Source organism: Mytilus trossulus, chromosome 8 (genome assembly GCF_036588685.1).
Source record: "Mytilus trossulus isolate FHL-02 chromosome 8, PNRI_Mtr1.1.1.hap1, whole genome shotgun sequence".
Lineage (NCBI taxonomy): Eukaryota > Metazoa > Mollusca > Bivalvia > Mytilida > Mytilidae > Mytilus > Mytilus trossulus.
In genome coordinates, this window is record NC_086380.1 from 23,601,108 (window position 1) to 23,673,196 (window position 72,089).

General features: G+C 32.6%; 1 protein-coding gene across 1 annotated transcript; it reads right to left on the reverse strand.

Annotated features, from left to right (window-relative positions):
- Nucleotides 1-15,363: 15,363 nt before the first annotated feature.
- Nucleotides 15,364-37,377, reverse strand: LOC134727481 (glucose dehydrogenase [FAD, quinone]-like). The gene is made up of 10 exons (XM_063591861.1): nt 37,236-37,377; nt 35,240-35,445; nt 32,932-33,121; nt 32,209-32,358; nt 31,589-31,683; nt 29,734-29,901; nt 19,910-20,060; nt 18,989-19,137; nt 17,828-17,900; nt 15,364-15,623 (listed from the first exon to the last, which is right to left on the reverse strand). The coding sequence occupies exons 1-10, from the start codon at nt 37,375-37,377 to the stop codon at nt 15,364-15,366; spliced, it is 1,584 nt and encodes a 527-aa protein (XP_063447931.1).
- Nucleotides 37,378-72,089: the final 34,712 nt, after the last annotated feature.

The following is a 72,089-nucleotide window of genomic DNA, read 5'->3' on the forward strand; positions in this document are numbered from 1 at the left end:
GGAAGTGTACCAAAGTTTAAGACGATTGGTTCAAAAGATATAATTTCGAAAACATTGTATGCTGCTGGAACTTTATCTTTGACTATTGACCAATTGAACTTCATTGGGGGCCTTTTCATTCATGGGTTATTAATCTAACACATATTGTTAAAGATCTCTGATAAATACCAAAACATATAACCGCTGTCACCGTGACCTTTGAACCACTGACTTAAAGAATTGGGTTAATAGTCCAATAATGTCTTATTATTGTATATCTTCTAAAGTATTTATATTCAATTGATGATATGAGAGTACTAAGGATATTTCTAAATACTTAGGAATATTCTGGAAAACTGGAATCAAGTACATATATGTGGCATTGGTTGAAAGGTATTAAAGATAAAGTTGTTGTATCTGAGATAACCCTTTTTTAAACATTGTGGATAAGGAACTCTCGTATTATCTTTCCTTAAGGTAGTGAAGGAAATTATATTATTTGTTAACGTTTGATTGCAAATGATTGATACCCATTCATTTTAGAAATCTTAAGATTTTTTGTTATAAAGAAATATGTTTTCCTTTCTTTTCCCGTAATCATATCATGCTTATTGCATTCTTTTTATAATTATATCATTTAATATTCCTAAAGTGAGCAGATAATATTTATAGATTATCGTTGATTATCTCAACAAGAATGATTTTCTTGCTTGAGCTGGAACAGCGAAAGTGAGAAAAGCAATCGAGTTGAGATGACCAATGATAATCTGTTTATCGCTATTTTACCTATGACGACGTTGTCAATTTCAATGTCAATTTCGTTAACAACGCACGTGGCGTCCTTAGTTTCTAGCGATAATTTTTCCATCTCAAGCGAGTAGCATGATATGAAAATTATCACAAAAAAAGATCAAAGGAAAAATGCACAAAATAGCGATAAAATGATTTATTACCTACACATATTAAGTAACTTTTCGGTATTGTAAATCCTTGGCTTAAAATGTTCGGCTCTGAGTGTTTCTGATGGAGGCAAATCCATAAAACTGGTTCAGACGCATTACAATTTATAACGTGTTGTTTTCTATTTTATTGTATTACTTAACTACCTGTAACAAGCTTGATATGCTCGTGTCTTTCATTGGAATCAATACGCATGAGCTCAGTTCCTGGACACACGAAACCTGCATCAATAACAGATCCTCGAATTGGCGGTTTAAATTCATAACACAAGTCCAGTTCTCTGTAGTAGAAGAAGTTGACCAAACAGCGACCGGTACCTGGTAAGATGGTTATTAACTGTAGTTATTATAGTATATGGAAAACAATATTGATAGATGAAATAGTTAGTAAACTAAAACTGTTTATTTTAAGATCAAGAAATTTATTGTTTAATATATCCGTCAATAGTCTTTTTTTTTATCTAAGAATAGAGGATTATGTGGGATTTTCATCAACTATTGACGGACATTTTAAACAAATAGTCTTTACACAGTGTCCATATCAAAAACAAAGATGACATTGTTATCTAACAAAGTAAGACAAAAAAGAATCATCCTGAATGTTAACGTAGGAAGATATCAAATTTTATACTACTTACACTGTGAGAGAGACCCGAGTTGCAATTATAGTTTTCTGTCTTGGCATAGAATTGTTTGTAATGGCAAGTTCCTTGAAGACATTTGTAAATCAGAATTTCAAACAAAGCTGTTGATTTGGTATTAATGTCCAGCGTTTACAATGCAAATTTCAAGTAGGTGAGTGAGTTGCAGGAACTTATGTCTATACATTAAGTGAAATACTTGAGAAGGTGTTATGCATAAAACAACAAGATAAAGCTTTCAACACTATTATTTCACTACTCTGCTTCACTATTTGCTTTTCATTTTGGATATTTCAACCTTACAGATTTTTCGTGTTTAATTATATAATTAAGGTTAAGGACATGTACGGGGCGCCGAATGGGACTCTTGTGGTTTTGTACAAAATTCAATTCTGTCATAACAAAATCATTTTTGTCTTACAAAACTATGTGCTACAGACTTGTTTTGTGAGAACTTCAATTTTGTGATGACAAAATTCATTTGTGTAGACAAAATTCATTTTTGTCATGACAAAATTCATTTTTGTAGACAAAATTCATATTTGTCATGACAAAAGTCAATTTTGTCTTAAAGGTATGCAAATATAAACATATTTGCATACAAAATTGACTTTTGTTACCTGATATGGAAATTAAATCACAAAAGTCAATTGTGTACGGTAAGATTCAATTTTGTGAGACAAAATTGACTTTTGTGAAACAAAATTAACTTTTGTGAGACAAAATTGACTTTTGTGAGACAAAATTGACTTTTGTGAGACAAAATTGACTTTTGTGAGACAAAATTCAATTTTGTCATTTTTGTTGAGACAAAATTCAATTTTGTCATTTTTGTTGAGACAAAATTCAATTTTGTCATTTTTGTTGAGACAAAAGTCAATTTTGTTAATTTTGTTGAGACAAAAGTCAATTTTGTAAATTTTGTTGAGACAAAAGTCAATTTTGTTAATTTTGTTGAGACAAAAGTCAATTTTGTCAATTTTGTTGAGACAAAAGTCAATTTTGTGACGACAAAATTCGTTTTTGTGATGACAAAATTGGATTTTGTAACAACAAAATTGACTTTTATGAGACAAAATTGACTTTCGTGAGACAAAATTGACCTTCGTGAGACAAAAATCAATTTTGTTGAGACAAAATTCAATTTTGTTAATTTTGTTGAGACAAAATTCAATTTTGTCAATTTTGTTGAGACAAAATTCAATTTTGTTAATTTTGTTGAGACAAAATTCAATTTTGTCAATTTTGTTGAGACAAAATTCAATTTTGTTAATTTTGTTGAGACAAAATTCAATTTTATCAATTTTGTTTAGACAAAAGTCAATTTTGTCAATTTTGTTGAGACAAAAGTCAATTTTGTCAATTTTGTTGAGACAAAAGTCAATTTTGTGTAACAAAAGTCAATTTTGTGTAACAAAAGTCAATTTTGTGTAACAAAAGTCAATTTTGTGTAACAAAAGTCGATTTTGTATGCAAATTAGTTCACAGAAACCAAACTAAACTAATTTAAATACAAAATTGACTTTTGTCGCTCAATTTTCAAATTAGGTAACAAAAGTCGTCTGTGTAACAAAAATGAATTTTGTCATGACAAAAGTGACTTTTGTCCGCTGATAGATAATTTTGTATGACAAAATTTCAAATTTGTAGTATGATACAAATTTTGTTAAACTGAACTCATTTTTGTTGAACAAAAGTCACTTTTGTCCGTACAAAATTGAATTTTGAGTACAAAACCACAAGAGTCCCATTCGGCGCCCCGTAACATGTACCAAACATGCTTCAAAAGAACGGAAATTATGCATTAAATATATTTGTGCATTATCTTAATTTCGTAACAAATAAACCTTTCTGAATAAGTAACGATACTTGTTTTCTACTTGTCCACATAATAAAGATAGGGTTATGTACACACACAAAATAACATCCAGAAGAAATTTAATCTCCTTTCTCTGAAACACCACTTGAGAATATGTTGATTTAAAAACCTAATGAATTATTATAAAATTTTACCATAATTTCATGTGATTCAAAAAGATTGGTGAAAGAGACCAAAGAGTATTCAAACTTATTTGTAGACAAGTCATGGCAACACAAAAAAATGAACACTTACCAAAAAGGCTAACATTATGCAAAAAAACAACATAAAAAACAAAACACTTAGCAACACCAACCGGAACTGAGGTCAACAGGGCACCAGCTGATTACCATGATTAATTTGACATTGAAGGCGATAACAATAGATTGTAATGAATAACTTATAACGGGTTTATTTTTTTCTGAAAAAAAGACTCATTAGTGACGCTCGAACCAAAAACGTTTAAAAGGCCATATAACGTAAAAATTGAAAAGCATTGAGGACCAAAACTGGAGTAGAAAATCATCAACATGTGGAAAAAATCTACGTTTAACATAAACAACAATAATTCATATCAACACAGAATTGCAGACTATGGTATGGTGATACAATTGGGAAGGAAACTATCCTTCGGCAGTAACATCGACCGTGTGTTTGTAAATCAACTTATCATATGTCTCAGGACTAAATGTTTTAACCTGAAAAAAACGACGTTACTTGTGCATAAACTTATAAAACTTACGTTCCTGTGAAAGGTAAAATTTCCAGCCTTTCTCTGAGAATGACATCACAGTATAGGTGAACGGATTTGAGTGTAAAATACACATTCCTGTAAGATTGTTGTAGAAGAATGATACACAACGCTTATTTGACAAACACATCACACCGCATTCACGTACAAATTTATTTAAATAGGTTCCAATGGCGTTCTCTACTTCGTACAAGTTGTTATATTCAGGTTTAAGGTGCGCTGAGATCAATCTAGTTCTTGATTCACTTATAACAGCAATGAACATAGTTTGCATGTATAGAAATATGATAGATATGATAATTTTTGTCATGTCGAATGACATTCCAAGCAGATTAACTTCAATAGCTTGCTCTCACAAAATTATCAGTAAGTGGTTTTTCTTTGCGCTGACATTATATCATCAGGTGATGCGAATTATGTCATGTATGTGTTGATTGGTCTGTTTCAATTTTTGAAATATTCAAGCTATGTCTTTTTCCTGACTGAAGATATTTTCTTGGTTTACTGCAGAAGCGTTTAGGTTTGTTAAATTGATGTCAAATACGGTTATATTGATATAATTATAATTAATTAATGAGCTTTTAGAATTACATAACTACTCGATTGGTTGCATTTTAAAAGGATGCTTTTATTATCTACTTCTTCTAAATCTCGACCAAATGACTTACAAAGTGTATGTAAATGTAAGAGGACAATTAGAAAAAGAAAAACACGTTACTGGGCAAAACGTTAGTAATTTAAAAGTTCATGCATACGACAAATAAACACAAAACAGTTTGACGCAATACTATATTGTATTATATTATATACTTTATAGTATTTAACGTATTTATAGATTATCGTTTATCGTCTCAACGAGATTGATTTTCTCGCTTGAGCCGGCACGGCGAAAGTGAGAAAAGCAAAAAATCGAGTGGAGATGACCATTAATAATCTGTTTATCGCTATTTTACCTATGACGACGTTGTCAATTTCATGTCAATGTCATGAGCAACGCCACGTGCCCCCTTAGTTTCAAGCGATAACTTTTCATATCACTTGACTCCTCTGAGATAGGAATTTATCAGTCATCAAGATCAAAGAAAAATTTCTTAAAACAGCGATAAATATAGATTATCGTGAAATTGTAGAGCATTTTGTTTTTATTTTGGCTCTGTAAATGTATTGAAAATATAACATTAATTAAAATTGAAATATCATTTGAAACACATCCATCAATACTATTAAAAAAGAAATTTCATTTAGCCTCTGAAACCATACAAAGTCGGAAATATTTGTGATATGACGTATGAATGAAGTGTTTTGAACTGCCTTAATTAGTCTTTGAAAAAATCTTTTTTCCACAGAAAACCCAATTTTTGAGAAAATATTCAAATTCGGAGACCGTTATCGATCCGTGTCTTATACGCTTTCGTGCATGCTCAGTCAACGTACTGCCAATTTTATTCAACATCCGATTTAAACGATATTTTTTTTCCATTGTGTTATATAATTACTCATTTTAATCCCTTTCGGTTATGTCAACGGATATAAATATAGACGAACTATATATACATTGAAAATATTGATAAAAACACTTTTCTACAGTACGAACTTAGACAGCATTATAACATATTCGAGGTCATTGCTAACATAACAATGTTAAAGAGCATTAAAACTGAAAATTTCGAAACAAAGTGTACAAAAGGCAATCGTTGCCTGGGAGTGCACAAAAAACTAAGTTGTTACAATGTATTTAAGTTATCAGGCTTATAAACTGAAACAACAGACGCGCGTTCCGTCTACATAACCTCATCAAATGCAATCGAATATAAAACAGTCGGCATTTTGAATATTTCTACATTTCAATAATATAACAATTTAACGAAATAATACATTTTTGTAATACAAGCTAATTACCAAACTCAGTAAAGACCCATCATTGTTACATTTGGTTGATACATTCAAAATTACCTACCGTTATCTGGATGATATTTTTTCGTTGAATAATCCAGAGTTCTCTAAATATACTTCAGAAATTTACCCAAACGAACTTACTTTAACTAAATCTAACATAAACAGCAGCAGTTGTCCTTTTCTAGATTTAGACATTTCAATTTCAAACGGGAAACTTCACACTAAAATTTACGACAAAAGAGACGATTTTTCATTTCCTATTGTTAATTTTCCTTTTTTAGACGGCGATGTGCCTTTGGCTCCATCATACGGTGTTTATATATCGCAACTCGTTCGGTTTGCCCGTGTGTGTTCTGATGTCATAGATTTTAACGAACGTAATCAATGCATCACTGGTAAATTGTTGTGTCAGGGATTTCGATACCATAAATTACTTAAAACTTTTACTAAATTCTTTCATAGATACAAAGATTTGATTAGTAAATTTGGCTATACCTGTAGGAAGCTTATTAAAAATGGTATTTCTCATCCTAAATTTTATGGTAATATTGTACTTAAAGCGAGGAAATCACTATGTGATCCTTGTAAACTCATCGAACCTTTAAACAAACTTATAAGTAAGGGTTATCGTACCAATATTGTAATTAGATCTCTGAATATAGTTCACATTGGCACTAATATTGATTTTGTCATTAGCAAATTAAAACATAACTAAATTTCATTATCTTTTGAGGCGAGATGTATAGGGGACACAGCCACGTTAACTTTTATTTCTATAGAAGTCGCTCTTCACTATACTACTACCTGTCGATACATTTATTTTTGGCATTGCACAAGTCATGTCTTCTTTGACTATTAATGACGTTAAAATACTAAATCCCTGTGATGTGTTTTAGTCGATTTTAGTCTCTGATGCATGATTTTTTACTATTAATTGGTTTTGGCTTTTAACTAGCTGTCAGTAACTGCGAGTACTCTCAAATCGTATTTTCGACCTGTTGATACTGTTTATAATGCTTTTTTGTAATTTTTTATTTTTATGGATCTTGGCTGTATACCAGCTTTGATTATTTGTAATATCTTCAATTTTCTTACAACATTTGTATAAACTTCAAGATTATAAAAAAACGGTTTTTTTCTAAAGTGAACATTGATTGGTTAAATATTTCTCAGTGTGTTTGAATTTGTTTGTTAGCCTTTTGGTCATGAATGTTTGTCTCTAATATTTAATTAACTGTGCATTTGTATTCAGATATCGCAGATCAAATTTATTCGTTCATTGTGTAATCATACGTTTTTTGATTGAGTTAAGTCTGCCAATTGATATTTTATCGTATGTTTTTCTATGTTGTGATGTTATGCTATTGTTTCAGAAAAAGGGAGAAGGTTTGGGCCCATTAAAACGTTTAATCCCGCTGCAAATGTTTGCACCTGTCCTAAGTCAGGAATCTGATGTACAGTAGTTGTCGTTTGTTTATGTAATATATACGTGTTTCTCGTTTCTCGTTTTGTTTATATAGATTAGACCGTTGGTTTTCCCGTTTGAATGGTTTTACACTAGTAATTTTGGGGCCCTTTATAGCTTGTTGTTCGGTGTGAGCCAAGGCTCCGTGTTGAAGGCCGTACTTTAACCTATAATGGTTTAATTTTTAAATTGTTATTTGGATGGAGAGTTGTCTCATTGGCACTCACACCACATCTTCCTATATCTAAATAAAAGTTTTAAAAAAAAGATAAAAAAGCGAGACTTAAAATCAATTATTGTGGCTGATAAAATTCAGCATTTATGATGCACTTCTAGCCCAAAGAAATTTCAGATGGTATCGCACTTAAATCTGTTATTTGTCAGTATAACAAAGAATGTGACCTTTGCTAGTTATTGCTTTCATATGAATAGACGGTAAGATACAAGTTTTATTTTGCAACTAAAATGAGAAAAAATCGAAGCGAAAGAGAAAAGCAATTATAGGTTTTATGTTAATAGGCAAAAATTTTAAACAAATCCGGTTAAATTCGACTTTTAAGAGGACTAACCACTAGAAGAAATCGTTTGGAAGTTTGACGTAGATAAATAACATGTAGTGCTCAACGTTACGCATGAACAGTTCTATCATGTCAGATTTTTGCTCTTCGTCAAAATACTAGACAAAACTTGATTTACCCCTATGTTGTATTTTTTAGCCAACCCAACCATCTTGGTTGACCGGTGGTGTCGTCGGACATATATTTTTAAAGAAGATACCTCAATGATGATTGAAACTAAGTTGGTTAGATTTTTCCAAGTTGTTTCAGAAGAGAAGATGTGTGTTCAGCCCCAGTCACAACAGATCGTACGATTTTTTGTCGTGGAAGATCTATAAAATAGTTGTCGTGGCACTGTCGTGCAAAATGTCCAAAAAATATTTCGAGTGGTCACATGCTACGACATGTCCATGATGTTTCCACGATGGGTACAATACAGAAAAAAAGATGGTAATTGTACTGTCGTGGGTTTATCGCAAGTGAGTGGTGCGACCAGGATGCACCCGAAAAGAAAAATTGTCATAAGAAAGGTGGTATCAGTAAACTTGGTTGATGGTGACTAGACCCCTACCACAAGCTTAAACTATTTGGAAACTTCTGTAGACGACCCTGCTGATAATGTCGTCACTGTTACGGGGGACGGTGACATTCCCGCCGAATTGTATTTTTCTAAACAAAACGAAAATGTGTGTTGCACGACGAACGTACCACTGTCGTACGACTTACAATCAATGTTGTGCGACCATCGTACGAAATTTGGTGATCTTGAGACAATCATGCGACTGTATCACGAGTGTTTTGCGACAGTCGTGAGATTGTCGTATGACAGTCGTGCGACAATCGTACGATTGTTTTTTTTTATTAAAATGGTTTATTTTGGCACCCACGACAATGTGTTAAGACACTCTCACGACAGCCACAAGACAGTGAAACGACAAAAAAATGGTAGAGCAAAAAAGGTGCATGTTCAATTTTCGTCCCACGACACACGACAGCGCCACGATGCTGAGTATCGTGCGACTGTCGTGCAACTGTCGTACGATGATCACAGGTGACCCACGATTTGACCAAATAGATGTTTCGTGGGTTCGTTGTGACCAGGGCTTAATGGATAAGGACGACAGATGACGACGGACGATTGGCGACGACTTACGATAGACGACGACGGACAACAGACGTACGCGTCATATGATAAGAAAATTTTTGGCAAGGAGAGCTTTAAACGATAAACGAAAACAACACCAACACTATATAGAAAACTAAAAACTGAGGAATGGAAACAGAATTCCTGATTTAGAATGCTAGGTCTGTTCATTATAATCGTCATTTAGGTGCAGTTTGATTGGAAATAATAATTTCTCTGAAGTATGCCACAACATTGTTCTCCCTCCTTAATAATTTAATTTTGATCCAAAATTGTGTTTTACAATTTACCATATTTGAACGCATTCGCCTATTTGTTGTCCAGTGGTTGGTCATTGTCCGGTCAATGTTTATGTACTGACACAAAAAATTATCGATTTGTTTTCGTTTGAAAATTTTGATTTAATTTGGCAGTTATGTGGCGGTCGCATCGTCGAATCAATCAGTATCAGGAGCAACCCTGATGTTCATTTAATGATTGACAGGTGCAACATGCAACTAAAAATACTCTGGTTTTCTGAAAACAATTAATGCATATATGGGGAAGCACGTATACCACAAATTAAAATGCAAAACCATGAGTACATAAATTTGGTTTCAAAGTTGTTTTCATCTTGTAGTAAAAGCTTAACTTATGCCGATTCATTTTTTAAATGTAGTTTTGGTAAACAGTTGCATTGCTCTCTATGTTCATCATTTGAATTGATGATGACAACTTAATAGTAATTGTCGTCTTTATATTTCTAATATGTAAACCGTTTAACAACAAACGTCTCGTCATTTTCTAAAAGAAGTTCATCGGAACATACCGAAACCTTGTTGATAAATACTTTTCTCTAATTCTATGGAAATTTATCCCTTTCCGAACCCATTGTATAAAAAAAAATAATCAACGTGCGGTTGTCGGTGATATCAAAAGATCATTGGATGACCTTTTTAGCTAACTGGATGAATCAAAATATGCTATAACAGGTGTTAATGAAATTGACAACTTCGTTCAATGTGAAAGGCCCTCGAAGGGGATTTTCGGTTAACAAAAAAGAAGAAAATGTATTTTTTTAATCATTAGAGAAACAGATTATTTCATAGTTACTCGTGGATTATCGGATTTATCCAATCTCGATAGTTAAATTATAAATTTTAAAGTCCTCGCCGAGGCTCGGACTTTAAAAGTGATAATTTAACTATCTCGATTGGATAAATCCGATAATTCATTCGTAACAATGTAAGAATCTCTATGTATCAACTTCACAAATAATACATGATGGTCTGGATGTATATATTATAGGTACACACGCTGTTTGTAAAACCTTTACTGTTTACATTAAGTTTGATACTATGAAAGTTCTCTTATTCGAAGGCAAAATAAAGTACGAAGTTGAATAGCATTAATGATAATTTAGTTTTCTAAAGAAAACAATTAGTGCGAAAAAAAGTTCTTGAAAAGAATTAACTGTTGTTCTATATTGGTTTATGAGACATAGCAAATTTAATGGTTTTTTGTCTTTTATAAATGACAATATTTATCAAATATGTATGAAGATAATTGCTTTTGGATATTAGCTATGTTTACAAATTGTCTCGGTTGAAGAATATTGCAAAGTTAATATCATAAATGTTGCAAACTTGAAATAAGACGTGATGAAATTAATAAACCTAAAAATCAATCGTGTTTATAGGGCCATAAACATGTCTCTCAAAAAAACTGTTACATACTAAATGTCGTACAAATGTACTTTGAATTAAAGAATTCAATTCTTTTAAAATTAAAAGGGCAAGTCAAAGTGATCTCTTTCTGGTTTGAAAATTGGCCGTTTCAGAATCTAAAGCATCATGGTTGATTTCATTGTTCGTACCCCAAAGTGAAAATAACGTTACGTCATTGGTTTAATTTCTATTTTTTTGGACGTTTTCAACCAATCACGACGTTTCGGTGTACATTTTTGAAAATATTACCCAGAATGCATTAGAATCTGAAACGGCGAATTAAGAAGCGATCAAATTGCTTCTCTATTTCATCCAGTGTATCATCACTGGAAGTTTGACTCTCATTGATCAAAATCATAATTTTTTGTTAGAATGAACTTTTGTTAGAATGTAATGGTTCAAAGTTGGACAATTCGTATTTTTTTAGGAATAAATGGGTAAATCCTCTATGAAGATTAAAACGAAGTTTATAATGTTCTTCCTTATATTCGATGTATTTTCTAGATAAAAGTAACAATACCCGTATCCATGTTTTCCTACCCTTCCGGAGCACCTGAGATCACCCATAGTTTTTGGTGGGGTTCGTGTTGTGTATTCTTTAGTTTTCTATGTTGTGTCATGTGTACAAAACAAAAACTCTTGACTTGTTCGGACCTATTTAATAAGAGTTACGACCCTCCTCAAAATTATTGTTGTTTTAGTTACGACCAGCATACTCGAATTTTTTTTAAAGACTATTTTTTCAAAAGTTCAAACTATTTTAAGTATCAAATTTTATTTCAATATCAACGCACTTACGATTAGTATGTATGAGACAAGTAGTTTGACTCCAGTGAATCTTTTTCAGCACGAAAATTGGAGTGGAAAAATGACTTCCAGAGTTGACTCCCATATTCGATAAACCGTAACTTTCCGTTACGACCATCCGCTTACCACCAGTGAAGGCAAACTGACCGAGATCAGTTGTGTTGACAGAAATGCTTTAAGCTAATGAGTAAAAACTCAATTTGGAAAACATCATGAAGTTAATGAATGAAGACATTACAATGTTATGCAATTAGAAAGGAAATAACAACAAAAATCACGTATTATACCACAAATATAACTAATAAAATAATGGCGCATAAATGTATTTATTTGCGTCGACGAATCGTTCACAATCTAATCTAGTTCATAGTGTCTTTCTGACAAATCTATTTTTTTATATGTGTGTACTGATTATTTTCCTTCTTATTATTTCTTGGCAAAATTGTCGGTCTTTAACGCCTCTTTCTGCACTAATGTACTACATGTATTTTGTGATGGTCAGTTTTTTATTAGTGGAGGTTCGGAGAGAATGAACTACAATCGGTACGAAAACAGAAAACTGTAATGAATTAAAATAAGATTGGAGCGCAATTGCCACGGATGAGCTTCGAAATCACAACGCCAGTGTTGACAAGATAGTTATATAGTCGTTTGACTAGTAGACTTTTGAACCACCAAGTCTTCATTTTATTTATTTAGCTCGTTAGGCTAAAACTCACTTTGGTATGGAAATAAACTCATCATAGATACCAGGACTAAATTTAGTATATACGCCAGACGCGCGTTTCGTCCACATAAGACTCATCAGTGACCATGTTAGTGAATGGGGAGATATGAAGTAAACATGCATTTAGAAATTAACTTGTAGTGCAATTACTTTTAATACTACAAACTCGATGCACATCAATCAAAGATCTCCTCTAATACTACAAAACTAACAAAGATACTATTGGTGCATAAATAAGCACATAAAAGAATTTATTTAAAGCAGAAACATTCGTATGATAGTAACTAATATAATTTATGTCAAGATAACATCCTCTCTAGCTTCCTTATGTTGGAATTATTTACATAATTTCGTAGACTATAATTTCAAATTTAGTTTACATTGTATTTCTAACAAAACTATTTGTACAGATAGTGTACTCTGTTGTTATCTTGCTTAATCATATCCGACGCCTTTTCAGCGATCATCATTACAGGTGCATTGACATTCCCTGAGGTTAAAGTTCACATAACTCATGCATCAACTACTCGAAGGCTAGATATTCTTTTGACCCTAAAATAGATCGATGTACAGCTAGTCATTTGTAATATTCTCACCTATCGTATACAAGGTCCTTTATGATAATTGACCTGTTTTTCTACTTGAATGCAACTTAAAAACTCTACAAATAGCTACTTCAAATTTCTATTAGGTTTTGGTTTTCGGTGGTGTATTTTCACTTTCGATCTTTTATATCTGGGCGTCACTGGTGAGTCTTGTGTGGACGAGGCGCGTTTTTGGCGTATTGAATTTTAAACCTGATGCTTTTTGTTATCTCTTAATCATGTATTTCTTTGTCTAATATGTTCTCCTATTTATTTGTATTTTAGTCCTGTAATTTCATGTTGTCATTTCAATGTTATATTTAACATTGCCATTAAAGTGCGAGGTTTGGCATGCCACAAAACCAGGTTCAACCCACCATTTTTTCCTTTTCCTTTGTCCTGTACCAAGTCAGGAAGATGGCCAATGTTATATTATTGTTCGTTTCTCTGTGTGTTACATTTTAACGTTGCGTCGTTTGTTTTCTGTTATTTTTTAGTGTAAATTGACATTGCGATAAGAGGTGTCACGGTACTTGTCTATCCCAAATTCATGTATTTGGTATTGATGTTATATTTGTTATTCTCGTGTGATTTTTGTCTGATGCTTGGTTCGTTTCTGTGTGTGATACATTTCAGTGTTGTGTCGTTGTTCTCTTCTTATATTTAATGCGTTTCGAATTCCCTCGGTTTAAGTTTGTTACCCCGATTTTATTTTATTTTCATGGATTTATGAGTTTTGAACAGCGGTATACTACTGTTGCCTTTATTTAACACTATTCTACTTGGTAATTCATTCATAAATGTATAACAAACAGGATATTTTGCCTTTCTGAAATGTATGGACTTTTCGTTTCGAAATTTGCACGAAGTTCGGTATTTTTGTTGTTTTATTTTGTCCTTTCTTTCTGGTGATGTTCCATCAGCTTTCGCATAAAGTGTTAATTTTCAATTGATTGACATTAATGGGTGCATAATGTGCATTAGGACAAAAAGTGTATTCTGGATTTATCTTGCATTATTCTTACTGAATTTTATCACGATATAGAGATTTTTAGTGGAGTGCCATTAAATGAATTGAATGCAATATCACCTTTTTGACTTACAAATAAGTTGAAGAAATGTTAAATTACAGTGTTTTAATTCTGTTCCGAAAGGATATTCTTGGAATTGCAGAATTGTCTTAATGCATTGTTTTTTGACGTTGGTGAATAACATCTTATATTAAATAAAACCACAAGTATGAAAAAAGAAGACTTCGTGATAATTTATCAGCAGGAATAATGCTTATAGATATATTTATATGATTGAAAGCATTCTTTCATCAAATAAGACCACAAGTATAAAAATGGAAATCTTCATGACAGCTTATCAGCAGGAATAATGCGTATAGCTTTATTTATAAAGTTGGAAGCATTCTTTTCATTGATTGTTATGAGGTAAAACCTCACGTTGTTAGTTTGTTACACATTTTTATAGTTATCATCATGGTATTGGTGTGCCCACTTCTACAGGTCGTACAGTTACCTATAGTTGTTTAAATCCGCTTCACTTGTACTTTGGGGGATAGGAGTCTCATTGGCAATCATATACTGTGAATTCATTAATATTTGTTGGATACCAATTTTCGTGGATTTCGTGGGTACAGGAGAACCACGAATTCAAATGTTCAACGAAATACAAATTTTCCAAAGGAATTAGTTTAGACTTTGCAAAAACCACGAAATAAAATATCCACGAATATGTAAGTTTTCCTCAAACCACGAAAATTGGTACCCACGAAAATAAATGAATCCACAGTACTAGTATATCTTTATGTTATATGTGTTTTGAAACTTCCTATTAATTATAGTTATATTTATGCCATAACTGTAAAGTTTATTTTTTCAGTTTACTGATGTTTCATTGTATTTTGTTATAAACCGTATTCATTTTTTACATGTGAGGGCTGATAACTCAACAAACCAGCTTTAACTGGTTACATGTATACATGACACCCGAGGTCAGTATCGTTTTAACGTTTTTTCTGTCTTATTTAATTAGAACATATATAAGTAATGGTTTATCTTAATTGAGTAATGGTTAACACACGCACAATCATTCAATGTTGGGGCACTCAAGGACTTGACGTAATTTTCAGACACCTGTTTGTATTTTCACAAGGTGGAAGTCTTTTGGTTATTTATGTAGTGTGTTTGCTGTCATGTATAATTCTTCCTCGAAAATAGTGTGATTCCTTAGGAGTGACTCTATTTGAATTCTTTTGATAACCAGTATCTATCTATTTTTGAATTACTCTTGTATTTGCTCTAGATAATGTACTAACCTCAATCTAGGATCCACGACCGACGAGGGATCATTAACTGATCCCATTCTACATGTTCCCATTTGATGATCTCCCCTTCTTGTAAAATGGCGAAGCATACACTCCCAATAATCATCAGAGTCATACTCTATTTCACTGCAGTGATTTGGTGTATCGTGTCTTATGTAAGTTGCATTGATACTTTTCCAAGCACTAGTTTTTTCTAGGCGACGAGTAAAACGGATACCTAAAATATAAATGTACCTTTTTTAACACTATTATGGTCTCTTTCTTGAAATTGACATACTTGACTTATATCTAATGAAAAACATGATGATTTCAGTTTTTCTCTTCACATCTCTATACCACTATTCCCCATACTAAACTCGTCAGCTTATGTTTCTGTTTCTTTAACAAAACGGGCACTAGATGTTTGTAATATTTAGTTTTGGGCAGGAATTCAGCTAGCTTTATGAAAAATCATACAGAGTCAATCAAAAAATACGCCGAAGAGGATATCACTGCCATGCGGTATATTTTAATTGACAACATATTTATTGAATTTGAAGGTTTCGTCTTCCAACAGACTATTTTAGAATCCAAATGGGTATCAATTGCGCTCCTCTATTTGCAGATTTGTTTTTGTACAGAAAGGAGAAAGGAAATTAGCCCAGTCTTTTAATTTCACCTTTCGGTATATTGATGATGTACTGTCTTTTAATAATAAATTATTTCATGATCAATTACATTTAATATATCCATCCAAGTGAACTTGAAATTAAAGATACTACCGACACATATAAATCTGCTTCATATTTAGACCTTTTGCACGAAATGACGTCTGATGGTAGGTTAAATATAAAAATTTATGACGCGAGGATTTTAATTTTCCGATAGTCAACTTTCCATTTCTGTGTAGAAAAATCCCAGTGACACCAGCATATGGAGTATATGTGTCTCAATTAATGGCTTACTCTATAACTAGCTAAAACAATGTTGATTTTGTTGAACGAGGAATACTGCTGTTTCAATAGTTGCTAAGACAGGACTTGGAAACAATCAAATTAAGGTCATAACTCAAGAAAATTTAAGGTCGCCTTCATAAACTGATTGGCCTTATGACAAAAGTGTGTCAAAATCATATATTCTTTCTTAGTCATAATAACCTTCCATCCTTACCGAACTGAACAAAGAAATCACACAACGGGTGCCGAATACGGTGCCGGAAATGATTACCCTTCCGGAGCACTTGATTTCACTCCCAGTTTTTGGTGGAGTTCGTGTTGTTTCTAATATATTATTTATAACTGTTAATGTAATGTCATTTGGTTTTCTGAGTCTTTATTTGCCCTTTGGTTTTGTTTGTTATTGTCTCTATCAGTGACATGTACTATGCATAATCGCAAGCCGTCTGCAGAATATTATGCAACGTGACGTGTAAAGAAGTTCACTGTACGCGAATTGCATTAGCATCGGTATATATATTCTGAACTGTTAAAATTACGGATGATGAAAATATAACATGGGGACTCTTTTTACCTATCATTCTTTGTGTTGATAAAATTCGATATGGGTATTTATGTTAAAAACTCAGAAATCCATTTCGAACAAATAGACTTTCTAGTAATTATTGATATGTCATAAACCCAGAACTTGACGAGAAAAGATACCTTTGAAATGCAGATATATAATCACGATGACCACTTACATGAGCATACAATTAATATAAAGGTATCTGATATAAACACGATGAACGCCATGGTCAAAATATGTTAGCTGCTACAAAAACTGAGTTGAGGTTGATTCTTGATTAATTATTGATTATCTTCTGCATTCAACCAAATCAACACGTTAAGTGCCTAAAAATATCTATTATCATAATTGGTCAATAATAGCTTATTTTCTAAACAGACAATTCATTATTCGATTCATTGAGTCACAAGGACATTAAAGACATTTAAAAATAATTCTAATTGGCTAATTTTGGATGTAATGTGTCTTCTGATTAGCTGACGTTATTTTGTTATCAGGCCATAGACATAATATAGCCATGTGCCCGTGACTTCATAAACGTTTTTTTATGGTTTTCTACGGTTTAAAATGGTATACATACTGAAGTCGTCATTTTTGGAATTTAGAATTAAATAATAAGAAATGACTGTATGACTGTAATATTTTTTCTGTCTATTCGAAATTACATAAAAAATGTGGTGCACATTGTTTTATAACCCGCTACGCGCGTCTTTCAGTGTTCACAACATTTTTCATTTTATCTCTTCATAGACCGAAATAAATATTACAGCTATTCCTTAAACAGAGACTTAAACAATTATTCGTGTTTGAAACATTTCACGACAAATGTTTTCACGTCATCTTTGTGTGATAAATAATTAGGATCCAATAAAGGATAATCCATTGGATTTGTAGATACTAGTTCCATATATCCTTTACTCTTTGGTTTCAGGATGTAAAGAATAACTTGAAAACTGTTTGAGTTAACACGTTTCAGATGTTCTTTAACTACCTGTAATGAAAATAACAATACAGGTAAAGTTTGAAAACTGATGTGGGTTTTTTTTTGTACTATTGTGTTTGATTAAAAAGTTAAATAACATTTAAGACTTACAACAACAAAACCAACTAACAAATTGTGAGTGCTAATTCGTTTTCTTTTAAATCATATAGCAAAATGGGTGTCTTTTATGTGAGCCCGGCGATTCTAAAGGCGATAAATATTGTGGTATGATTTTAATGTTCTGTGTTATATATATGTATATTTATTATGTAATTTGACAAGTATTCTCTTGATAAAACGTGATCAAACTTCTTTAAGAATTAAAACAAACAAAAATATTTATTTTTAATTTAATGTTCATTGATACTAACAATTTAAAAACAAAATTATTAGGACTTATAATTTAGACATTCATTCACTAATGCCATACTTGGATTATGTAATTCAAAAATAAAATTCCACATTATTACTTTTAAAAATCAGAAGTATATTCATTGTAAAAAATGTCAAATAATAAGTAAAATAACAAAAATACAAAACTCTGTGGTAAATACAAAACGGAATCTTCCTAATCGAATGACAAAATCAATAGCTTAAAAACAATCCAACGATTAGATAACAACTGTCCAAGGCCTGATTTGGTACAAGGTTAAACATGAGAATGAAACCTTATTTCATAGCTAGACAAACCTCTCACTTGTATGACAGTCGAAAAACATTACATTATATTGACAATGATGTGTGAATAAAATAAAAAAACATGAAAATTAAAACAATGTCAATCAGGGATATAGACGCCAACAGTGTAGAGTTACAACAACAAATTCATCAACCAATTGGGTGTGCTTATTCATGTCCTATTTAATCCAATGAAAGGGTAATTTCTTGCTTTTCTGTTTTTTTTTGGCTAAAGTAACAGTGTCATCTATAGTTTCTAACTATTTCACACAACAAAAGAAACCACTAATGGTGCTTTGAAACAACCAAGACATATGTTTATGACTACGAAGTTATTTTCTACAAACAAATATTTATTTTAACTCGAAACCAAATGTGACATACTATAGTTTAGTGGTATTAATACACATACAGCTTACCTCGTTCTTTAAATTCAAAAATAGATCTTCAACTGCGTCTTTTTCGTAAGCAGTTGGAATAATTGTAAGTTGAATATTTGGACCTTCGTTCATTTTCCTACATGTATGTGTAAAAACATTGACATCCCCACCGCTTCCAGTAAATATACCTGTCATTCAATTAATAATAGTGGAAAGTTTTATTTGAATTTTAAAAAAAGATGTAAGATTGAATTCAGAGTTTGATTCTTTTTACTACAGATCTTGTTTTATATGTGCTCATGTACTTGCCCATACGTTTATTTGCTCGGGGAAAAAAACTATTTCACATGAGGAATAACACCATTTTTGAATCAACACAATAGTTGATTTCTGATACTTAGATAGAGCAGTAATCCAGATCCATATGCAACAAGTAAAATGTCCCTCGTTTATTGTTTGAAACTGTTAAATAAATCTATATTGCAAATCAATACCAAAAGTAATGTTAAATTTCTGTATTTTTGCCGCAAATATACACGTATCAAACATATTGTATTGTGATATTAAAATAGTCAGTACCCCCAATTAAAATTAATTCAACTCTTTCAATAGTTTGATTTCAGTAATCTAGCAAATAGCAACCTTGAAATTACATGATTATACAGAAACTCTTTAAATATAATTATTCAACATGTTTAAATTAATGATCTCTATTTCAAATGTTGTAACACAGATGAAGTTGGTCTGGCTTTTTAATTTTTGACTGAATGTTAAAACAAAAAGATATATTTTTGCCGAAATTTAAAAAACGTTAAAGTACTGTATATATGTATTGAAGAAAACTGAGTTGCCCTGTATGAAATATTTCAGTTTTCTTTATAGTCTTCCTTATGAATGCTTTCTAATTGATATGTTCTTTAAAGATATCGTTTTCTTTCAAATTCAACTATTGTCAAATACCTTTCTTGTTGAATACGAAGTTAAGTATTCGCCTAGGTGTTGCAAAATTTTCACTGTTAGTATTTAAGCTCATATTTATATTATACTTGAGAAAAAAATCAAGATGGTCCTGCATATTTTTTCCAACTGGTAAGTTTGATTTGACATTAATCTGTAACATAAAAATTTAGGTTAATTATATCATAAAAGCTTTCATTTACTATAAGTAAACTCAAAACGAAAAAAGCACACATGACACATAACCTTAAAAATTGTTGTAAGATATTTTAAAAAGGAGCATAAACGGATACATTTATCCAATAAGATAGAAATTGCAATCTAAAAACGAGAAATGTTCGACTAAAAAGGGCAGTATAAGTATTAAGCAAGGTTTGACATTCTCTAGTAATATATATTATATTGCTTTTAAATGTCGTGAATATATTTGCGATGTATGATTCGTTGTTCCATTCCATTTACACATGTCTTGTTGTTAGTTGACTGTTTATAACGTCTGTAGACTAAATCCATTAGAATTGAGTATCCGTATTGATTATTTAGTCATTAAAAATTGATACATTTATTTATTCTAATGGGATTTGCAGTTGATTTCAGTAGCTGGGCCCGTCAATCAAACAAATGTAAAGAAATATGGTTTTATCATAAATAAAGTTCCAAAAATAAGGTTTTCAGTAATACTTTTACTTTCGTAACCTATGACTTATTTAGCATGTGTTTAATAAAGACTTGTAGTATTTCCTTTCTTTGTTAAAGTCAACCACTTTAATGCATTTAACTCTATAAGTGGTCGTCAAATTATGTGTGTGAAGTTAGCAGCCGGTTCGTTATTCGATATTCGATATTCAATATCCAACCGGCTGCTAGCAGTCGGTTGGATATTCAAAATTAAGTTGAAAATAAAAAAAAGAATAATACTTAATAACATTAAAAGCATGATTTTTTATAGTTAAAAGAACTGATAGGATACGTAGGAGATAGTTTCATGACCTATTCAAGCTGTCGCAAATTCTCGTTGTTCTCGAATATAAACCCTTTTCTAATTTGCATATTTGTCTAAATGTAATATAGATTGTTGTCAATAAACAAAAATCAAAGAGGTACAGTACTTTTATACAGGATTTTTCTTAAAAACAAAAACAAAAACTGATTACTCTAGAAAACAATTAGGATTATAAATAGAAATATTTATGGAAAGCCCATAAAAGAAATATATAGTGAAAAGCTACCTGAGACCGCTTAAATGAGGGTGAGACCTCTAGTCTTTCAATGTCCACAAAATTTAAGTAAATCATAGACTCTGTATATATAAAGGTTGTATCAGAAGGATTGCCCAGAATAATGTCATATTCGATATCTATGGAGGGCTTGTATTGTCTCTTTTCAGCTTAAAATTATCAAAATTTTAGGACAAAGAGCACAGGGCAATGGTGAGAGCCCCCTAATTGCTCAATCTTTCTAATATTATGCAGACATTAAGTAAATAGGTAGATACACACGTGATTAAAAGGAATTTGGATAGACTTCCTGTCTTCAATGTTTACGGAGCGCCCAAAGTTCCAGTTGCATTTTCAAAATAGATAGTGAAAAGCTACCTGAGACCGCTTAAATGAGGGTGAGACCCCCTGGTCTTTCAATGTCAACAAAATTGAAGTAAATCATAGACTCTGTATATATAAAGGTTGTATCAGAAGGATTGCCCAGAATAATGTCATAATCGATATCTATGGAGGGCTTGTATTGTCACTTTTCAGCTCAAAATTATCAAAATTTTATGACAAAAGGCACAGGGCGGTGGTGAGAGCCCCCTAATTGCTCAATCTTTCTAATAGTATGCAGACATTTAGTCAATAGGAAGATACACACGTGACTAAAAGGAATTTGGGTAGACTTCCTGTCTTTAATGTTTACGGAGCACCAAAAGTGCCAGTTGGATATTCAAAATAGATAGTGAAAAGCTACCTGAGACCGCTTAAATGCGGGTGAGACACCCATGGTTTTTAAATGTCCACAAAATTTAAGTAAATCATAGACTCAGTATATATAAAGGTTGTATCAGAAGGATTGCCCAGAATTATGTCATATTCGATATCTATGGAGGGCTTGTATTGTCACTTTTCAGCTAAAAATTATCAAAATTTTAGAACAAAGAGCACAGGGCAATGGTGAGAGCCCCCTAATTGCTCAATCTTTCTAATATTATGCAGACATTTAGTCAATAGGTCGATACACACGTGACTAAAAGTAATTTGGATAGACTTCCTGTCTTTAATGTTTACGGAGCGCCCAAAGTGCCAGTTGGATATTCAAAATAGATAGTGAAAAGCTACCTGAGACCGCTTAAATGAGGGTGAGACCCCCCTGGTCTTTCAATGTCCACAAAATTTAAGTAAATCATAAACTCTGTATATATAAAGGTTGTATCAGAAGGATTGCCCAGAATAATGTCATATTCGTTATCTATGGAGGGCTTGTATTGTCTCTTTTCAGCTTAAAATTATCAAAATTTTAGGACAAAGAGCACAGGGCAATGGTGAGAGCCCCCTAATTGCTCAATATTTCTAATATTATGCAGACATTTAGTCAATAGGTAGATACACACATTACTAAAAGGAACTTGGGTAGACTTTCTGTCTTGTATGTTTACGGAGCGCCCAAAGTGCCAGTTGCATATTTAAAATATTTAGTGAAAAGCTACCTGAGACCGCTTAAATGAGGGTGAGACCCCCTGGTCTTTCAATTTCCATTAAATTCAACCAAATCATAGATTATATATATATAAAGATTGTATCAAAAGTGGAATGTTCTTGAACGGACTGTTTGCTGCAGATCAGATCAGAGCAGAACCCTAGGCCTAGTAGAATCGATGACCTAGTTTAAAATACAAACCGTCACTATAGGTTGAAGGGAAAATATACAGACCTTTATCACACAACTTCACACAGCTCACACAACCACCACTTTTGATGTAAAATCCAGGTCCAAATGCATTGTTGATCGCTATTTCACACAGACAACTTAGGGCTCCAACACCTCATGCTGACATGAATTGTGTTCGCCAACATAGGAAAGGCTCGCATTGCCCTTTCCGCTAACATGGATAGGAATCCACTTTCTTTTTGAATGATTTTCTTCAATTGGTTAGTGCTTTTTTCCACTAGAACCATTTTGTAGAAGCTTGGTGATCTTTTCAATCTGTCGCGGGGTAAGCAACATCTTGTGTTCACCAAGCAGGTTTGTGTGGGATAAACGAATGGTGACCGGGAAACCTTTTTTGTCTGCTCTCTGTAATATTTAGATTGACCTTTTATAAAGTTCAAACCGTATTTCGATAGACTATTTAGTCATGCCTCGCGAAGATGGAAGCGGATGGTGAGATGTTCTCTGCGGAGATTGTGGAGGATCGCCGTCTGGATTGGTGAGGTATATCTGCATGCGATTGGTGGTTCTCAAGATCACGGGTAAGTACACCATATTTTTGGGGGGTTTAAATGATCTTTACCCCGGGATCGATTGGGGGGGGGGAAGCTTCAGATAGTTGACTGTTGGGAGCCGTGTAGGTAGCTGCTATTGATGATGCCACTGTTCACCAGGATGCTGTTGATGATTCTGATGCTAACAATGTATTCCCCCTCTTTGTAACATTTGTTGCCCGATCAAATATGTAGAGCTGTCGCTTAAATCCCAATGTGGTGTTCGATTCCTTAAATTGTAGTTGGCGGAGGGGGTTGAACCGAGTAAAAATGCGACTGTCGTTTCTAGAAACAAGGATGAAAAACCCTTGTTTTTGGTCTGTGTTGTGGACGATTTGCTGCAACAGTGTGGTGTCCATTTATTTATTAAAACACGACGTTCAACTACTGACCGACCGATTCGAACTGGAGGCCTAGGACTCCTACGGAGATAGGAAGTGCAAATGCTTCGGTGTTGGCGGGAACATAACGCTCGAATTCCGCTCGAATCTGGATGTCCGCTCGGACTGATGACTTACATCGATGACCAACAGCGGCTCTATGTCAATGAAATCAGAGGGGTTGACATCACCGTTACTAAGGAGGGTGTCAATGTTGTAGAATTTCTTTCTGAAGTCTACATCCTCCTTGAACACTATGGCAACCTTGTTCTGTGAAGAAAACGGCATTAAAGTCGACGGGTGAGTAGCGTTCAGCTTTGAGGTGACATGGATATTTTGCAATCGACAGCGATTGAACACGGAAGCATAATGAGTTTTGTCATTATCTCTGTCGGTTTGAAAGGCAACGATAATATATCTTGGCTTTTCGCGACCACCATTGGCAGCTAGGCGGCAGTTAAACTGTGAGGCTTGGGGAACGACTATGAAATCACACTGTCTCATGCGAAATCCACAGAGGATCGTGGATTTTTTCTGGATGGTTTTGTACAGTTGCATCTTGTTTTCGTCTGCAGGAGTGACGCTCCAGAGTTGGTAAGTTGGGCGCCGGCTTAAGGTTCGAATTCGTAAACCTAGTATTAATATTTTTGAAGACTTTCATCGAAGGTCAACCCTTCTGTGATTGTAAGGATGTCAGACATTAAGTATTTATTTATGGCATTGGAGGAAGTTGGGATGGTACCGATGCGACGACCAGAGATGAAATTGTTTAACTGGGTTTGGTTGTTGGGCTTTCTGCGTTTTACACTGAGCTGTTGATTGGGCTTGCTGCGTTGGTCAATGGGTTTTCGAGTGCGGTTCACTTTGTCAACGACATGGTTGACGACTACCACCTACCACTCCTTTCATGGCTGCATTGGTGGCAGTGCTCATATGCCTACGTTTCAATGTCTTGGCAGCAGAGGAGGTGAACATGCGACCAGCGATACTGGTGATAGTGTCAAAAAAACTTCTACCACCGTATGCATACTTTCAAACAAAACCTTTCTTAATTGAGGATATTACGATGGAGTTGCTCATATTCCTTGATGCTGATGTGTTCACTTTTCTTTATGGCATCGATGATCGCCATAATCGCGTTGCGCACACCATTGTTTCCAGCACGGTATGCAGTGTTGCACAGATCCAAGCAATAAAGGAGCTGGTCAAATTCGGAGGGTAGAAACACGGTTTGAAGTCCGCTACAATGCTTATCTTGCTTTAGATGTGAGACACAATCTTCGTCCACTTAGATCTTTATCGCCTTGGGGTTCTCGAGAGGGTTAATTGCCTTGATACATGGCACTGGAACTCTTCAGGATCTCTGCATAGTCGACAACGTCTTAAAAAATTTGGACTCGAAAGATTCTGATTTCTTTTTCACCACGAGTTCCCAGAGGTTAAGGGTTCCTTTGTACCTCACACCATCCACGAAAATATCATCGCCGTCAGAAGTAACTGGCTAGCTTCCGATGAAGAGATCGATATCCAAAGGTGTGGTCGGCGAAGGATCGTTACTGATCTGCAAATACTGGTGTGCTAGAAGTCCGAGGATGGTGTCTATAGGTGGTGCAATGGGTAGTGGGTAGTCAAACTTGGGCGGTGGAGGCTGGAGGGCTGTCACTGATGCAGGAAGTTAAACGATCGTTTAGGTGATCGGTGAAGCTGCCTCTCGCTGAGCCTCAACCTCAACACCTTGGAAAGGTCAGGGTTGAGTCCAATCTTCTCGAGGCGATGCTGCATGTTACTGGCTTGAATCTTCCGCTTGATCTCTTGCAACTCCCTGGTGAGCGCCTCACACTGTTTAGGGTCTGTAATCTTTATACACGTTCATTTATTAAAAGCGTTGACGTGAACCTTCCTAAGTGAAGGTTTGAATACCTGTAAGCGTTTGTTTGAACACCCCTAAGCGTTGGTTTGAACAGTTGTACCTTTCCTGAAACTATAGGCATATATCTATCGAAAGGTTAAAAAAAACACACATGCATTTTTGTTCGTTTTTCCATAATTTGAATTGAAAAGGTCGAGCTATAAATATTTGTTGATAAACACTACAATAATTTATGGACCTATGGGTGGTACGGATAGAAAAATACGGACTGTCAAACAGATACATACCATATAAAACATGCTAAAAACAATCTAAATGTTCATATAACCCCACTAAGGAGGCTATATTATTCTTCAATTACTGTGGATTCATTATCATTCGTTGGATACCAATTTTCGTGGGTTTCGTGGGTACAGGTGAACCACGAATTCATATGTTCAACGAATACAAATTTTCTATAGGCTTTGTTCATAGAAATCAGCAAACCACGAATTCAGATATCCACGAAAATGTAAATTTTCTTCAATCCACGAAAATTGATATCCACGAAAATAAATGAATCCACAGTTTCTAAAAATCTATTTCATTGTACAAAAACTTTCATATTTAAAAAATTCACCATGGCCATAATGCGATACTAAACTTCTATTAAACTGTGTATTGCTACAGAACCTTATCGTTTTTTATTTCAACTTTTCGGTAAATCAAAGCACTCAAAGTCCGCTTACACTACGAAAGGGACTCTCATCGGGTGGGTGTTGTTGACAAAAGTCAGCTGGTATGTCCCTTCTTTGGGCAGCTCTGATCTTGGCTGCCTTGTGTAGGTTTTTGCTATATATTTTGAATATCCAACTGGCACTTTGGGCGCTCCGTAAACATAGAAGACAGAAAGTGTACCCAAAGTCCTTTTAGTCACGTTTGTATCTACCTATTGACTAAATGTCTGTTAAATATTAGAAAGATTGAGAGATCAGGGGGCTCTCACCATCACCCTGTGCCCTTTGTCCTAAAATTTGGACATTTTTGACTGAAAAGTGACAATCTAAGCCCTCCGTAGATATTGAAGATGACGTTTTTCTGGAAACTCCATCTAATACAATCTTTATATATACAGAGTCAATGATTTGGTTGAATTTTATGATCATTGAAAGACCAGGGGGGTCTCAACCTCATTTAAGCGGTCTCGGGTAGGTTTTCGCTATATATTTTGAATATCCAACTGGCACTTTGGGCGCTCCGTAAACATAGAAGACAGAAAGTGTACCCAAAGTCCTTTTAGTCACGTTTGTATCTACCTATTGACTAAATGTCTGTTAAATATTAGAAAGATTGAGAGATCAGGGGGCTCTCACCATCACCCTGTGCCCTTTGTCCTAAAATTTGGACATTTTTTGACTGAAAAGTGACAATCTAAGCCCTCCGTAGATATTGAAGATGACGTTTTTCTGGAAACTCCATCTAATACAATCTTTATATATACAGAGTCAATGATTTGGTTGAATTTTATGAACATTGAAAGACCAGGGGGGTCTCAACCTCATTTAAGCGGTCTCGGGTAGGTTTTCGCTATATATTTTGAATATCCAACTGGCACTTTGGGCGCTCCGTAAACATAGAAGACAGAAAGTGTACCCAAAGTCCTTTTAGTCACGTTTGTATCTACCTATTGACTAAATGTCTGTTAAATATTAGAAAGATTGAGAGATCAGGGGGGCTCTCACCATCACCCTGTGCCCTTTGTCCTAAAATTTGGACATTTTTTGACTGAAAAGTGACAATCTAAGCCCTCCGTAGATATTGAAGATGACGTTTTTCTGGAAACTCCATCTAATACAATCTTTATATATACAGAGTCAATGATTTGGTTGAATTTTATGAACATTGAAAGACCAGGGGGGTCTCAACCTCATTTAAGCGGTCTCGGGTAGGTTTTCGCTATATATTTTGAATATCCAACTGGCACTTTGGGCGCTCCGTAAACATAGAAGACAGAAAGTGTACCCAAAGTCCTTTTAGTCACGTTTGTATCTACCTATTGACTAAATGTCTGTTAAATATTAGAAAGATTGAGAGATCAGGGGGGCTCTCACCATCACCCTGTGCCCTTTGTCCTAAAATTTGGACATTTTTTGACTGAAAAGTGACAATCTAAGCCCTCCGTAGATATTGAAGATGACGTTTTTCTGGAAACTCCATCTAATACAATCTTTATATATACAGAGTCAATGATTTGGTTGAATTTTATGAACATTGAAAGACCAGGGGGGTCTCAACCTCATTTAAGCGGTCTCGGGTAGGTTTTCGCTATATATTTTGAATATCCAACTGGCACTTTGGGCGCTCCGTAAACATAGAAGACAGAAAGTGTACCCAAAGTCCTTTTAGTCACGTTTGTATCTACCTATTGACTAAATGTCTGTTAAATATTAGAAAGATTGAGAGATCAGGGGGCTCTCACCATCACCCTGTGCCCTTTGTCCTAAAATTTGGACATTTTTTGACTGAAAAGTGACAATCTAAGCCCTCCGTAGATATTGAAGATGACGTTTTTCTGGAAACTCCATCTAATACAATCTTTATATATACAGAGTCAATGATTTGGTTGAATTTTATGAACATTGAAAGACCAGGGGGGTCTCAATCTCATTTAAGCGGTCTCGGGTAGGTTTTCGCTATATATTTTGAATATCCAACTGGCACTTTGGGCGCTCCGTAAACATAGAAGACAGAAAGTGTACCCAAAGTCCTTTTAGTCACGTTTGTATCTACCTATTGACTAAATGTCTGTTAAATATTAGAAAGATTGAGAGATCAGGGGGGCTCTCACCATCACCCTGTGCCCTTTGTCCTAAAATTTTGACATTTTTTGACTGAAAAGTGACAATCTAAGCCCTCCGTAGATATTGAAGATGACGTTTTTCTGGAAACTCCATCTAATACAATCTTTATATATACAGAGTCAATGATTTGGTTGAATTTTATGAACATTGAAACACCAGGGGGGTCTCAACCTCATTTAAGCGGTCTCGGGTAGGTTTTCGCTATATATTTTGAATATCCAACTGGCACTTTGGGCGCTCCGTAAACATAGAAGACAGAAAGTGTACCCAAAGTCCTTTTAGTCACGTTTGTATCTACCTATTGACTAACTGTCTGTTAAATATTAGAAAGATTGAGAGATCAGGGGGGCTCTCACCATCACCCTGTGCCCTTTGTCCTAAAATTTTGACATTTTTTGACTGAATTTTTTTTTTTGGCTTTCCATATATATTTCTATTTATAGTTAAAAATATTTCTAGAGTTATTGGTTTTTCTTTTTGTCGTAAGAAACATTATACACAAAAGTACATCTTTGAAGTCGTTTTTATGACAAAACTCTATATTACATACAGACAAATAATTCGCACGGAAAAGGGTTTATATTCGAGGACAACGAGAAATTGCGACAGCTTGAAAAGGTCATTTAATGATTCCTACGTATCTTATCAGTCTTTTTGACTATGAAAATCGTGCTTTTTATAATTTCAAGTATTTAATTTTCTTATGATTTTTCACTAAATTTTGAATATCAAACTGGCTGCTAGCAGCCGGTTGGATTTTTAATATCGAATAACGAATAACGAACCGGCTGCTAACTTCACATACATAAATTAGACCTGAAACTGTGAAAATCATTATTATTTGAATTTCAATAAACATATAAGTTATTCCACAATGAATTAAAAAAAGACCTGTAGAATGTCGGGTATGAAATGAAATTGTATTTTATTTTCACATTGCTTGTTCAGACTTTTCCTTATTGTTGATCTCTTCACTACGAATATGGCGATTTTCAAAAATGAATAAAATAAGAACCATTATTTGATTGTTTGTTTTAGCTAAAAGGGTTTTATGACTTTAAACAGTCGCATACTTTTATTGTCGATATCGTGTTTATTAAATATCATCAATCTCTCCATACGTTGGCATACGCATATGATAATAATTTCAGATTTTCTTGGACCTCCGCAAACTTTTATGTCAAGATATTTACCTCATTCATCCTTATTTTTATTTTCATAACACATTTCAACAAAATGTTTACCTCAGACTAAATAAACTTACATTCATTTGTCGAAGATGCTCGGTTGGTCCAATTCCTGATAAAAGAAGAATCTGAGCTGAACCAATAACACCTGCCGACAGAATTACTTCTTTTTTGGCAAAAACTCTAATTGTTTTGTTATCTTTCACAAATTCTACTCCTACAGCTTTGTTTTTGCGAAAAAGAATCTGTAATAATTTCATGAAATTACATGAATAGTTGGAATCATGCCGTCATTTTCTTATAGTCACACAAAAACATGAAATATTCATTATATGATATAGATTCGGCTTTTCTTATTTTACCACTTGCAAAACAGTTTTTTTTTTCTTTTTATCACCGTAGATTTATCATTGTATCAAAGATAACATAAATGTCACACATCTATAGAAAGGTAACGATAATTTGCTGATGTACAAAATCTAAAACACCTATAAAATATAACAAATTTCATCTACAAAACCTTAACAATTTATCGTTTGTAAAACATTACATGGTTTGATTTACTTTTACCTTTTTTATTGGATTGTCACTGATGAGACGTGTATAGGAAAAACTCGCGTCTTGCATAGAAACATAAAACAAAATAACTTATTACATGTATTACAAGATCGTTTAATTTGACCATGTTTAATGTTGTTGGAAAATAGATTTATATAGAGAGAGGAAGCCAAATGGTGTTCAATTAAAAAAAAGCGGCATATACTTAACATGCTTAATGACAATAAACTCGGGAGACGAAAACAAAACACAGAAAACTGAAGACTGAACTTAGTATCAAAGCAGGTAAGTTGTTTGAATATGGCAACAACAAAAAATATTTTAATAATAATTATTATTTTTTAAATTATAATACGGATGAAACAATTTTCGAAGTACTCGGTAAACAACAATCGAAAAGTGTGAAACCTGGGCATTGGTAGTTATTTAAATGAATTTTAACGATTTAAGGTAACGTAAGACTTCGTTGTCAGGCTGCACTTCATCCGTAAGAAAGTATAGATTTATAAAACGTGTATATTTTTATTTGGCGGCTTTTTGTTCAAGGTCATAATTGTTTTATCTTTGTTTTACATCTCTCAGCGGTATAATATTGTTGCCTATGTTTGATAACCCCTTATGTTATTCTTTTTGTACATTGCATCATAGATCAAATTTGTTCGTTCAGTTTATATTCAATATGTCTTTTAATTGAGTTCAGTAATTTCAATCAATATTTTTTTTGTATATTCTTTCTATGTTGATGATGTAACAACATTGTTTTAGACAATGATGGTGAAGGTTGGTACCTATTAAAAGATTTTAATCTTTTTTTCAAATTGTGACTTGGATGTAGAGTTTTTTATTGAAACTCATACCACATCTTCTTATATCTTTAGACTCTTGCAGGTTAAGCAACAACAATCAAATAGTTTAAACTAGTTGATTTATTGTTACTAGCTTAATTCTCAGGGGCAAACATAACTTAAATATTTAGGACGACATAATGATTAATGTAATTGTAAAAAAAGAAGATGCGGTATGAGTGGCAATAAAACAACTCTCTACAAGAGACCAAAAGGACACAGAAATTAACAACTATAGGTCACCGTACGGTAGTTTCCGCAAGACACAGATGAAGGGCGGCAGGGAATAAGGACTGTAACTGATAAATAAAGATATCATAAATCAAATTGAAATGAATAAACGACAAGGACACTGAAGTCGAAATTGAGAGGAAAAAAAATGATAACTGCAATTGTTTAAGAAATACAAATGACTAAAACAAAGTTAATTTTGCATCTATCATTTCATTTAAAAAAAGTATTTCAAAAGCACGGTCCTTCAAATGTATGTTTTCTTAATTATCTTGGTAACATGAGATCGGAGACTAACTTGCAAGTTTTGTCTTTCCAATGCAGGCCTCAAGTAGCAATTTCCGGAGTTACAACGAGTTCCATTTTTGATATTTGATTGTGTGACACAAATACCTGCAATATGAAAAAGCAATGTACGTAATAAGTGTCAGTAATCTATGCAACTCAATCTCTTATATATGAGTGTAACGAAAGTGTATTTGTTATATCTGATGTGACCTATTCAACCGTTATAAAATTTCTCTGAAGTTAAGAGGTAAGGTTAAGTCAGTTATGATGTATAAAAAGTAACGTTGACTCATTATTTCAGCAGATAATATTTCTTTGAATGAGGTAGAGGTTCAAAGCAAGCATTACGAAGCAAGAAGCATATAGTTTTGTTGTGTTTTTATTGGTATCTCATGGGAAATAGAACAGGATTGCTGAAATGACAAATAAAATATAACCGCATTTTTCTATGCCACAAATATGTCTGTTATGTTAAATTCATTATGAAGTCAGACTGTTTACTCATGTACCTTCATTAATAGTTTTATAATTTTCTGTTATTACTGCATGCAGTACATCAAATGCAAATTCAGTGACTGAAAATAGAAATAGCCCACGTTTTATGCATATTTTCACATTTGTTAAACTTGCCTCTTGGGTTTTGATCGCTGCAGTCAATAACAGGAAGGTTCATTTCTGCAGCCGCCTTTAGGTGGAAAAAGCTTAGAGGTGTTGCGCTCTCTTGATTCACTACTATGGGTCCAAATTTGCCTCGTGTTTCTAAATATAAAATGAAGTTGCCTATTGAATATATCCATCATATGATAACAATTAAAACTAAGGACTGCAAGAATGTGTATTGCTGACCACATAAACCTGAAAATATTGGTTGAATTTTAAATGTGTAGGACAAACATTACCTACGGGCCCTGTATTATCCTCACACTTAGTATGATAATATACAAAGACGAAACACAGAGGTTTAAATTTATTACAGGAATAAACATTTCTGTAATGATTTTGATATTTTAATTGATTTATGAGTTTTAAATTCGTTTATTCTTTTCTTTTTTTGCGTTTTTAGATTTTGTCTTTTTATAATTTTTTTTTGTTTTTTAAATTATTAATAAAAACACAAAAAAGTTAAATTTAGCTTTATGGACAACAACCTGAATGAAAATGAAAATCAACAAATTGTGTGCGTCTGTATCGAATTTCAAGGTTTACTTTCACCCGGAACATTGTAGCACAAGTTCGGGGTAAAACTTTCATAAAGAAAATTTGCCAGGTGTAGAGAGCAACTTTGGTTTAATCTTTTTCTAAAACATATTCGTTTACTAATAATTGACAAAATACATTGTTGAAAAGTATTACCGCAATTTCCATAATCCGTTAATTTTGCGTTTTCAAGCTTCTTAAAATACGGCAAAACTTTATCGTATCCCCAGCCAGTGGCACCTTCACGTTCCCATTGTTCAAAGTCGAACCGACTCCCTCGAACAAATCCCATAGCATTCATTGCCGATGAACCCCCAATCATCTTTCCTCGTGCCCAATAACTTCTCTGTGCAAAAAAAAAGAAACAAATGTGTTAAACTGTTATGTTATGTGTACTATACTTACTGTACTTAATAGAGTACCATTTATAAATAAATAAAGTTTCAGAATGATATAAGTTTAAGAAAGAAACAAATCACGTGTGCATGGTTAAGGAATTTTGGCTAACTAGTTACATTTCAGCAACTAAACGTTGAAAAATTTATTCAAGGAGATACATAAGTTCACGTTGCTTCAGTAACACTCCAGAGTATCTTATTTCTATAGGTTGCAAAACCTGCCATTGAAATATTGAGATATTAAATTTTCTGAAATGTTTATTTAAGGTAGCACAATACAAAGATTTTATAACTCCAACTCCCAAGTTTTAGAATACCGTAACTTTTTTATTAATGCTTGAAAATTTATGAAAATGGTTGTTTTGGATAGCTAACAGATTATTCTTTCAAATTAATGCAATGTTAGTATTATGCAACACTTATGTAACCAATTTCAATGTTAACTGTGTCTAAAATATTTTTCACCAAATTTCCACTTTTAAATGAAATTAGCTTCTGCATTGGTATCCATAGAGGGTTGATTTTATAATATGATGTTCCTATGGCCATTATCTACAAAAGGGTGTCTCAGATTTCAGATAGAATGTATAGAACAAATTTTACAGCTAATTAAACATTATCTTCTTTTATGTGGTTAGGATGTTTACACTAGTTAGAGATTTATGAGAGAATGGAATACCATAGAGACAATCTGAGACACCCTTTTGAAGCCCATGGTGTGTTAATTAAGATTTCGTTAAAATTTTCTGTATAGTAAAAGAGATGATAGAGCTAAATTCATTCAAGTGAACTTACCTAGATTTTGCCACTTATTACGTAATAATTAATTACATAATGATTGCATAATAAAAATTTGCATTCATTTAAAAGATTAATCTTTTATCTATCTATATATACCTCTTTTATTATTTTCTATACATTCATGAGGAAGTTACAGCATTTCAAAGGTTAGTGATTGGAAGTAAAACAATCTTTGTATTGTGCTACCTTAAGTCAATGGTGACTCCTTAAGATTGAAATGCAATTGATTCATTACATACGAGGAATAGATAGATGAACATGAACATGGTAGTCTTGTATGATTTTTAATTTAAATTTCTTCCATATATTTCGTAGTTTATTATGACATCCATTATCACCTTACTAGTACATATTTTTGTTTAGGGGCCAGCTGATGCACGACTTTGAGTGTGGGCTTTTCTCGTTGTATTGAAGTCCAAAACGAGTGGCCTTATGCTGTTTTCTGTCCATAGGTTGAGTTGTTGTCTCTTTGACACATGCTTGTTTCTATTCTCAATTTAATGATGCTATATATAATGGACATTTATCCGTACCTTCAGTGAAAAAAACTTACTACATAGTCTTTATTCCTTTGACTTACAGGCACGTGCATAACTATATTATACTTGTTTATAATTAAGAGTGGGTATCAGTTTTAAATACATATCATTGATTAATTCATATATGTTGCATACATCTCAAACAGTTTAGATTATTTAAGCAGACGGTCGAAACCGGATTTGTGATAACGTTGTTTTGTTTTTTGTACTTTTGTTTTCATAGCTTCATAGATTTACTGTTCACCAAATCTTAAAATCATTTGAAGTACTTAAGTTTTCCCTACCTTGAGTTTAAACGACATAACCAATATTGGGGCATTATGTTTTGAAAATGATGGTTCTCTTATATTAGTTTCATCCTTTATTTATTTTGATTCATTCGCCGGTAATGACGTATTTGTAGACACGGCACGAGATTTTTATTGTATTTTTTGTTTACAATCCTTCCGACGCAAGACCCTATATAGATAGAACCTATGTTAAAAATTTGTATAGGGCTCAAATTGAATATTACAGCTATTCTTAAGTTATATTTATTATCTTAGATGAATCACTTCTGATTCACTGGCTCATTTTATTTTATCTTTTTTAAAGTCACAAATGATAAGGAAAATTATATGTCTATGGAAATCAAGTCAGTCTCGACTGAACAGAAGTATGAAAAACAGCCACAAAAAAACGTGTGCAGTACATAGAAACATAAAACCATCAACTCTGCATTGCTACCTCATTTTTCATTGCCCGATGTGAAAACTTTTGAGGGACTGTCCAATATCCCCAATCCATTGCAGTGCCTTGAAGGAAAAACCACATTAAAGGTATTTGTGTTCTTTCATCATCAAGATCTGTTCCTCCTGCTTCTAATAGTAATACATTCGCACAATCTTCAGATAAACGTGTAGCAACAATACTGCCTGCTGACCCTGCTCCAACTTCAATAGAAAATTAGTTTTAAACAAAAGGTTTGATAAAGTGCTCGTAATTGTGTTTTCCTATCTGGGACTATTGAAAACATCAAGTTTCCTATTGGTCAAATCATCATTAATGTTTTTGTAACACAGTGTGGGGATGGAACTGTACGGATTTCTTTTAATTTGGTCATTCGGAAGACTGTCAAGCGGGGCTCCGACATTTTTAAGATAACAAGTTGCTTAATGGAAACTTTGATGAACTCTTTTGTTACAATATAACGTTTCTGCTTCAAGTTTTGGTAGCTAAAACATTCTCTATGTAAATATGAACCAGTAAAATAGTAAGAAATATATATATGCATCAAAACGTTTTCCTTAGAGTGATGGAGCTCCGTGTAAAACGATAAAAAATGTCACACAACAGTGATCAAAAATGTCAAATATACATCGAAAAATCAATGTTTGCTACCTGCATTTTTCTGATATATAGTCTTACCTGTCTGAAAGTTTCAAAGCCATTGCCTCCGTAGAAAAATCTGAATATAATCATTTTCTACATGTCGAATATTTTTATTGACTGTACAATCACTTGCAAGTTTACTGTACAATCACTCGGAGCCTTCCTGTTCAATCGCTTGGAGCTTTCTTTTCGTCGTTTGGTCATTTAGACTACAGTCTCAACAAAATTTATTGTTCATAGTGTATTATATTTTATTCTGAACTATTTCTGACCAGTGAGAAATATCAAATCCCCTCGGCTATATTGTTATCAATGTTTTAGTACCTCAGATTTTATCAAACTATGATCTTAACAATACTACGGAGTGAACATTGAGGTTTTTTCGCTACTATCTGTGACTAGTGGATAACATCAAATCCCTTTTGGTTATATGATGATATGGCAATATATATTGAGAAGTCGATTGATGTGAACATCTTGGCTTCAAAGCAAGACAGTAATGTTCATCCAACATAGTTGACCTTCGATGTTTCAGCTTATTATCTGGCACTTTTTTTATTATGAGAGAAAGATAGGTTGAAGGTTTTTTTTTTCGTTTTTTTTTTTGGAAACAAATATGCAACAACACTGCAAGTTATATATAGATAATGCAAGTCACTGGGTTGGTCTTCTCGGAAGGACTAAAACCAATTGCTTTAACACTGACATCACACAACATATACAATATCAGATGCAACCAAAAATATGCAATGAAAGCCAACAAGAATAACAGTGCGAGTGAAGCAGGAGTTGCTGACCATTCTGCAAGAGCACCTGAGATTATGGTTGTATTGTGGTTCGTGTACTGGGCTCTTGTTTATCGATATATATTTTCTCGATTTTATCCGTTTTCTTCTTTGTTGTTTTTAACCTATGTTTTTGAACCTTCATGATATCTTCTCCCTCTATTGTGGATTCATTTATATTCGTGGGTATCAATTTTTGTGGATCGCTGAAAACTTGCATATTCGTGGATATTTGATTTAGTGGTTTTGCCAATCTCTATGTTTACAAAGCCTTTTGAAAAAATGATATTCGTGGAACATTTGAATTCGTAGTTTACCTGAACCCACGAAAACCACGAATATGGGTATTCGACGAATTATAATGAATCCACAGTATATAAATAAAAAAACTTTTATGACACTCATTCGTATTTGATAATAAATACGATTCAAATTTTAAAAAAAGTCTTACCGTGTAACTGGCAGTAAAGCATTTTTGAATAGAATAGCCTTTTTATGATAAAATTGATTACAATAAGAGCTGACAAACACAACGAATATAAAGGTATATCAAATGACAAACGTACCCACGATGTAGTCATATGTGTTACTGATTGGGGTTTCGAATATTCCTGGTGGGTCCACAGGTCTGGGTTGAAGAACTAAACTCAGAAAGTTTGTCAATGACGCAATCGAGGAAATCTTTAACAAAGATTCTCCTAGAAACATTCTACAATAGTTTAAAAAGGCAATATTAACTTAATTGATACACTGCGTTTCTGAATTTACAAGCGATATGTGTTTGAACAGTACTTCATTTGAACATTCCACATTGCTCGTCCATTTTCATTTTTAGACAAATATCCTTAAGGTTCGCTATCACAAATTTTGGATTGTTGAGAAAGACTCAAACCAGCAGTCACTTTAAGCAACCAATCAAGATAGCGACTGCTTCTTATGACATATCGAAAACCAATTCTTAAAATTCAATCATACAAAAAATCTTTAAAACTTATTGATATATGTTAAAAAGTAAAATCATAAAAATATTCAACTCCTAGGAAATTTCAAAACGGAAACTCCCTAATCAAATGGCAAAATCAAATGATAAAACGCATCTAACGAATGAACATTAACTGTCATATTCATGACTTGGTACAGGCATTTTCAATTGTAGAAAATGGTAGATTGAATCTTGTTTCATAGCGCGAAACCACTCACTTTTATGACAGTCACATCAAATTTCGGTTTTTTTTACAACGATGCGTAGAGAAAGGAGACATAATCAGAAAAATAGTCAAAATATGGTTACACAGTCATCAATCTGTTACAATCTCACAACAAACAACCATTTACAAAAAAGCAAAGAAAGCATCTATCAAATTAAAAATCACATTCATTATTTGAGTGTAGAAGAGTTCTCTTTACAGAGGAATTCGAAATTTTCGCGTCTTATCGCGATTCTCAAAGAGTGACAAACTTTTTTGTTATTTACAGATTAACAGTTAAAATAGGGTGCCAGCTAGAGTCTGATAATTTTGGCTGTATTAAAATGTATATTTCATAACGAGAAAACTGTCAATTATTCAGACAGTTAGTGAAGAAAGAATAATGATATACCTTTATCCCATAACGCTCAACCAAAAAACAAGACTGTCCGCAGATATTGTTCAACAAAGCCAAATGTTTTATAGTAAGTCTAATGATATGTTTAAGTGAAAATTAATAGATATTTTTGGATAAGTTGTAGCAGGCATTTGTAATAAAATGCACAAATAATAATTAAAATAATCCTTATTTCTTAAGGGAGAATTCATTAAAGAATATTTTGTTATTAGTGTAAAGGGTGAATTTCTAAACCTATTACTCTTTTTACAATATACAAATACAAATATGAAAAATATCGAATGCACAGTTTTAAATGAGTATTATTAAACTAGTTTATTATTCAATAGTTATTATAGAAAAAAAAATGCATTGTACAAATTTCAACAATAAAATGCATTGTACAAATTTCAACAATAAAATGCACGTCAAAGATTGCATCAGCCAATATCTAATTAGTTACTGTAGACACAATTGTAAATGTAACCGCAATGTAATATTTCGGTCAGTTATCTCACGGTGGGTATGGTTGTCCTGCGAGAGAACGTACTGTGCTGGTGATTTGGTCCTGACGGGTGCTGGTGGGTCCTGATTCTGTGCTGGTGGGTTTGTTTACATTGTATCAGAACGGCAATAAAACGACTGTTTTGTTGCTTAATTTTTCTCTGATGTGTCATAAGTACCATGCAAAGTATATCACAACAATATTATATTGCAAAAGTCGTGCAAGTTCGTTAAACAGAATTGTCCTGACGCTGTGCTGGTGATAAGAAAAACGGTCCTGGTTCTGTGCTCCTATGTCCTGTTTCTGTGCTTTTATATTTTAGTTAAAAGTGGCATATATTCAAGATCATTGATGCTGTACTGTTATTGACTAATTAGCTGTTGTCTGCTTTCTTGAAATTGACATTGTTGTGAATCTGTTTACTGTTATTATGAGAGAGAAAATACCCCTATTTTTTTATTTTTTTTTTAAATTTACTGTAATCTTATTTATTGGCCTGTTAATGGAACCCTTCTTGCCCCCTTTTAAGATAAGAAAATATGTTTATGATTTTCGGGATACGATCATTTTGCAAGATCACCAGAATACGTTGTACTTTATACAATACTTAATATAAAGTAGATGATGTGGTATGTTTGTTGTCAATGGACAAATTTCCATCAGAAACGAAAGGAAGTATGTGTTAACAACCTAACGTCATCGTACGACCTTCAACAATAACCCATAAAATATATATGTGAAAGGTTTTGCATAAAAATGGAGAGCAAAATATAGAACAAAGGACTTTCTGAGCGTTTGAATCATGTCTTTAGCAGCTTAAACACATTTGTTTGTGAACAATTGAGTGCTGACTATAAGAATTACAATAGTATTGCGGGTTTGTTTGTTTGGTGTTTTTTTGGGAGGGTGGGGGAGGGAGGTGGATAAGTTAGAGCGAGGTTACAGTAAAAGCTTGGAATAGTTTCCAGTAAGATTTAAAAGTTGTATTGTAAAAGAAAAATGTATCTTATTAGCCTCGGACACACCTTACCGGATAGCTCGAACGGACGCCTAACGGATAACTTTTATCAATCCGTTAATGTCCGTTAGACGTCCGTTCTTATCCGTTAGGCGTCCGTCCATATCCGTTGCATGTCCGTTAAGCGTCCGTTTTATCCGTTGACGTCCGTTCTGTCCGGTGGAAAATTTTGAGCATGTTCAAAACTTTGAACGGACGTCCTACGGATAAAATGTCCGTTGAACGTCTGTTAGGCATCCGTTTTGTACGGTACTCGTCCGTTTTGTATCCGTTATGCATCCGTTGGAGATCCGGCAGACCAATTCACCAACGGATGTCTACCGGACGCCTAACAGATAAAACGGATGTAAAACGGACATTAACGGAAGGATAACGGATAAAACGGATGTCTACCGGATGTAAAATGGACAAATGCCAACTAAAATTTCTCATGGTTTATTGCCTTTAATTTTTAGATGGTTTATTGCCTTTAATTTTCAGATTATTTTGTTCATCCGTTTTATCCGTTACGCTTCCGTTAGGTGTCCGTTTCATCCGGTACTCGTCCGTTGGAAGTACGTTTGACGTCCGTTCTGTCCGGTACGTATCCGTTTCACGTCCGTTCATTGTCCGTTGTGTGTCCGTTTGGCATTCGTTACATGTTCGTTAGTACACCAACGGACTCCCAACAGATAAACATTTTGTCAACGGATAACTCTTTTTTTATCCGTTAGGCGTCCGTTCGAGCTTTCCGGTAAGGTGTGACCGAGGCTATAGCTATGAAGAATCACTTGCTGTAAGATTTTTCCAACATATTTTTTTTTTGTCTAAGCGGTTATCAGGTATTTGTTTTTCGAAAATTCGATTGAACACTAAAAAAATCACTAATTTATGAAAGGGCAGGCTAGAATATGTCAGAGAAGGAAGACGAGATAACATAGAAAACACTTAAAAAAAAACTAAGATTTCTTAGCTTTTTCATTTCAAAATAAATGTATTTGATAAAGAATTACGGGGGAGGAAGTGAACAATGTGTCCTACTTTTCTATATTTAAATATTTTTCATGAATAAAATTCGAATGTGCCTTGATTATAATTAAAAATGAGTAAATGGAAAAAATACCCAACTAAAATAAACTTTTATTTTAATATTGGTAATATCACTAAGCTTTTAAGTTTTGTGTGTCAAACACACCATCTCTGTAGTAATGACTCCTTACTAAGATATTTCACTTCATTCATTTTTTTTTCTGCATTTTTTTTATATTGTGAATTCATAGAATTATTATATTAAAATATAGCCTTAAAAACTGAATCTAAAGCCAGATATATCAAACATTTTTGTTTCCATCTGTCCGTTTTCAGGACTTTAACAATCAACATAAACACGCCTGGAAAGTAAAATGCGTACTCGGCTGTCTGTATTCGACCATTTTTAGACACCCCAGGCTCCTAAAAAACAAGCCGGGGTGGGGGTTCAAAGATGCAAATTAAGTACTTATATCAATATTTTATCTTTTCGTGTACGGTTTATGACAATGTCAATTACGAAATGTGCAAACTGCAATAGAATCAAAACAGCACAGACAATGAATAATAGAGATATAATTTTGTACATATATCAAGGGGAAACTTCTTGCAAAGCATTATTATTTATAGTTCATTATTGTATTTAGTAGAAAAAAGAGAATTTAGTGAAAATAAAATCACTATTTTTGTAGAAAATTCACAGACCTTTGTACAGAGATTTTTGTTATGTTTAGCATGGGATCAACACAAGGGTTCATTACCGAGTAAAAAAAATACAAAATGTCTATCTACCTTGCACATTTCAGAAAATTCAGATCAGATAACGAAACTTGATCCAGCAACATTTCTAAGCAATTTAAAATTTTGACCCTCACAGTTTTCATTCACCACAAATATTCTCGTTACAACGAATCATTTTAAATACAAAAATACCAGTTGCAGCCTTTTGTTTATCTATAAATATATGTATACGGATAAAGTTATGAAAGGCAGCAGGGTCATCAGGGTGAGGAGTCCATGTCATCTGAAATAAATGCTAAGCATAGATCTATAGAAAGCGACAGGTAATCATGACATTAAAAAAACTCTCTTCTTTTCGACTTTTTTCGAATAAATTGACACCTAAAAATTAATTATATAGTATTGTGGAATTTTTAACTTATTTTAGATACTATATATTGTTATCTGATATTGAACGAAAGATGTTGCCCTTTTATGTTATTATGTAATACAAGTTAAGATCATTTGAAAACACATATTAAACTGCCAAATGGAGGGACAAGAGCTAAAAAAAGGAGTCATAGATCCTGTTGGCAACAATTATCTGCCCAATTTTATTGATTTTGTAACATTTGTTTCAAATATGACCAACTTCTTATCCAAAATCACCAGCACCGTATCAGGACCCACCAGCACAATGACAGGACCCACCAGCACAGTATCAGGACATGAATAAATTGAGAAAATGTTAAATTTTAATAAATTGCAATGTTTTTTTCACAAAATTGGTTTGTCGTGTGGATTGCGGTATAGAAAGCGGACTCTATGAGCATTTTTTTTTTTTTTTTTAAGTTCGAGATTTCCTGAAAATGAGCATTTTTGTGTAACGCTTACTGAAACAGTTTAGAGGGTCAATTTTTTAATGGTTTATATATGAACCCATAAGAAACGAAATTGAAAAATCTCAACTGTTTTCTTCCATTTTTTATGAGTGAAAACTTCAAAAATCATCATTTTTGTCTTTGTTTACATTTTTTCATTGATCACCAGCACCCGTCAGGACCGAATCACCAGCACAGTACGTTCTCTCGCAGGACAACCATACCCACCGTGTATCTTGCAATTTTGAAGTTCGAAACATATGTTATTTTAGAATCAATAAACGGAAAGAAATAGATGTTCCTCCGAAACGAAAGTTTTATGCGTATATTCGGGTATAAAGAGTCTGTTTATTGGCTTATTTATCGGTACGTTTTATAAGTCCAAATGTTGCTCTTTTCTTTCAAAAAAAAGATAAAAAATAGTGTTTTTTTTCAATCTTAAGAAGGCATTTGTTTACATTATATAACACCTTCAACAGACAGTCTTGTGGACTTGATATTACCTAAACCATTGTGTATTAAACTCCAATCTTCTTTTTTGTTGTTCTATACGACATGTTATGATAAAACATGCTTAACAAAAACCAAAACAGAACATTTAGACCAGAATGTTTCTGATGGATTTTTTTTTAATTATTTCAGACTATTCCCTAATTTGAATTAGTCTAAATATATAACTTCTTTTTATTTATATACCTATATGGAGTTATTTTCTTTCAGAACGTCAGGTCATTCTTTTTCAGAATCAACCCGGACGATACCATGTTTCAATGGTATATGCTCCAAGGCATAAAATAATGACCTGTGTAAGGTCATTATTTTCCTTGATAAACATGCAATCTATGATTTACTTCAAAATTTTATTCGTCTAATAGTTTTTTGTTGCCTATTTGGAAATTTAGTCTCTAAAGTTCAACCGATGATAGATGTAAAAGAAACCGTCATTGTAGTCTAGACCCGCAATTTAATTTTAGAAACAAATAACGTGAAGTTTTGTTGATTTATTACTAAAATAAAGAAACATTATCATATAGGTCAGAAGAATTTTAATTTAGACTTTCATAAAATAAATCCATATTTAACATATTCGTGTGTAAGATTTTGAAAATCTTATTGAGTCAAACTGAATAGGTTGATTGCTTAACGTTCAGTGGCAAATATTTCATGCATGTTCAGAACGAGACACATTGAATAGGAAATCATAGTGTGACCTACATGTATTTATATTCGTTTTCGTGTCAGTTCGTAACTTTTTAAATTTATGTATACCTTTTACTCTATCAAATGATCAACTAATAAAATAATCTTATATTCTGTTGAATAACATTAACGTAACTCACGAAAGGGTCGGGTGCGGAGGGTCTATAATTTTATCCTGATTATCTTTTAATAAAATGTATTGCTATTCGAAAGACAATCCTTCTGAATTTTTCATTTGATTCAAGTAAAATGGTTAAATAAATAACAACTTTTCCGCGATAGTAATAACATAACAAAAGAAGAAAAAACATACCCCTCCCCCTTTTCCATAAGCTAAGTGATACAATAAATAACTTACAATGTGTCTTATATTTGTCATACACCGTTATCGGATGGTTACAATACATTTGTTTCTTACTTCATGCAGTTACAGTAATATTTTTATTGTGTATGGATAACAATTTTTTAAAGGTTTATATCTAAGTTATTTAGTGAGTTTTATTTCTCATTTTAAATGATCCGCAGGGCGTATTAAAACCTGAACGCATTAAAAAGGAATATCCCACTTTAGTGTTGTCGGTAAAAAAAAAAGGATACTAAATTTTACAAATCTTTATGAAATTAATATTTTTTGACGGTATATTAGTCAGATAATGCATATTTTAAGGTTTTTCTTGTCGTAGAACACACGTCGGGGTGTCAGGATTGTTCAAAGAAAGACCTCCCTCCGGTCGGTCTTTCATTTGATCAATCCTGACACCCTCGGTGTGTTCTACGACAAGAAAAACCTTAAAATATGCAATATCTATAACTTCGTTACTCTTACCGGAAATATAGCAAACGAGAATATGAATATTGCAGGGAAGGGAATAGTAGCAAGTCCAAGTATTCCAAATTATTGTTTCTGGTATTCTTTGCAACTGTTCACATATAACTTTTGAAAACTAGGCGTATACAATTCGACAAATGACACACAGAAATAATGACAAATCAATACTGTTGAGATTAATGCTAACATGCTATACTCTATTTTATATGTCATTAACATTATCCCAGATATATGTCATTAACATTATCCCAGATATATGTCATTAACATTATCCCAGATATATGTTATAGCGTAAAAAATGTATTGCAGATTGTAAGCAGTCGTGCAAAATAATTCGATCAGTTTAACTTCAAAATGGATACAGGTGAAAAGTATTACAGAGTACTTTTTAAGAAGTTATATACCTGATACCAGATAAAAATTTAAGATAATTGTTAATGATATAACATGATTTTGATGCATAAATACATCGTATGTGAACTTTAACACCTGTTTGTATATTTCTTTATAATACAATTTAATCAGATGATGATCGTTATCGAAACGCGATACTGTATTTTCAGGTCATTAATGACTCTTTGTTTCATTTTCATTTTTTTAACAGATTGATTCAGTTCAGTTGACAAACTCGCCTCATTTTGATGCAAAATAACAAACAATTTAGTTAGAATAGTTTTTTTTAAAAGGGTATGCAGCATTCAAATTTGGTTTGGTGTCGGTGTAGATGTACATTGTACTGTATTTGAAAATGACGTTATTTCTTTAATATTAGAAATTACTGTACGCAGTTCAGTTTTATTCTATAGATGTAAACGTAGGTTTGGTTCGCTTGTGTTATATTTGTTAATTCTTCTTTTCAAGATTATAAATGTATGTCCAACACATTTGCGTTTTGTTTAAATATACTTTTTCACTCTTTTGGTCTTTTGGAAAATGTTGTTTGTGCTGTTTTTAGACCCTTCTACAACGAAATTTGTTTGACATGCGCACGTATAAAAATTGCGGTTTTTATCCAACGCAGTCATAGGTTTGAACGTAGTTTTCAATTTAAACTCGTCAACACATTCTCTCATACATAAGTGAAATCTATGGGAACAAACTGTGCACCTGTAATTGCTGACTTATTTCTTTATTATTATGAGGCTGATTTCATGCAGGAACTTCTTAGGAAGAAAGATAAGAAGTCAGCAATATCCTTTAACTCTACTTTCCGCTATAAAGATGATGTTCTTTCACTAAACAATTCAAAATTTGGTGACTATGTAGAACGCATCTATCCCATCGAACTAGAGATAAAGTATACTACAGATACAGTTAAGTCGGCTTCATATCTTGACTTACGTCTAGAAATTGACAATGAGGGTCCGTTGAAAACTTTACGACGAAAGAGATGATTTCCAATTGTGAACTTTTCATTTCTAAGTAGCAACATTCCAGCAGCACCTGCATACGAGGTATATATCTCCCAATTGATACGATATTCCCGTGTTTGCATTTCCTATCATGATTTTCTTGATAGAGGGTTGCTGCTTACCAGGAAGCTATTAAACCAAGAGTTCCAAATGGTGAAGTTGAAATCATCCCTTCGTAAATTTTACGGACGCAATCACGAGTTGGTTTACCGTTATGGTATAACCGTTTCACAAATGATATCGGATATGTTCCTTATATCGTAACTACAATCCCCTTCCCTTTCAGGAATGTGACCTACCAAATTGGACCATTTATCGGATTTGTAATCACATAAGTAACACGATGGGTGCCACATGTGGATCAGGATCTGCTTACTCTTCCGGAGCACCTGAGATCACCCCTAGTTTTTGGTTGGGTTCGTTTTGTTTATTCTTTAGTTTTTTCTATGTTGTGTCATGTGTACTATTGTTTTTCTGTTTGTCTTTTTTTTCATTTTAGCCATGGCGTTGTCAGTTTGATTTAGATTTTTGAGTTTGACTGTCCCTTTGGTATCTTTCGTCCCTCTTCTAGTACCAATTACATTTTTTTTATTTGATGTATTTGATATATAAGTTTAATTTAATATAATAAAGTAACTAGTATATCAAAATAAAATTTAAGTCCCAGCCCTTGTCCATTTAAATTCAAAAACAGATTACGTAAAGTGACACCAACTTTACCTGGTTCTTGTTTTATCTGGGTTTTTTTTATCATAATACTAGATACACTGGTGACATATTTTAGATCTCGGCAATTACTTTTTATTTTTGAATAAATGAGCTCAAAGAAAAGACGACAACTACTTTTCATATTTGAGTAAATGAGCTCAATGAAAAAAAACGACAATTACTTTTCATATTTGAGTATATGAGTTAAAAAAAAAAAGACCGTAATAACATTTCATATTTGGATATTAATAAAAAAAAAAAACGACATTTACTTTTCATATTTGAGTATTAATTAGAAAAAAACTACATTTACTTTTCATATTTGAGTATTAGTTTAGAGAAAATACGACAATTACTTTTCATATTTGAGTATGCGTTTAAAAAAAAACGACAATTACTTTTCATATTTGAGTATGAGATTAGAGAAAATACGACAATTACTTTTCATATTTGAGTATGTGTTTCAAGAAAATACGACAATTACTTTTCATATTTGAATATTAATTAAAAAAAGGACAACACTTACATTTCATATTTGAGTATGAGTTCAAAGAAAATACGACAATTATTTTTCATATTTTGAGTTCAAAGAAATGATAACTATATAGAACATAAAAAGTAACAAGTATTCATTAATATAACTGATACTTAATCGAACATGAAGACAAATTTACTTCATCAAATTGTAATTTCCAGTATAAAAGTATTTTGTATGGTAAATCATCGGCATAACAGAAGGTAATTCCGAGTTAATTGTTTACACACATCCCGGACATTTCAAAGTTTATAGTTGATATGACGAAAGATTCCTTTATAATGAAATTTGATGTCACACAAGTGAAAGGTTTAGCTGTCTTTAAAACCAAGTTATCCACCATTTTTCATATGAAAAAAATGCATGTACAAAGTCAGTAATATGGCAGATGTTTTCCATTTGTTTGATTTGTTTGAGCTTTTGATTTTACCATTTAATTAAGAATTTCCTTTTTGAATTTTCCTCGGAGTTCAGTATTTGTTTGACTTTAATTTGTATACATGTTACCATGCTTGTATGATATTTTGAATAATACATAATGTTCTTGCAGTAAATATTATAGGTACTGACATTAAATAGCAACTTTTTTTACGTTGTATGGTGTTCTTTATTTGTCTCTGTAAATTGTTAATCTTAACTGCTAAGTCCATTTTTGAAATATTATTTTAACGTGTCTCGTAGAAACATCCTGACAATGTGGGGTTTTTTTTGTAGTCTTGACTTAAAATTATCTTAAGTGTTTTGTCTATATGATATTTTGTTGTTTTTTCTTGACATGATATTTGTTTTTATAGTGATTTGATCATATTTATCACAATGTTGACTGCTGCATCCATTTTCTTTTTTTTATCTTTTTCTGATTATGTCTGTGTGTTTTGTTCAAACATCGTTGTCAGTATAATAGAATGTTTTGCGACGGTTAAATCCATAATTTCTACATAACAAAACGCTAGTGCCAAGTTAAAGATATGACAGTGGTTATTCATTTGTTTGATGTATCTGACTTTTGCTTTTGCCTTTTGGTAAGAAAAAAGTAAAATCTCAAAAATAGTGAACACGGAGAAAATTCAAAACGGAAAGTCCCTAATCAAATCGCAAAATCAAAAGCTTAAATACATCAAACGAATGGAAAACAGCTGTCATATTTCTGACTTAGTATAGGCATTTTCTTATGTAGAAAATGGTGGTTTGAACCTGGTTTTATAACTAACTAAACCTCTCAATTGTATGACAGTTGCATCAAATGCCATTATATTGACAACGATGCGTTAACAAAACAAACAGACATAAAAGGTAAAAATGGCATTATTACAGCAGTCAACATTGTATAAACTCAATCACTACAAAAAACATACAAATATGTAGCAAAGAAGCACAAAATGGTTGTTAAATTTCCTCGGTGTTCTTTTTTCTCCTTCGTTTTACTTACTATACTTACCGTTAGTGTTTAATTATTGATTAAAACTAAATATTTTATGCGGTCTTGATTAAAATAATAGAATGCCTAAAAACTTAAGTAAAAAAAGACAGACAATACCAAAGGTACAATAAACAACTATATATCGAAGAATATTCCTAAATGAATTAATGATTTAAATGTTACTCACACTACTTTATCGAATTGATATGAGGATAGAATTCTGACTCTTTACCTTTCTTCTCAAATAATATTCGACATCTAATAGAATACAAATCGTCACTGCCATTTATGTATCATTTATAGGTTGAACTTATTCTTGGATAAGATTAACGTACCCTATTTCACAATTATAAAGTAATGTAAAACATATTAAGAAAATACATGTCAACGTTGAAGTTACATAAACAGTCTTTTTTCTTTGATAAATGAACATATGCTCATAAATGTCAATGGAATGAAATAACCTGATTAAATCCAATTCGTTTAGAAAATAGTATTGTAAATTCCATACGTAGAAAGAAAATAACTACAAAATATAAATGTTACAGCTAAAAAAAAAAATTGTGGTCTTCCGATTTTGTATTCTAACTGATGATCAACTATAACTTGCACAAGATTCCAAAGATATAGTTATTAGAATTAAGTTAACCAAATAGCCATCTAGTTTACAATTGTGGAGAACCAAATTAATTATTATTTTGAGTCGATGAAAACAGGTTGTGTCAAATCTGACTACGTTCGAAGCAATAGTAGTTTTAATATAGGTTTTACAATTTATATATATAATGACGAAGGCGTGAATATAGTAGATCACTCTCACTGCATGATGACATATCTTCTTTCCTCCTGTTCCAACCGAGATAAAAACTACTCGTTTTAACTTGCAGAGTTTATTTTAATGACTTATATCATTTAATCCTACCGTTAATTGAACATTAACCAGCATCTTCGATTACAACACTTACAATAGTTGATATACCCGACTATCTGTCAGGGATTAGGTAATCGTAAATAAGTGTAATGCATTACAATTTTCCATGTAAATGAATGTAATGTGTAATTGAGCATTTTTTTAATTACATGTAATGGTAATTCAATTAATTACATTGAAAAAAGTGTGTCATGCCCAATTACTTTTGAATTACATTTCAATTACATGTACTTTTATGGTGTTTAAGATAAGGATTTGTGTTTAATAATATAAATTGTAAAATTATACTTGTTTATCAAATATTGATATCCCTTTTTAAAATATGAAGTCTGTAATTTATTTTCATATTATTTATTTGACTGACAGATTTTATTTAAATGATTGTTTTTCAATTATAATTTTAAAAAATGTGAGGATCCTATATAAGTGTTGTTCAGTTTTGAAGAAAGATCTTTTAACTAAACAGATTGATAAGTAATGAATCACCTTGTTCAAAAAAAGCACAAAAAAATGTTTTACTGTGAAAAATCTTTTTTAAACACTTCATTCAGAATTTGAAATCACTGTGCAAAATCATTTTGTTAAATTAGTATACACAAAAGGATTATAGAAATGAAAATTAACAGCTGTAAAAACTAACAGCAATTAATCAGATTAAAATGTCCAGGGGCAATGCCACTGTTACATGTATTTGATCTAATTAGCTATATATTGCTAATATTTAAACATTATATACATTGTTGGAACTAAAAATTATTTTCAATATTGTGACAAGAACACTTTTTGATATTTTCAAAGTAAAAACAATTTTTTTTTGATTTATTTAAAATATCTTTATTTATATTATGTTTAATTCGAATGACTTAATTTTTGAGATGTCAAAATACCCCTTTATGTATTGGCAAGTTAATAGGAACCAATTCCCTCTCCTTTCAATATGATGATCTTCTGATCATGGAACTTCCATGTTCTGATCAAGCAATGTCTGCCACATAAGCCCCTGTCTAAAGACTATTTAGAATTGCTGTCAAAGTGTTCAGACCAGAGAGATTCGACTAAATGACAAAACATAAAAATAACTACTGATTATCAAATGCAACGGTTAAACTTTGCTTTTATGAATATTTTACACATGCATTATATATGCATTTATAATATTGTCAAAAAATATCGTGATGAAATGTTTACTTTAGTAAAGTAATTGTAATTTAAATAATTACATTTAAAAACAGTGTAATGTGTAATTGATATAATTGATCATTTTTGCAATGTAATGTGTAATTTAATTAATTACATTCCAATGTAATTGACCCCAAGTCGGCTACCTTTATTGAAAAACCAATTTATTTCTACCCAAAGTCAAAGTCAAATTACCGCATCATCTGTAGGTTGAAATGATCATATTTAGGTAAATCTTTTAATATTCAAGTTGCAGTTGGTCAGGGTTAAAAGAAAAAAAATCAAGGATACCCGCTATATCATTTTTTAGTTCAAATGAAATTATGTTAAGTGTTTTCTTTGCACTTTCTTTTAAAGTTTGTATGCAACAGCTTAAGGTTAAGCACGTCAAATTAAATGTTCGTTTAAACAATTTTTATTGGTACATTTAGTAATTAACAAAGTGGAAAATTAATATTGGCTTGCATTGCTTTATGATTATTTCAATTGTTTTGACATTCAATTCTAGTAAGATTTGAATATTAAGATGTTGTAAAAGTTGAAGGATATTTCAAAATGCATGGTTTGTCCTTTATCTCTTTTGGTGGGATAGACGCATTCAACATAGTCACCATATTCTATTTAGTAAAAAAAGCGGAAAGTAAGTTAAAGGATATTGGCGACTTCTTTTCTTTCTTCTTACAAAGTTTCTGTATGAAATCATCCTCATAAGAATAACGGAATGGGGAATACTTGCGTAAAGTATAGAAAAGTCAATAGTTTAAATACTATTGCAAGATGAAAGAGGCATAGGTTTGATGAACTTATTTTTGGATAAGTTTCACGTGCACTATTTCACAATTTTAAAGTAATGTAAAACATATCAAGAAAATATATGTCAAAGTTGATGTAACATTAAAGAGGCTCGCGGGTACAAAATTTCGTCAAAAAAATAAATATTAGTTTTTTCATCACAAGTTTTATTTATTACACTATTACTTCTATTAGTTATTACTGTATGAAATGGTACAAAACTCAACCAAAAAATCGATTCGGTTTGGTCCCAGATGACTTTTAAAATGTTTTTCATTGCAAAAGCTCCAAATTACCTCTATTCGGTGCAAAAATGCCATTTTGGGGCATTATATTTGAAAAATGGAATATCTTTTTTAACTCATCTGTGACCTATATTTTTTTAATATTGTTTTCAAATGAGCTTTACATAACCTAAATAATTGTAAACCTTCAGCAATTTCTGTAATTTAGTTCTTTTTTTATTTCGATATTACCTTTATTTCTCCTATTAGATCAACAGAATAAAACAACACTAACAAAAATGTATGCTTTTTTTAGAGGTAGATCGTGAGCTTAAATGAACGGTGACCCCATATTTTTATTTAATTTTTCTATTCAGTTGATGATAAAATTCAAATTTGAAAAAAATAAAGAGAAATCCTATATTAGGAAAAAAAAGATTTAGACCCGTGGGCCCCCTTAACAGTCTTTTTTTGATAAATGAACATATGTTTATAAAGGTCAAAGGAATGCAATGACCTGATTAAATTCAATTAGTTAATAGAATCTGACTACGTTTGAAGTAATAGAAGTTAATTCTTTATAAAATATTAATATAGAATGACAGACGCGTGAATATAGTACGTCACTGTCACCGCTTTGAAACATATCTTCTTGCATACTGATGCTTGTTGTACTGAGATGAAAACTACCCTTTTTATCTTGTTTATTGTTATGAATTACATCAATTAATCGTCCCGTTAACTGAACATCACCCATCATCATCTTCTTCGACTACCACACTTACAATAGTTAATATATCCGACTACCTTTATTTAATAGATATAGGAAGATGTGGTGTGAGTGCCAATGAGACAACTCTCCATCCAAATAACAATTTAAAAAGTAAACCATTATAGGTTAAAGTACGGCCTTCAACACGGAGCCTTGGCTCACACCGAACAACAAGCTATAAAGATTGTTTGAGTCTTTTCTTTTATCTCTGAAAACAAATTTGATTCGACATTCCAGATTCCGTCTTTTAGTGTTGCGTTATAGATAAAGGCTATGCAATACTATAAAATATACAAATCGACCTTTTTTTAATTTGAAGCCTTCGTATGAAAAGGATACGAAAATATACAAATGGTAAGTTTTTTTTTCATATGAAATATCTCATCCTTCTAGAAAAACGAAGGCATGCGAAGAACACAAGGAACAATTAACGGTCTTGCTTTGTTCATGACAATCTCTGTAAACAGGCACTTTCAAATCAGAGTAAGTAGTAGTAAATTGAACCAAGCGTTTCTTAACATAACTTAAAGTAAATTTGATGTTAAAATCGCTTAACGATTGTTAACGGATTAGGGACTCTACGTTTTGAAATATCCTCGGAGTTCGATAACTTTTTTTTACCTTTTATTCTCCTACTTCTTTTACAACAGAACAAGACATAATAATTCTTATAAATGTGCCATTCAAAATTAAAATGCTAAAACATTATATTGTCCTTGAGCCTTCACCTTTACCAATTCGCTATTTGATTAGGTACAAATTAGTTTTTTAACGGTCTTGACCCTCAAGATAAAAAGTGTGCTCACAATTATAATGCAATCTAAAGGAAACACCTGCATTTTCACATTTTAAAACATCATAGATACCAAAAAATGTACACCAAACAACTCAGTAACGAACGAATTCTAAATGTTAAAAAGACCAAATAAAGTACAAAGTTGAAGAGCATGGATGTCATAAAATATTATCATGATGTTTGCGATTGTTTGTACAGTCAACAACAATATACTTTAAACATGTTAAAAGTCCAATTATTTGCAATATCAATGTTTGATTTCCTGCCAAGTTATGTACCTTGCTTACTTGATATCATTCTGTAATACTGCAATCCATGCAAACCAATTATTGTTATATGTATCGATGGAGCGATATCAATTGATAAGCCCAGTACTTTTGATGAATCTTTATAAGCAAATGGCATATTATAGGAAAATATATGCACGCCTCCGGGTGCGGGTAATTCTCGTTACATTGAAGACCCATTCGTTACCTTCGACTGTTGTCTACTCTATGGTTGGGTTGTTGTCGCTTTGTCACATTCCACATTTCCATTTTCAATCTTACTGTTGCGTTTTTACACAGGATTTCTGAATTTTTGAATGCTTCAATAATGCAAGGAAATAGAAACTTTGGAAACTTTTAATATCATACGTATCATATGTATGAATGCTTTTTTTTTAAATGCTGTAACTGCGCTAATTACATTTTTTTAAAATCGAATGATTATGTTTTAGGAAATGACTGACAAATTCAAAATAAACATCTTGATTCCTGATTTACAGTTTGCTAACTTTCAAATGTTTCATGGTTGATTATAACATACAGGGAGCTGCACAAATGTTCTAAGAAGGATCATTGTGTATGGCTGTCGATCGATTATATATTTGACAATGAAACTATAAGAAACGATATCTGTTCTGAAAAGTGTAACAATTATGAAATGAAAAGAGCAGCCAAATCTGAACAAGGTGAGAAGTGATTGTAACATTATCTTAGATAGAAGAGACTGGTTTGTTTTCACTGTTCAATAACTCAATGGATGCTGAATCGTAAAGTTATAGATATAAATATTTTAAGTCGCGGGTAAACGTCAATAAAACAGCACTCCTTTGACTCAAATAAATTAAACGTTTTTACACTAAATCCATTGTATGTTGGATGTGTACGGATTGATTGCTTAGTCTTAGAGGCATGATTTTTTATTAGTTGTTAATGGCTTTGAACTAGTGTCAGATAACTGAGAGTACTCTCCGATCTGTTCATTGTGTCTTTTTGTGTCGGGATGTATAAGTACCCGGCCATGTCCACTTTTATATTTTGTCTATCTGATGAGTTAAGCCTTTTTCAACTGATTTTTATAGTTCGTTCTTATGTTGTTCTGTTATACCACTGTCCCAGGTTAGAGGGAGGGTTGGGATCCCGCTAACATTTTTAACCCCGCCACATCATTTATATAAGTGCCTGTCCAAGTAAGGAGCCTGTAATTCAGTGGTTGTCGTTTGTTTATGTGTTACATATTTGTTTTTCGTTCATTTTTTTTACATAAATAAGGCCGTTAGTTTTCTCGTTTGAATTGTTTTACATTGTCTTATCGGGGCCTTTTATAGCTGACTATATGCGGTATGGGCTTTGCTCATTGTTGAGACCGTACGGTGACCTATTATTGTTAATGTTTGTGTCATTTTGGTCTTTTGTGGATAGTTGTCTCATTTGCAATCATACCACATCTTCTTTTTTTATATAATGACATCTAGAGGTCAATTTAAAATCAGATTCTAACAAGAGAAGAGGGACGAAAGACACCAAAGGGACAGTCAAACTCGTAAAACAGTTCTGAATACATTTAATAGAAACTATAAAACAAAATGAGCCAATAGTACAAATTCTCTAACCTGGAAATCTTTGAGTTATGATATCATAGGCACCGCAGACTATGTAACTTACTAGAAAAAAACACTTGCAAGTACAAGTGGTCTAATGCTTCAAATTTAACTAAAATACCAAAAGGCGCATCAATGAATTTATTTGCTTCGACTACACGTTACAAATTTAGTTCACAGTGTCATTTGACCAAAACTGTGGGCACTGAAGGTAAATCTGCTTTTAATAATTGACATATTGGTTTGTATTTTACATCACATTCTACACTAATGTGCTATTTCGTGACAGTCATTTTTTATTGGTAGATGTGCGAGCATAAAACCACCTTCCGTCTGTAGCAAAAAAGAACAGCCTAGTCAATGTCAATTAAAAATAGAATCAAGTGCACTGGCCACTCGAACTCACAACCTCAGTATTGACAGGCTAGTGATTCAATAGTTTGACTTTTTAAAGTATTCGGCCAACAATTCTCCATTTTGGTTTATTAATCATTAGGCTAAAACTCACTTTGGAGAAGATCGTGTTGATGAATGGAGAGATATTGAATAAGACATGAATTCTGTATTTCAATCGAAAGAAATACGATTGTAATGTAAATAGAATAAAAATAACAAAAGTTCATACATACTAGTCAACGATCTTGTTACACTATAACTATAACTAAAATACCAGGGGCGCTTAAATGAACTAATGTAAAAAAGAAACATGTGCAACAATATATCTTCATGAAATTATGAAAGAAACCAATCTAACAAAGTCATGATGACAGCATCTCCATTTTTAGCTCACCTGGCCCGAAGGGCCAAGTGAGCTTTTCTCATCATTTGGCGTCCGTCGTCCGTCGTCGTCGTCGTCGTCCGGCGTTAACTTTTACAAAAATCTTCTCCTCTGAAACTACTGGGCCAAATTTAACCAAACTTGGCCACAACCATCATTGAGGTATCTTGTTGAAAATTGTGTCCGGTGACCCTCCCAACCAACCAAGATGGCCGCCATGGCTAAAAATAGAACATAGGGGTAAAATGCAGTTTTTGGCTTATAACTCAAAAACCAAAGCATTTAGAGCAAATCTGACAAGGTAAATTTGTTTATTATTATAGATAGAGATAAACTGTAAACAGCAATAATGTACAGTAAAGTAAGAACTAAAAATAAGTCAACATGACCAAAATAGTCAATTGACCCCCTGAGGAGTTATTGCCCTTCATAGTCATTTTTTAACAATTTTCACAAAATTTGTAGATTTTCACTAACATTTTCCACAAAAACTACTGTTATAGATAGAGATAATTGTAAGCAGCAAAAATGTTTGGTAAAGTAAGATCTTCAAACACATCACCATCACCAAAACACAATTTTGTCATGAATTCATTTGTGTACAATGTTTAATATTAACATAGACCAAGGTGAGCGACACAGGCTCTTTAGAGCCTCCAGTTTCATTTCGAAATCATTTTATACATTGCATAGGTAACAAGATCTCAATTCGGTTCACATAGTCTTTCTAACAAAACTGTGTGGACTGATAGTTTTCTCTGTTTTATTGGTATCATCAGTGCAGTAGTCAGCACTTCGGTGTTGGCATGAAAATAAAAAAGGTGGTCATATTTAAAATTTTCTGTTTACAAAACTTTGATTTTTTTCGAAAAACAAAACTAACAATTTTCTTATCCCAGGCATTAGATTACCTTGATCCTCAATGCTCTTCAACTTTATACTTGTTGGGCTTTATTATTATTTTGATATGAGCGTCACTGATGAGTTTTATGTAGACAAAACGCGCGTCTGGCGTACTAAATTATAATCCTGGTACCTTTGATAACTATTTACACCATTGGGTCGATGCCACTACTAGTGCACGTTCTGTCCCCGATGGTAACATCAGTCCAGTAGTCAGCACTTCGGTGTTGGCATAAAAATCAATTAGTTGGTCATATTTATTAATTTTCTGTTTACAAAACTTTGATTTTTTCGAAAACAAATAAGGATTTTCTTATCCTAGGCATAGATTACCTTAGCCGTATTTAGCACAACCTTTTGAGATTTTAGATCGATCTCACTGATCTTCAACTTTGTACTTGTTGGCTTTATAACTATTTTGATATAAGTGTCACTGATTATTATTATTATTAGGTCATTCCACCTTTCCGTGGAAAGACCTATTGAATTTCTTTTTATTATTACTATTTTATTTTTTTTTTCTTTCGCCTAAATTTTTTTCTTGTGTAGTATTGATGTTTCAAAAGATGTCGCTTAGATATTTGCAATATGATGTCGTATAGTTTATACACTTTAAAATTTTACAACTGCGTAACAAAATACTTTACGTTGTTATCTACCCAGACACTGTTTTTCTTATGGCCACTACTCCTTCGCAACCGTAAAAGATTAGGACAAATTTATTTCACTAAATTGCTAGTTACTTCTTCAGGATTAGGATATTCATTTGGACCGAGGCTATCCGGAGACTCCATATGGGAGTTATTTCCCCTTATGCATATGATATAAGTGATATGCGTTTCTAACTGGTAAACCATCAGTGATATAGGCCTAGGGTCTTTGGATTTAAGTTCCTTGGTCCAAAACAATGAAAATAATGTCAAGGTCAAAGGTCAATGTCATATTCTAAATTTAGATTTTGGCCTTTTTTCTCTTATTTTCAACAATCGTGAAAGATATTGACAAATTCTTTTTACTAAATTGTGAGTTGCGACATGTTGTAACTTATAACTTTTGGTTGGAAGGGTGCGTAAACAATAAATGAGAGTTTTCGCCCATCTTATATTTAAAATCCTGCCTATAGTGATATAACTCATTAACCATACATATTACAGACCTAGAGGCTTTTTAATTGAGGTCCTTGGTTGGTGACCTTGAAATTGAGGTCAAGGTCAAAGGTTAATAGGACGTTCTAGATTTTGACCTTTGCTTTAAATTCATATTTATACATTATAAAGTCATAGAAACTGACATTTTAGATTGATTTTTAATATTTTGAAAATAAAATAGATCTTTACTTGTGGAAAGACCTTCAATTGTTCTTTGAATTCATTTAAATGTCAAGACGTATAACTCTTTATAAGTGATGTATTAACTATTCAAATTTTTTATAGATTCTCGACACTTAAAAAGTCATATATATTTTGTACAGGTAATTAACGAAGTCCGTATGCATCTTTTTTCATGTTTAAAATTTTTGATTTGAGCGTCACTTTTAAGTTTTGTGAAGACAAAACGCGCATCTAATCGCGTACAGAATTTTAATGTTTTGGTACCGTTTCTGTTCCTCGGTCATTATTTTTTTTTATGTAATATTTTTTGAACTTATTCACTTATTTGTAACTTTGTCTTTTCTCTCTTTGGTCATGAATGTGTAATTGGTTATTTTCTTTTTTTGTCTTAATGTTGTCTGTTTGTCAGATCCCTTTTTAGGGCTTTGTTTTGTCTATCGAAAAATTAAATGTGAAATAAGTTCCAATGAGATAACCCTCTACCCATTACCAATTTACATAAAAGTTAGCAATTATAGGTCAACATACGGAATTCAGCAATGGAATAAACATATACCGTATGACAGCTTTAATAAGACCACGAACTGACAAATATTAACACAAGATACCACCACTTGGTATGCTTATCTCCATTCCTACTCTGGGAAAACATTATTTAAAAGCCGTTTTGGCGGTACTAGCCTTCATCAAGTGTGTGTGCTTCCTTCTATGGTAGAGCTTTAAATTCTTGCAGAGCTGAAGAACCTCAGGGTCATTATTTTGCTCTTTCATCAAATGTTTTCTGTTGAAAAATTGCTATTTACATCTTGTAATGGAAAAAGTACATGCTTGTTTGTACTACGTGGTTTTATCATGGACTTTTCTGAACTAAAGGAACTTTCAATGTCGGAAAGTATCAGAAAGGTCCATAAAATCATACTAGTGTTCTTGAAAATCCCTGTTTTGTTGTTTTCTTGCCATCACCCTAGTAACAACATAAGCTGGAAACTGTTCAACATCTTCTTTATGTGATTTTACATCAACCACCGGTTCATTTGCAATATTTGGTTCAGCATCAATTTTGTACCTAGCTAGATCATGTCCTATTAATAACGAAACACTCTCACTAGGGAATTAAAGACGAATATCCACAACCTTACTCGCCACCTTGTAACAAAATGAAGGCACCAACAGAAGAATCGAGAAAAGGCAACAAATCTTTTAACAAACAAAGTCTGAGAAGTTTCAGTTTCCCATAAAATCTTAATGGGCTAAGGAATAGTATTATTAACTATTGAAACATACCCATCAGACATAAAGGGTTATAATCCTCCATGTAATAAAACAAATCTAGACGTATAAGCCTAATTTTCTATCTTATTGGTAACAAGGGGTGTCGTGAAGGTACTAGACTTTGGTTTAATATCTCTTACTTTTACCATTTCAATTTCTTTAAGTTTCAATCTGAAAATTTCAAGAGTTTCTTCACCTAAAATGTGTGTGTCAACTAATTAGTATGTCAAATGTGTTATACTTTGTGTTCTCTACTTTTACACGTTAAGTGAGCAAAACTAATTCTACCAACACCTCCAGTTCTGGCGTTTTTAAAAAAATTCTGGCCTCAAATGCCATTTTGTTGAATATTGTTGGACATCACTAATTAAATAAAACCCGAAAAATTTTAATTTATGTGTACGTTCTCCGGAAGAGCACCAAAGTTCTGTTTCGGCCAGACATCGCCTTTAATATATTGCCAACAAAAGACAAAATTCAATAATAAATCAAATAAAATTGATGAAACAATTTTACAAGAAGAGTTATAAAATTTTACAAGAAATATTATACAATTTTACAAGAAATATTATACATATTTACAAAATATATTATACCATTTTACAAGGAATGTTATACATTTTTTTTTAAATACAATTCTACAAGAAATATTATACTAATAGACATGTCAACCTAATTGTTTATATATCTGAATATCCGATCCTATAGGTAGCACGGTAGTATTTGCATTCCAGAATGTGGGTTGCCCATTTGTGTACCCTACTTAAATCAGTGTATCTGAACAGTGTGATTGGACAAAAATTGCAATCTTAACTGAACACACTTTCCCAAACTGAGGGATGAATCAGGTGGAAACAAATATTCACATACAGATGAAAATGATTTTTTTAGATTTTTTCTAATTTTGTAATCACTGCACGATAAAATATCCAAAAGCACTAGTGACCTTTAGTATGCTTAAGTATTTAAAGATTAGAAAAAAATATTAAACGGTCATGATACACTTTAAAATTCATTTCTGAGAAGTAAAATGAAATTACTTCAGTTAGCTGTGACTGTAGAATTTTAGCAGTGTTAGAAAGTAAGGAAAATTCTAAAAGGCTATAATTATTCCTTATAGACCAGGAAATACTACCGGGCCACCTATAGTATTTCTTTATCCCATATTGTTCTCTTTTATAAGTTAAAAGTAAGATAACCAAACAAACAAAAAACGAACTCCAAGGTGTTATTAACGTGAATAAAAGTGTCAACCCCACAATTCAGGAGATCTTCTAAACAAGAGGCTCTCAAGAGCCTGAATCGCTCACCTGATTTTTTTTGGTTTAATCTCTCATCAATGATTATTTTGGCTTTTCAATTTATTTAAATGTTCTTTGAATCGTCCTATTTTCTTCAAAAGCAAAAAAAAAATCATTTTCTCCTATGTTCTATTTTAGCCATAGGAGCTATGTTTCTTGACATACAAGGAAATAAAATATAAAATTTATACTAGATACTCTGAAACTCTGAAACTCATTTAGCCTAAGTTTGGCTGAAATTGATACAGCAGTTTCAAAGGAGAAGATTTTTTAAAGTAAGTCAACATGATGAACAAATTGTGAAAAAGTCTTTAAAGGGCAATAACTCCTTTTAAAGAGGTTAATTGACAATTTTGGTCAAATTGACTTATTTGTAGATCTTACTTTGCTTAACATTTTTGCTATTAACAGTTTAATTGTATCTATAATAATATTCAAGATAATGACCAAAAACTGCAAAATTTCCTTTAAATTACAAATTAAGTGGCAGCAACCCAACAATGGATTGTTTGATTCATCTCAAAATTTCAGGGCTGATAGATATTGACCTAATGAACATTTTTACCCCTTGTCAGATTCGCTCTAAATGCTTTCGTTATTGAGATATAAGCCAAAAACTGCATTTGACCCCTATGTTCTATTTTAAGTAACAGCGGCCATGTTTTTGACGGATCAAAAATCGAAGCACACACTTTGTGCAAGATAATCTAAGGAACAATCATACTAAGTTTCATCCAAATCCATTCAGTAGTTTCAGAGGAGAAGATTTTTTAAAGTTAGCAAATATGATGAACAAATTGTGAAAAATTGTCATTAAAGGACAATAAACCCTTAAGGGATAAATTGACAATTTTGGTCATATTAACTTATTTGCAGATCTTACTTTGCTTATCATTTTTGCTGTTTACAGTTTATCTTTATCTATAATAATATTCAAGATAATGACCAAAAACTGCAAAATTTCCTTAAAATTACCAATAAAGTGGCAGCAACCCAACAATGGTTTGTTTGATTCATCTGAAAATTTCAGGGCTGATAGATCATTTTTACTCCATGTCAGATTTGCTCTAAATGCTTTCGTTTTTGAGATATAAGCCAAAAACTGCATTTGACCCCTATGTTCTATTTTAAGTAACGGCGGCCATGTTTTTTGACGGATCAAAAATCGAAGCGCACACTTTGTGCAGGATATACTAAGGAACAATCATGCTAAGTTTCATTCAAATCCATTCAGTAGTTTCAGAGGAGAAGATGTTTGAAAAATTGTTAACGACGACAGACGACGACGACGACGACGACGTCGACGACGACGGACGCCAAGTGATGAGAAAAGCTCACATGGCCTTTTAGGCCAGGTGAGCTAAAAATACTAATATATGTACAATTAGTAATGTCTACCTTCGATGTCTGTATATATAATTGTTACGGAAATTTCTAAAAACCCTTTAAAACGGAAACTTCAAGTACACTAAAAAAAATAATGACGCATCCTAGATTATGATAAATCTGGAATTATCATTTAAGTCATTGACAAATAGAACGTTCTTATTATTTCAAATCACGATTGTTACCGTGATTTCTACACATTATATTATAATAACCACTTTCTCATAACAATATTTAAAAATATATATGTCTGAATGTGTGACATATGTTCTTCATCGGATATGTTTTTATTATACAGGGCGAACAAAATCACTTATATATACATATCGTCTCAAATTTAGCACAACAATGTTAGATCTACGTTCTTCCCTCAGACAGATTCGAACCCCTGTATCTGAAACGCCGTGGCAACATTGCCTTTATTGTGTCTAATACCCTAGACCACTCAACAACCTAGGCTATATAAAAGCTTTCGTTTGTCGTGTTGGGTTGTCAGCTTTAAAATTAGTTTCCTCTATCACTATCACTGTGTTAAATAAAGAACCACTCCTTTTTGAAAAGGGTCATTTAGCGTCATAATAGAAAAAATCGAATGTGTCTTTCCCAACCTCTACATAAATAACATAAATTAATCCTGGTATCTTTTTGCTTTGAATAAATGAATATTGAAAATTCTAAAACAAAAAAAACTGCAATGATAAAATTGTATAAGATACATACATTTTGGTTTCCCTAGTTTCTTGTTGGACACACATACGAAACACCCTTGGCAAAGCTCTTCCGTAACACTGATAACCTATATCCTAATCAGTTCCAAGAATGGCAATAAATCAAAGTTAATGAATTCATATCCCTTTTTAAATTATTAGTAATTACCTGTTAAGTATGAATAATGATATGTCTGCTGTTTGACCAAAGGTGGAGTGTTATATTAAAAGACATTTACGGAAAGTCTTAGGCAGCAACCATTTGATTTTCTGGGGGGGGCTATATTTTTTTTTTTGGAAAAAAAAGTTTGTTTCCAGTTTTTGGAGAAAAAACATAGCCCCCCCCCCCCCCCCCCCCCCCCGAAAATCAAATGGTTGCTGCCTTAGTATCGACTGTTAACACCGATTCCGACAGGTAAAATGAAAGGGGTTGATCTCAAAATAAAAAAGTGCTTAATGATAAGCTTATTCAAGGTATAAGATTCCACACAACGATTTATTGATTTAAATAATGTTTGTCATCTGTTTACAAATCCTGCATAAGTCCCCCAAATGTTTCTAAGTTTTTAGCCTCCACAAAATACCCATAATAATATTTAAGTCACCGTTGGCATATTCAAAAATAATTCTATTTTTCTGCAAATTTTGCCAAATTTTCTATTATTTTAATAAAAAAAAATTACAGAAAAGGGCACCAGGTTCTTAATTCAAATCCACATCTGTTGAATCAAACCAAACTATACAGAAAGGAGTAAGTTCGGTAAGGGCCATATTTGACCTCGATTATAAAGTTCATTGTTACAAGACAAAAAACGTTTCAAGATGACTTGAAGGTGTGTGAGAAAGTTAAATAGAACTATTTTTGTTAAAGTTTAATTCTAACACGTTGATTTTTACATCCCAAAAAGGTCAAAATATGAGATTTTGGTAAGATTTAACAAAATCGGCTGAATTTCAACCATATTTAGGACCAGGAAATATAGAGCGCAGGCGTCGACAAACTAAATATTCAAATAAGACATGTGAAATTTCTTCACAAACATTATTTTAAAAGATCTTTGTTATCGAAGTAATTATGCGCTCTATGTTTCCTGGCTAATAATCTATGGAAATTTAGCCATTTTTATTGATTTTTTCGTGGAAAATCAATATGAGTAGAACTTGTGACGTCATCATGATACGCAGGAACGTAAATTTTCAACAAAATGGCTAATTTCCCATCTAGTCATTGTATTAGCTATAATAACTTGTTGTAATATTGGTCATCATTTCTTGTTTTCTTTTGAATTTTCCTATTGTGGCGACATGAAAAAAGGCGATCATGCTTAATGACGTAGCATATAAAGAATACAACTTTCTGAAAATCTTCGAAAAACAGGAAAGCAATCATTAGAGAAACAGATTTCGACACTATAACTCGTGTATTACGATACAACAGAACAGAACATATTTTATTTCCAATTAAGGGCCCACAAGGGGCATACAGAGCATACATGAATAAGGAAAAAGAATATTGATTTGAATAGATACATAGATACAAACAATTTTTACATACAGTAACAATACAATTACTAACTCATATTCACTTTAATAAATTTACCAACAGCATTAAGGACCTGCGTGTCTTCACAGTTTAATAAATAAATAAACTTATGCTGATTATCAAGTAAAGAAAAATTTGGAATTCTTTGATAAACAAAGTCAAAGAGAGCATCTCTATCTGATTTAAAATTTTCACAGTTAGTTAAAAAATGGATATGTCTTCACTTTCAAATGTTAAATTTTAATTATTTAAAAAAAAAGCTCAGCAAGCCTCGCGCTTTAAATAATAAAAGTTAACTGTCTCGAGTGGAGAAATATCGTAACACACTTGTTGCAGTGTAGATGTCTTTATTTCTCCCACACCACTTTTACCTTCACGAGCTACCTTTTAGTTGTTTATTTTGAGTTCTTTTGGAGGCAGGAGAGAGGAAGGCTAACAAGATAATTTCTGTTAATTATTTTTGTTTCAACAGATATCGAGTCTGACTTTTTTTCTGACTTGAACTGGTCCTTAATTTGTTTCTTCATTGATATTGGTACTGCCTTTTTTATATAGCAAATGTCTTCTTCTCCATCCTCCCCCCACAACCCCCTTTCCTCTCTTCCTCACTCCATATTTCAAATAAAGATTGCTCCCTAGAATATATGTTCCCATTATTTGTATCTGAAATTTTTTATATCAGAAGACCGTATATGCTTATGTACATATGTATGAAAATATCGATATATGACTATTGCATTATAATTGCAGGAAAACATCATTCAAAAGGATGTATCTGGCTTCATATACTTTTGTATGTCATGAGCTGACTGACAGATTCGATTGAAATGTACTTTAAGTGAACATACGGAAACTCTGGATTTAAATTTTAATTCTTATTGTCAGTGGAGTGCTATTATGCTCCGTTTATCGACTCCTTATAAATTAACTTTTGAGACGACCACTGTAATATTTTATTCTAGAGTCGGAGTCAACAGTCGGATCCGTGACTTTCCATAAATCTCTATTACGAAGGTAATAATTCCTAGAAACTATAGCTCAATATGATATATGTATAATATAAAAAACTATAAAATCGCAAATTAGTTGCCATCCAATCTTGATTTTCTTTTTTCTGCTGTTCTAGATATAGAACTATCACATTTCAAAGCTGTGTCATAGCAAAGATAAGCTTTGTCTCTAGCACCGGATATCTCATAGCATATTCCAAGTATTGTTAACGAATCAGACATTGCATTTGACTGAATAAAATATCTGTTTGTCACTGTTAAATATATATCACATAAAGCCTGTTGTCTATTGAAAATATCACCAAGATGATGATAGCATAGAAATCTAAGGCAGTGAGACATTACAACAGGTGGTATTCTTATTTTCATTTCATCCACAGTCAGTTGTAGTTCTTCTGGTATTAATGCTGAGTGCCTTAAGTAAGTGACATTAGTTACAGTAGCTATTTTCATCTTGTTGTTCAATGTCATTGAAGAATGTACATTTTGTCTGTAATCATTTTTATGTTCATTGCAATGTTGATGAGTTCCTACAAACGTCATATCAGGTGAACATCTTGATAGAATATAATCCGTAAGTTTGAGTGTAATATTGAATTGTCCTGTTACATAATAAAATGACGCGTATAACAACCAACCTGACACGGCATCTGTCTTGATGCCGTCTCGTAAATGTCTTTGATAACATTTACGTATGTTGTACGTTTCACGATTTGTGCTTGATGGTGGTAGTAGTTGTGCTACATTTTGACTGATTTTAGCATAAAAATATTTACACGCATCAATAATAAATGTAGACGATTCGGAACTTAGTAAAGATTGCATAATTGCAAGTCCTTTATAACAACTTGAAATGTCTGTTGGTACAGTCGTCCATTTAGTTGCCTTGTAAAATAAGTAGTTAGACATAACTGTTTGAGATTTAAAGATAAAATTTAATAAACGGATATTTTCATTGTCGAACAAACTATTTATCAATCCATCAATCCCTGCAGACTTAACACTATCAAGAACACATATTAGGATCGTATTGTTACTCGGATTGATCTTTCCTGTGAACATGTTGTGTTCAGGTATAAAATAGTTTGGACAGTAGCAAATGTTAACCCATGATATTAATTTATCTAGACAGAGAGAAAAACAATAACACAAATTGGGTAATTGAAATGTGTCACAATCTACTTCCTCTGAGACCCAGAATAAAGCTGTCTTTAGAAAGTACGAACACAATAACTCTTTGACTTCATTGTTTGTGTTAATGATACGCTTTAGTGTTAATTTGAGTAGACCGTAACATAATAATTGAGTGAAATTAAACGAATGTACAAGTATTTTTTCTGCCATAGAAAAAGATAATCTCCATAATGATTCATTATCAAATATAGTCTTAGGTCCTATAGGTACTAACAAGCATCCATAGTTTATGATTCTGTCAATAACTGAATTAGGCGGCCATTGTCGTCGATGACGGAATGCCCATGGAATTGCGTTGTAAGGTAGATCCTTACTTGTAAAGCAGAAAGCATAATCAACGATATTTTGTCCATCTGAAATACATGGCCCGTGTAAAACTATCGTCGAAGTATATAATTGAGAAAAATAATCAAGAAAGCGTTTTACGGATACATATGACTTATCACTAATACATGTACCTGGGGGACAGTTTGGACATGTTGCACGGACGATTTCCCCATTCTCTTTTACTTACAATCTGATTCTAGTAAAGCCTGGATGATCAACATCTGTCTCCATAAGAAATGTCTTTCGTATTGGATGTTTGATATTCCTTTTATTCTGCACTACGTCCACGTTCTTAATTACATACATAATATCTAAATCACTGTCCATTAAATATATTCCCTCTCCTAAACTTCCACTCGTTATCTGTTGAAGGTTATCCTCCCAGCCGACCATATCTAGTATAATGAATAAACGTTGTCTGTTTCGTATATCTATTTCAGTACCAATTGTTTTTACTAGGTGTTCGTATAAGTATTTCTCCCGCGGGACATTTTCAAGCCAAAGCAAATGAGCTATATAAAAGAAATGTTATGTTTGTTTATGTACATTGCATCTTTCTAATAATATTCTTATCTGCCTTAATTTATTACAAGTATCTTATCGTGTATGTTAATCCATATAGTGTTAATGGCAGTTTGTAACCAACTGATCATTGGTCATCATGTTTGTAATTTTACCTTGGTGTATCCTAGGCCAGGTATTCAACATAATTTTCTTGCCATAACATAAAAAAAGTCTTATTCCAGTCATTGGTAAAGAAATATACTGTCACTTAACTGTAACAGCAAAAGGACTTGAGTGTGTATGTAAAGGTAATATCTTTGGCTAGTGTACTTGCTAACTGAACCATGAGATCATAGTTAGCTGAGATACATTCGTCTTGTGGGCGGAGGCGATAGTTAAATACATAACTAATCAAAAGTAGGAACAAGATAAAAATATTGTTAATCTAGTTTTACAAAATAGTTCAAAATGAAATATGTTTTCAGGTTAAAGTTGTGTTTAATTTGTCAATTCCATTTCCATCAATTACTTCTGTTCATTTATAACGTACTAGGTTGTCTACGTGTGTAAGTCTATATAACATGATGATTTATTGGATTTAAACAAAAAAAATCATAACCTTGTTATATAATAGGGATGTAATTAATTGGGTTTTGATTTGTATTTTGAAATGGCGTTGTCAGTTTATTTTCAATCTATGAGTTTGACTTTCCTTCTGGTATCTTTCGTTCATCTTTTATGGAGGAGTACTATATAAGGTGAAGCATAACGAAGTCGGGTCATATCTTTGACATGTTCTTAACGCAAAATTGTAAAAAAAAATGGTACTTTTATTGTTTTTATCAAAATCATGAAATTGACAAATAAAACACACCTTACAATGTTCGACACTTTATTTTAAATTCGGATTGAAAACATATTACAAAGCTGGTTATCTAATGTGTATGCACTTTGATGAGACTGTCATTAAAGTGAGAGGGTTAGCGCTATAGAACCAGGTTTTATCCAACATTTTCTATATTTGAAAATGCCTGTACCAAGTCAGGAATATGACAGTTCTTGTCCATTCGTTTTTGATACGTTTTGTTATTTGATTTTTCCATGTGATTGTTGACTTTCCGAATTGATTTTCCTCTTAGTTCAGTATTTTGTGATTTTACTTTTTTCCATACTTCTGACTGGTTACTTGTGGAATCAGTTCAAATGTGATACCATACTTCTGACTGGTTACTTAACTACAATAATTGATACCACCAAAAGGAATGTGCTACCTTAGCTAAAAATAATTTCGTGGTTCAGCTAGCAAGCAAGCTTACCATAGCAAATACGTTTATTTTCGTCCTCATGTCATTTTGCTGTAAATGTAGCTATAACATATTCTTGATACGTCCATGGTATGTAAATTTGACATTTGTAAGCTTTTGGAATTATTTAATACACAAATTTTGTTTTTTTTTAAATATTAAACATATTTTATTAACAATCGCCTGTTACATCAACCCTCAGTTGCCCAGGGGAGGAACTAAGGGGGCCCAAATTGTTACAGTTTCATTTGTCGGGGGAAAAGCAAATGAGAAAAAAAAACTCCCACTATAAATTATTAACATCAACCTATAAAAATATTATCTGTCCTTGTACAAATGTACATGTACCTGCAAACATTATCGATCTATATATCTTTACCTCTCACCATATATATTTGTTTTTAAATAAAGTATGTTTTGTATCTTTATTTATTTCTCACAAAAGCTACCTGTATTTATTAAGCCGTTTCAAAGTATCCGTACATCAAGTCTTTTGTTATGTTAATTCCAATTACATTTAAATTCTGGTCATGTGATCATTTACCACGTGCGATTTGTTAAAGGGATGTGTTACAGTAGTTCATTCATAAAAAAAAAATTGGATTATTTAATGATTTTTGATTTCCAAAAAGATTTTATTTCAAAGATATGGGGAGTAAGTATTTGTTTATAAAATGAACATGTTGATACTACATGTCTTGTTACAATTAGATGATAAACCTGAATTACATACACAATAGAAATTACATGTAGGGAGTTGAGAGTAGTATACAATGGTTTCTTCACGAATTCATTTATAAATTAAACTGTATCTTTACTTTGAAATCTTTGGTTTTAGCACATCTGATTGCGTTTACTGTTGTAAAGTAGCTAAGACGCATTAATGTATGAATGTTTTGTTCCGAATGACTGTAACTTTAATGCCTGAGTAAGATTTTTACATTTTTGTAGCGAATTCATTTTTAAAACCTTAATATGTCTCGTTGACACATTCCTCATTGCCATTCTCCATTATAACACCTCACGAAACGCAATGTGATAAACATCAACAAAACAACAAAAATGAGTTGCAGGCTACTGACTTGGGATAAGAACCTTTTCTATTAATTATAACCTTGGTATCGTTCCTTTTATGACTATGTGTGTACGCAATCAAAACCTAGTAGACACATTTCGTCATCTAGATTATAGACATAACAACAGTATTACCTTTATCGCATTCTGTAACGTTCTGTAAGTACTCCAAATATTCATTTGAAGATTTGTCAGGATATCTAAGGTTTAGTATCCACTGTTTGTGCTTTTTTCTTCTGTCTAAACAAGCGTTGTAAATTCGTTCAAATTGTCTGATTGTGAGTCCAAAAACGTCATTTGAGATAACCATCCCTCCATCGAAAGATTGGTAAAGACATGGTGAATATTTACGCTTTCCACGGTACGGAAAACGTTTCACACCGTATATTTCCCAATCTGTGATTTTCTTCATTCCACATAAATAGTGATCATCATAATTTCCTTGGTTTCGTGAGGTACCACTCATGATGGATGACTGTAGTCTGTAACAAATAGTATAACATACATTCAATTTTGCAATGAATTTACGCTTTTATATTGCTTACCAATTTTTAATACATTTCAAATTGAAGAGGCGACGTTAATTTATACTGAGGATTTTGCTCAGTTTTAATATTTTTAAGGAGATGCGTTTAGATTACCATTTACAAAGCTATCAAAAAACTATCCAACAGAGTCTACGTAGTGACATTAATATATTAAACCAACTTATTTTCGCGATTATCCCTTTCTATCCCATTTCACAGCGATTTGATTTCGCGATTCTCAAATTTACTAGATATAGTTAAGTAAGGAAAATCAAAATTTTACATATTTGCGACGATTTATACCCGCGATATTTCTACTAGCGAAAGTCGCGAAAAACTCGATCGCAAAAAGTGTTGGTATACAGTGATAATAACGATGAAAGCCATGTTCAAATATCAATTTAAGTTGTAAAATTCAAATGCTATATGACTAACTTTATTCAGGGTTCAAAAGCGTTTGCGTGGGTCGGTATTTTTGTTCTTTAAAATCATGTAAATGACACAACCGTTATTAGTATAATATGATATCTCGTTCTGTGTAAGAATCTAGAGGTCCAGCCAAAATCTCATAAGTAAATATCCACAAAAATGTTAGTCTTCCTCAATCCTCAAAAACATGGTATCCGAGAGATAAGTGCATTCTATCCTCAACTGATATACACGTTTTAATAGTGATTACTGTATACATAATTTATATAGAGATATCAACTATTGCTAGGGGAAAACAATGATGGATAATAAACCTGACCGAATTTCTTACCATAATATTTCTCGCGTTAGATCGTGCAAAAAATCATTATCAATGTGTCGTTTAGGATTGTAACGCATAGATGGTTAATTAGCTGTGTATAAAGATATTTGTAGTCTTATTCAGTAGGTCTCGTTTTGGACAGGGGGACTGTATTGATATTACAACATTAGAAACATATATCCGCTATCATCTAAAAAACAGGTTTTTCATAGGTGTTGGCGTCCGTAAAATTTACGAAGAAAAGATTCAACTTCACCATTTGGAACTCTTAGATTATTAGGTTTCTTGAGAGCAGCAACCCTCTATCAAATAAATAATGACAGAGAATTCAAGTCCGGAAGAATTATCACTGGGATATATATACACTATATGCAAGGGGTGCTCGAATATTGCTACATAGAAATGGAAAGTTCATAATTAGGAAGCTGAAAACATCTCATTCTTGTACGATTTTGTTCGCCAATTTCTAGATTTCTAGTCAAGATATCAGGCAGACTTTACTGTCTGGCTTAAAGTATACAAGCGAAACGCATATATGGTTAATTAACTTTATAAACGGGTATTGTTTGGTCCAAAATATTGAACAAATTTATACAGGAAACACTTTTAGACAATCGTAGCGTTTTATTAGTTTAGTTTACTGAAGTACGTAAGAAACGGATATGTTGCTCAGTCTTTAGTTTTCTATGTTGTTTCTTATGTCTGTTTGTCTTTTTCATTTTTAGCCATGGCGTTGTCAGTTTATTTTCGATTTATAAGTTTGGCTGTTCCTCTAGTATATTTGGCCCCTCTTTTGCAAAAGTTGAAAAACACAGGTCAAATCTGTATGCACCCTTTATCAAATAAAATGTAACTTCAAGTTGTAGTTTAAAGAGGCAAAGACAAATAATGACAATTTATGACAAAAAAAATATATGCCATTGATACGTAAGTATCGATTTAGGTAGCAATTACTTTATAGTGTAGCACGAAGTATTACCTGGAATATGTTACATTACTGAAATGATCTAAGAGTATTCGATGCAAAACTGAGTGGATGTATTTGTCCGGTTCATTAAAGCGCCAGTAGCTTTCCGATATTCAAATCCCGAAGATCTATTAAGAAGAAACTTATCAATGCACTTAGTAAC

Excerpts from the sequence above, each read along its gene's own strand:
- LOC134727481 (XM_063591861.1), bottom strand. The coding sequence starts at position 37,377 with ATGTTTCTAGGAGAATCTTTGTTAAAGATTTCCTCGATTGCGTCATTG. Across the intron at positions 20,061-29,733 it reads AGCATCTTCGACAAATGAAT|ATTAATGTCAAATCAAACTT; the intron begins GTAAGTTTATTT and ends TTTATGTTACAG. Across the intron at positions 15,624-17,827 it reads TTACATCCTGAAACCAAAGA|GTATCCGTTTTACTCGTCGC; the intron begins GTAAAGGATATA and ends TTTATATTTTAG.